The 61,931-nt window shown below is 32.9% G+C and overlaps 1 protein-coding gene and 1 long non-coding RNA gene across 2 annotated transcripts; one reads left to right on the top strand and one right to left on the bottom strand.

Moving 5' to 3' along the window:
- Positions 1–4,559: 4,559 nt before the first annotated feature.
- On the bottom strand, positions 4,560–20,564 carry LOC132743600 (cell division control protein 42 homolog). Its single transcript, XM_060732130.1, has 3 exons — positions 20,306–20,564; positions 9,234–9,292; positions 4,560–6,091 (listed from the first exon to the last, which is right to left on the bottom strand). Exons 1-3 carry the CDS (start codon positions 20,448–20,450, stop codon positions 5,684–5,686), a joined length of 612 nt encoding a protein of 203 aa, XP_060588113.1. The 5' UTR covers positions 20,451–20,564; the 3' UTR covers positions 4,560–5,683.
- A 19,491-nt stretch (positions 20,565–40,055) lies between these two features.
- Positions 40,056–42,651, top strand: LOC132743599 (uncharacterized). The gene is made up of 4 exons (XR_009627592.1): positions 40,056–40,141; positions 40,584–40,640; positions 41,680–41,739; positions 42,591–42,651. It is a non-coding gene; the product is annotated as an uncharacterized LOC132743599 (long non-coding RNA).
- Positions 42,652–61,931: the final 19,280 nt, after the last annotated feature.

Raw genomic sequence — 61,931 nt, 5'->3', positions numbered from 1 at the left:
ATCAAATTATAATCTTTAGGTACTTTTACAAAGAAAAGCATTTTTTGACTGGCCCATCAAATATCTAACTATATACATAACACATGTCTTGATTGAAAGTTCAATTGAATAGTTTGTGAAGTTCTTAACCAAGAATTTAGTTGTCACGTTTTTTATGCCGTATTTTGTAAAATTTGCATGTCGCTAACTAGCTACAAAACATTTTGAGTTAAAGTCTTCCTCTTTGAATTTGACTTAAAAACTACAAACATTTTCAATAATATAAAATCTTATATTAGAAATTTTAGTATCATATAAAATGTACAGATGCTATCAGACTGTACGGAATTCGAGAATCTTTGAGTTTGATCTTTTTTTCATATTATATACAGACAGTCGTGATGCACATTATAATTTATTTTAACTAAACAATGCAATAAGAGACCTCTGTCTCCTATTAACGAGAAGATTTATTACCAAAAGAGAATGAATAAAACCTCGAAAAAGTGCGAGTAGTCTATGAAAAGCTCTGGTAATAAAAGGATAGTAATAAAGTACGCTATTTATATCATTAAGGAGAAACAAGATGTTTTTTCAAGATCTATGACGGCTGTTTTTACCAAAAATAGACAATATGGCCTTTAATACTGAGACATTTTATTTTCAAATATAATCATAATATGGTTGTAATAAAAGCAAACGTTTCAATATGATAGGATACAAAGCGTACTAATTATCAAAAGATCTGGTCTATAAAGAATATAATATTAAAATGAATTACAGGATAAAATAGTGAAATAGCATGGCATGGTCGTTTTCTAGACCGTCTGGACATATTTCGTTTTACAAAAATGTCTAGTTTTGAAAAAATCGATTAAGTTATGATGGAGAAATCAGATGAAACATAACTACGGGTGAACTCGACGTACACCTTTTTACTTTCGTTTTCCATGTTTTGAGGGGCTAATTCCGGTGGACGCTGTTCAACGGTGTGGATGTGCAGTCTGACAAATATTTAGATAATAAACACGAATATGTATATGAAGCTCGACTGGAAGTTTTACAAGCAATTCCTTTATTTTTAGCCCATTCTCAATAAATGTTTTCAAAAAGGCTTTGTTTGCATGTTAAGTATCGTTTCGTGGTGATTTTGTGAAAACTATGTATTTGGAGTCCGTTTGTGACATTTTCTCCATATGCTTTACATATTATGGACACATCAGGAACCACGACGGAAAGAATATCTCGATGAAGACTGCATATAAATGCGAACAAAAATGGGAAAATATGGAGGAAAGCCAGGAGGGTTATTTCACATTTCGATTTTCTTAAAAAAAAGCTTAGAAAATTATATAAATGTTTAAAATGTTTAAACCTCACCCAGTGATTGACCTTCTTTCTCCTTCACACATCGAGCTCACATCTGAAGCAGTGGAAATTCACATATATTTTATCCCGATGCTCAATTTTTAGATCCATATGGGGTCCCACACCCGTGATAAAGGTACAACACTCCTCCCGTCGACTTGTAGCGGCGGAGCGGAATACAATCTTCGATACTAAATATGCTAGAATAACTCATCCCGACGGATCAGAAACAATATGACAACACTGGGGGTTAATTATGCTGCAGTTTACAGCTGCTACACAACATAGAAAATTTAAAAAGGGGAAATACAACTCACTCGAAATGCTCATCCTATTATTTTTAATACTTCCTTATAAATTACTTTTTCAGTCCCACCTATTGTGTATAACATACACTTCAGGTATGTTACTTTACGACGGACTTTTTCTAGATTTTGCATATCTTCACATTTTGATTACATTTCTATGTCACACTATTTCCCCGCAATAAGCATTTAAATTGTATTTATTTTTAAGGGAAGCAAATCTTCTATCTTAACAATGCCCTACGTTTGTAAGAATTTGTTTCCCTTTGACGGAAGTTTATTTGTGATAATTATACTATTCTAAAATAATCAATTTATGGGAGTTATTTATTTAATTATTTTAATTAATTAATTGTGTACTCGTAATTCACAATAAGAGTTTCTGAAAAAGACATCTGCTGCGTGTTTTACGAGATCTGGAGTTTTCTATTACAAAAAACGTGAAATCATTGTTCATATACATATTAATTTAAATAAAAAGATTTAAGAAAAAAAGATATATCAATGTTTGTTATCATTAAAACAAGGTATATTATGTTGCAAGTTGTGGCGTTATATATACACGAATCGATGCCTTCGTTGTCGAGTCCTTTTATAAAGGTCGTCGAGGTAAAGTCCATTCCATGTCGCCGCTGTGGGTTCGAATCCCGTCCAGGTAGCGAACAGAAGGTTGGTGGTTCTACTCAGGTGCGCATTTGTACCTGATAGATCATGTAAGTCAAATTTACTCACACGAAGATTTATAGAGATATCTTCATTCAAATAAAAGGAGAAAATTAGAATGATATTAAACCCTTCAAAAAAAAAAAAAAAAAAGGAAATAAGCTAGCTTGAGCGTTAAAAATGTCTACTGATAATTTTTGAAATATTTTAACGACTAAATAAACAAACAAAGCGAGTGTTAGTGAACACCAGCGATATTCATTTAGTGTAATTTCACACTGACATCAGAAATGAATTATTCGACCTAGTGTTTTGAGCGTATCTGTGAACTTTACTAAGCTATTATCAATAAATATTTTATTAAAGATAAATCTACCTCTCGACTTGTAAACCTGTTTATAACTATTTTTACAAAATTTATAGTGTTGATCTAGACGGAATTTGGTAAGCCAATCTTGTTATACTTCATGTTTTTAACTCACTTTTCATATAGGATAATGTGACGCTTATATAAACGACAGATGACAATTATTGAAGTCAGTTCTTCTTTTTCTCTAATAACGGAAGTTTGCTGTATTACAAAATTCGTATTAACAATTCTTGCAGTTTATAAACAGATGTCTGTAATAAAATCCTCGTCTTGCGACTCTTGGTTATCTAGAATGTTTATAATACTGCACGTCTTTAAGTAGACAATTGTAATGGTTATATAATCTATATACATGGCTTCTGTCGAATAATGGAGAATTTTTTTTATTTTTCTCAAAGTAATTCTACAGTATTATAAAATCATTATAAAGATGTCTAACATATTTTATATAGACATGTAAACTGCGGCTTGGGTTATAATATATGTTCTGGAATAATGGTCGATAATGTCATTTTCCAGGACGTCGTTATAAACGTAAATAGTCATAAACGTTTTACCCAAAAATGAGCGTACATGTAAATAGAGGATATTAAGTGGTTCTGAGTAAATATGCCATGTTATATCACACGAAGAAGTGAGATAATTTTTTTTCACAAGTGCGTATCACACCTGGACATGTTGATGTTTTATCACGTCGTAGTGTGATTATGATTATATAAATGTACATGTATAGCACATTTAAAAAAAAACCCAAACAAAAAACAAAAACAAAAAGAAAAACCAAACAAGCAAAAAATATGATACAGTAGCGTCTATTTTAGCCGTATACAATGTCTAAATTGCTTCCTTTGTTCACTTTACAATATTTTACTTAGATACATTTTCCTAATTGTTATAAAAATAAACATGGATCTTGCTACTTTAACGATATCATAACATTATGTTTAATGTTGAAATTTTGAAGAAATTATGGCATTACATTTAATGATATCTTTTTCTCAATATAATTATATTTTATAGGGATCATTCAACACGTAGCTGAAATTTAACTTTTACTGAAATTCGCCAAATTAGTTAGAATCTCTCCATTGTTATTCAGTTTTACCTGATTATCATCCATTTGCCACTTCTTTCAACAACTTTAGATGTCATATACTCAAAGCTACTAGTGACCAAACCTGGCATTGTCAATAAACGAGTTTAAAAGCAATAATCATAAAATAAATATGACAAAATTATTTCAGTTTATTTTTTTTTCTTTAATTTTATATGAAACAGGACGTGATTTCAACAACTTCAAGTGTCTTACACACATCCAGTAAACAGAACAATTGTATCTTAATTATATACTTTTATTATTTAGTGACCGTTAAATTAAACAATGATACCCACGTGATGTAATATCTTCCTTATTCTACTTACATTAAAGTGTTTATTCTGATATATATAATGTATATTAGCCCATACATGTTTATATATATATATATTTATGGATAAAGAGGAGAAATACTTGGAATACATCTTGACACTGGAAATAAAATAACAATCGAAAGAATAAATTGTTTTATTACTTAAAGTAAGTAAGCGGTGAAAATGTTCCTCGTTGCAAGGACAGTATATCAAGTGTCGTTAGAACAGATGACATTAGATTTATCAACTCATAAATTCCCTTGAATTTCTCTTTCTTACGGTACTTAAAATACGATTGAGGGAGTGTCTGTCAGGGGTTGAAGACTACCAGAAAAAGTTTATCATTGTTGTTAAGTTGTTACTTAAAAATGAGTTTAACTGCGGAATAACGTCACATCATTGCGTAGGGAAAAAATAGTGCAGTAATTGTCATTGAATAAAGAACAAGATACACTTCATTTGGTTTAAACAGTATTTATTTCATATAATACAAACATATACAATTATGATACAACAACATTATATAAACAGGATTGAAAAGGAAGTCAAAGACTTATGTAGATTTCTTTCCTGTACACTTTCATTTATAATGAAATTTACGGAATCACGAATATAGGCCACAAAAAAAAAACAACAAAAAAGAAAAAAAAAAAAAAAAAAAAAAAAAAAAAAAACAACAAAAAAAACAACAACAACAAAAAACAATTATAAACGGCAAAGCTATGTTAACAACATTATGAGCGATATGCTCTGAGTAATATGGGTTTTATATCACTAAATACAAACTAGACTTACATTTATAAGCATAAACTATTACAACGATTTGACAGGGTATTTCTTGCATATCAGATTCCATGTGTTTCCATTAATTTTGCTCATGTATCATGGGGGTGCCAGGTGAGTCGGGTGCTATACAATGGCATACTTTTGATGTTTTGAATGAAATTGTACTTTTATACGGATAAAGTTGATACATGTAGCTTTTAGCAAAAGCTCATATTTCTGTCCTCTTAAATTGTATATGACAAAATGTGTATACAGTTAAAAACACATGTAAACTTCGCTAAATTGTTAAATTCTTTTTCAATCAAAGAAAGTAATTTCTAGTGTCTAATTCAAATGTAGTTCAATTTTAAAGTAAAATTAACTATCAGGAACACTGTACATTTTCTACGTTAGACAAATCGCAGTAGTTGGTGTTTATTAAATAATATAACTCTGTATTTAAAAAAAATTGATTTATATTGACCTCAATTAGACAATTTTGAAAAATATCTGTTTTCTAAATTGATATATAATGTACATGTATATAATTGTATACATTGGAAAAATATAACAAAGGAATGTATACATATATGACTTGTACAGCTGTCGGACATTTCAGATTTACTGTAAAAACATGCCATAATAATGTGTAAGTAAAAGGCTTCTATTGTATGTTTTTCCTCCAAAATATCCCCTATATATGTCATATGTACACACTGTATATTTGCACTTTATGATTCTGTAACGCTATTGTAACAGTATTTAGTTTTTTATTTAACTATTACTGTGGCGGAGATCATAAATATACAAAGTTGAATTTCGCTCATAAAATTACACATTTTCGTAGTCCTCGTCTAGGAGCACGTCTCTTAATTTTTGAAGACAAAACGGCCAAAATTGCCTCATCAAAAACGTCATTGAGACCCTGCTGAGTTAAAGAACTACATTCTACATAGCCGTCTGCATTAACTTGCTTAGCTAATTCGGCACCTTCCTCATGGGTTACTGGTTTTTGTCTATATTTTTGAAGTTCTCGCCGCGTACTTTCATCATCTCGAAGATCTGTCTGAGTTCCCACTATGAGAAAAGCGGAGGAAGGCAAAAAATGCTGCACTTCCGGTACCCATCGCTGTAACAAATCATCCATACTATCTGGATTAATAACAGAGTAACATAAAAGGAATACATGTGTGCCAGGGTAGGTTAGGGCACGTAAACGGCAGTAATCGTCCTGGAAAATAAAAACAATTTCTTGAGCAATTAATTCAACGCACACTTAAATGGTGTTCGCACTAGTCTACAATTATAGTGAAATGCAAAGTGATTTCAAATTGAATTCATTTTTGTGAAAAACAATTTCTTTATACATTGTAATTTCGTTATAATAATGTAAAATAATAACAAATAGTTACATGTAATATAAAGCAAGTATTTGTAAATCAGCAGCTTTAAGAAAATTATGCAAATTTTATTACAGATATAACTTCAACATGACAATTTACCTACTTAATTTGAACAATCTTTACATGCACCAAATTTACATCTATATGTTTATACTGATTGTTATTCTGTTTTAAATCTTAAGTATTTTTACAGAAGACAGCAGCTGATAAAATAATTTTTGATACATTGACTACTCTTATATTGAAGACAAAACAGAAAACAAGAGTTGCAGGCCAGACTGCGCAACGGCTATTCTCATGTTTATAGTAAAACAAGATGTGTTTGTAAAACATGTATGCCCCCTATCGGCAGCCAATTTGTCATGTGATCAAGTAATTATGACTAACTTTTGACGTAGTGACCAAAACATCATTAAGGGTTATCTACTGGTCACTAGGTAATTGTGACCACAAAGGTTTTGTGCAGCATTTTTATGACAAAGCTATCACAAATCTTATTAAATAACATATGAATAAATTCATGAATCATGTAGGCCTCATTTTTGACAGCCAAGTTGATATATTACATAAGACCTTGAAATATGTATACCAAAAGCATTTTAGTTTAATAAAAAATATCAACCAGGGCAACTTGAGTTATTTAGTTATTGGACATTAACAGTCTTTATATACAAGGTCAATATGACAGCGACCTTTGACCCTTAAATTAATAGGGGTTATCTACTGGCCAGGACCAATGCACCTGTGAAGTTTGAAGGTAAAGGGCCCATGAATTGTTGGGATATTGATCAGAAAGAGTTTATACATTTAAGGTAAATATAACCTTGACCTCTGGGTCTTAACCCCAAAAATCCATTGAGGTAATCTTCTCACCAAAAGCAATGCATCTGTAAAAGCTTGAAGGTCAAAGGTCAATGGGTTGTTCAGTTATTGATAGAAAACCGTTTTGATATACAGATTCAATACGACCTTGACCCCCTGACCCCCAAATCAATAGGTGTCATCTACTGGCCAATACCAATGCACCTACACAGTTTGAGGGCCAACAGCCGATAGTTTGTCAAGTAATTGATCAGAAACCGTTTTTCCTACAAGGTCAATTTGGCCTTGATCTTTGACCTCTGACCCCAAACCCAATAGGGATCATCTACTGGTAAAAAATAATGCACCTACGAAGTTTGAAGGCCAAAAGCCTATGGGTTGTCAAGTTATTTATTGAAAACTGTTTTCACCTACAAGGTCAATGTGACCTTGACCTTTGACCCCTTGACCCAAAAATTAATAGGGTCATGAACTATCACCATACCATGTTTGAAGTTCCCAGGCCTTAACGTTACTTAGTTATTAATCGGAAACCGTTTATACCAACAAGGTCAATGTAACATTCAACTTTGCCCCCTTTACCCCAGAATCAATAGGGGTCATCTGCTGGTCATGAACAATTACCATGTTAAGTTTTACGTTCCTAGGCTTTAGCGTACTTAAGTTATTGATTGGAAACCTTCTTTACATAGAGGGTTAATTACCGTACCAAATTTTGAAGTTACTTGGCCTAAGCGTTCTGTAGTTTTCACTCGGAATTATTTGGTCTACGGACCGACCGACAGACAAATGCAAAGCAATATACCCTTCTTTGAAGGGGGAGGGGCATAATAATACACTAAAAAATGTAGGACATGTAATTTACAAAGGAGGATATAGAAAAACAAGTTTACAAGGTAATAAAATTCCGACAAAATCCATGTTAGAGTTACGATACTTGAAAGATTACCTTTAATTATGATCGAAGGCCTTTGTGCAGTTTCTATTAAATATTTACAATAATTTAGGATATTTATCTTGCAAGCAAAACTTTTTAGAATTTATAACTTAGATCTTTTAGTGGTTTCTGATATATAAAGATGCATGCAAAGCCATAACTGCGCTAAGACGACCAACTTTGAATAGGTTAGACTGGCAATTCCTTGAATAGTCGAGCTGAATTGTTTTATGTTTCGAGAACTGTCAGATCAATATTTTCCTACAATATTATATACAGTAATTTAAACTCGTATTTGAATGCGCAAACCTTAAAGGGACTCCGCTAAGGTTTTTTTGACATGATGGGACTGAAAATATTTTTTCTAGATAAATGTACCATTTGATGTAGGTTTAGACCATTAATCTTAATGCAAAATTTTCAGATCATTTGAGCATTTCGTTTTTTCAGAATAATTGTTCAAACTGTAAAAAAATGACACAATATGAAAAGCGTTTAAACGCTTTTAACTCAAATCCGGCTAAAAAAGGCATAAAAATATGATTTTCAATTTGTTTCAAAGTATATTTCTTAACTATCTTCGCATATATTTCTGTTCAAAGTGCCCGAGCTCATTCATGTAAGAAATTCAAATGTTATGTTGCTGACAAAAGTTGTCCGAAAAGGGAAATGCTACCGGATTAAAGGACGCTAACTCCCCAATGATTTTATCACTCGTAACTACATATTCGTTTACACTTCTGTCGCAAACTAATGTACATTTATATAGGTCCTACTTGGGTTTGTAAGGATATGATAATCAGCACACTTCATTTATCCCATTCTTTGCTTAAATCTGTATACATATTGTGATATTGATGTCTTTCGCCGAGTTTTTCTTTGTATGTGAACTTTAAAAAATATGCTGAACTACATGTTAGAAAAGAGCACAATTAAGCTACCGCATCGTTCTAGGACATGCTGTCAAGCAGTTAACCTGTCAAAGTTGCTTCCACTTTCACAAGCAATGGATAAAGTCTTTAGATGTCAGGATTTTATGACCAATCACAACGAAAGAGGCGTGAACCGTCCGGGAATCGAACCCACGTCGCCATACCAACAGTCCAACGCTGTCCCTATCTTACTAACCGGATTATTTGAACCTATACCAGTAACGTAACTTAAGAAAGAACTGGATACATCTTAAAATTAAAACATCGCGAGTTTCTTACCAATCCAGAAGTATCAAATAGCCCCAGTTGGTAAGATGTTTCCCCTATAGTGACAGTTACTGAAAAAGATAAAAATAAAATTAATTAATAATAATACTAAAACACGACATGTGTTCATACCTGATACGTGATCTGCAACATATGGATTGGTGTTTTCATCAATGTTATCGTGCATTTTTAATTTGGACAAAATATCTAAATGATGAGTATTAAAAATGTATTTGCTTCGAATGGGTTTTAAAAATAAGACTTATAAATTGCACTTAATCAGGAACATGTTAGAAATACATTTAATCAGGAATATGTTAGAAATACATTAAGTACAATACCCTGTTCTTGTGCTCATGCATAGACAATTTCAAAATTTATTCAATAATAATCACAAGAGGACGATGATGGCCCTTATATCGCTCAACTGATGACATGGTAAAAAATTGTTAACATTGATTAAAATCAAATGTAATGCCTTTATCATAAACTGATATTTTAACATTCTGCATCTGAAACAATACGAATGTAATTTACAAAGGTTCTCCATATTTGGGCTATGCCACATAGCTTTTTGACCGTATGTGACCATTATTAAAACTTGACATGGAAAACATATGACCAATCTTTTTGACACATTTCCATGTTATTTAGGCTTTAAATACTAGTATTACTTTTATTGTGTTTACAAGCTTATTTTTTTTTACATTTTTGACTCTGTGGCCAAGCTAGAGGCCTACAAAACAATCTTTCTGGCAAATTTCCAGGACATTTATGTTTTTTTGGCTCTGTGACCGATTTATTGTACCCCAAATGTACCACACTCGACCTTGAGCTAGAAATCATCTAAACAACATTTCCGACTAATTCAGGATATATGGACCGAAACACATGCCTCTAGTGTAAACAAGGACTTTCCATATTTCGGATGTGTGACCTACATTTTGACTCCAGGTGACACAACGTTTGCTTGAAAATCGAAACTTTTCTGATAAATTTCCAGGACGTTTGGCCAGAAACAGTAACTTAAAAGATTTTTCATGTTTAAACTGTGTGACCTAGTTTTTGACCCTAGATGACCCATATTCGGACATCCTAATCAAATTTGAGACAACTGAGGAAAAAGTGTGACCACTAGAGTGTTAACGAACTAAATGTAGACACGACAGACATTCAACGATAATAAAAGCTCATATTGAGCCAGCTCATGTGAGCTCAAATCCATTTGCAACCTTCAGCTGATTTATATGGACGCCCCTGAACGGCACACCGGAATAAAGAGAAACGGCATCCTGTATTGGGTACGGAAATTTAGATGATGTAGTTTCGGTTTTCATCCCTGTGTTCCGGGCAGGCGCATTTATCATAAAGGTATATTGTAGTCATGAAGTAGACTGAGGAAATGTAATATCTGTAAACACTCTTGAAATTATATAAACATTGTATAAAATACATGTCCTAAGCACGCGAGGAAAATACCAAGTTTTTGGACATTAGACTTCGAGAGACGCCCTCGCGACTTATCGTTTACATACATTGACAGAATATGACCCAATTTATTTATGAGCTGTGATTATGATTGTCTGTAATTGCATGACTGTATTTTATGTCATATATTGTACGGCAAAATGATTTTTGCCGACTTTTCTTGCATATATACAGTACACTGCATGTGTATTCTTTACGTTTCTTTTGAGTCAATTCTGATTACACGAAACGGTGGGTTGATTTCTTGTGCTAATTACTTGATAAGAGATGATTAATAATGATAGGTTCAGATAATTGTCCGGGAATAATTATGACACTTGACAAGACACTTGGCATTCTAACACACAGCATATTTTATGTAATATGTAACACTTGACACTGTAACATCATATGAAAACAATGAGTTTCAACTCAAGGTAACTGCTTACGTTTAGTGATGTTAACATTCCTCAATTAACACAGAGACGATTTATACAAGGAAATTAACATGGCGATTTTCGAATTGTAACTAATCATATTTAGTATCGAACCTAGTTCGATTGACTATTAATAACCTGACATTATCACCAGGGCTTAAACATTCAATCACATGCATGTATACCAGAAAACTACCAGTTCATCTCATTTATATTTACATGGATGTCTAGAATCAGACTAGGAATAACGTATGGTTTTCATCCACAAACTGGAAAAGTAACAGAATTCAAACACAAGTTCCTCTGTAGGAGAGTTTATCAAAGAACCTCTGGTTCAACTTTGTTAAAGATGGAAAATTGATTTTCTCTTGGACAAATATTTTTACAACAGATCTAAACACTGTATTGTTGAATATGGGCAATGTGTAAAAGAATAGATATTCATTCACTTAAATTATCAAAAAATTACGGAAGTCCATTGAGGCCAAAATTTATTATTTTTTTAAGGATATTAAACTAATACTGAAAGCTAACAATCTTGTCCAACGCAAAACACATACACATACACAAGGACGAAGTAAGGGACCCCATTAATGCAATAATCCAGAGGAGTGCGTAGGTTTCGATCGCAGTAGCACACATTGGAGACTGAGTACCGGTTGCAACGTCTAGAGATTCTGTAATGAGGCTGATGCCGCAAATCGATCCCGAATGAACTAATGAATGCAAATCACAGCGATTTATGTCGGCGAAGATATGTCTCGAAATGTCCTTACTTTGCGTGACGACAAGTTAAAGCGATTTGAATTCTGTAATTAGCGATCGACGGATACAGTCGACGCATTTAATGTCTCGAAGTATCAAACAGCAACAACTTGCTCGCGTTGATAGAGTCATACTACCTACAAACGAATTAGGCATTTAACAGAAATGTATATCCAAGTTCTTAGTTCATCGTACTGGTTAAATTTTCAAGAATATGTGCATGCATGTTTTGAATATAACTGACGGATTAAGAAACAAAACATTTAAAAATAAGTATTATGTCAACACTTTATTTTGATGTTTTATTTCGTCTGAACCATGCTTACAAGAGCATCCATCGTACTCATTTAGAAGTTTCTTCTTTATAAGGGGAAATTGTTAAAAATGCACATGTTTAAAATGTTCATTTTGTTAATATTTTCATCCTTAATTTACAGGTTTACGAACTTTGTATGATGTGTTTTTGAGGGTTTTTAAACCATGATATGATAATTCATTTTGATATCGTTTTTCAATGTAGATAAGATTTGCCTGTTTCAGTTTTGTTCATATCGTTTGTCTGGTGTGTATTTTTGAGGTTTTGAAAAGTTCTTTCGACATGACGACGAGTAAATTTCGCAAGAATCCAACCATTACAAAAGTACTAGGTGGCTCTGTGCTTCCAATTTTATTTCCTGAGATATCATCCGTGAAAAGGGTACCTTGGCATGAGGTATTGTGATCGAGTTGCATGTTACATTCAACAATATGAACCATTTTATTATAATTATTTAAACATTAGCTTTGATTACATTACCATTTGGCTCATATTCACACATAACCATTCTAGTGATAAGACATTTTTTAATGTCTAGGCTTTAACCATGAATTTTATTAAACTCAACATTTCTTAAGAATTACAAGCTTTTAGTTTGAATCCACATGTAACAACTCGTTACTACTTTAACTATTTACTCTGTGAATTTTAAATAGTTTATATAGTTTATTTACCACAACTTAAGCATTTTTTGACCTTATTGGCTAATAGTATCCGTGAGATTATACGCATTTCTGTTTTCTACGGATAATCATATCATTTATCTTTATTGTAATAGACCCCTGGAATATCAACTATTTCTCGAGTGTGCATGGGGGTATGCCATCCACAAGTTCTTGTCGAGATTTTGATATTTTTTGTTTCTTGTTAAATGAGATAAGTGTCTTGCATCATGTTTTGCAGTTTACTGTAACTTGAAAAAAAGCTTGATTTATGAGAACGGAATTATGTTTCCTTCTTTTAGCTCTTTCAAAATAGATTTCTTTAAAGATTTTAATAACTAAGTTCTAATGTCTAAATTCTAATAACTAAATTCTAATAACTAAGTTCTATAAACTAAGTTGTAATAACTAAGTTCTTATATCGAAGCCCTAAGAACTAGGCTCTAATAACTAAGTTCTAAGAACTAAGTTCTAATAACTAAGTTCTAATAACTAAGTTCTAATGTTTAAGTTCTAATGTCTAAGTTCTAAGAACTAACTTCTAATGTCTAAGTTCTAAGTTAGTTGGCCAAAGTTTATGCCACTTTGTAGGTCCTTCACTACCACGCCCCCCCATTTGGACCACCCGTTTGCAGTCCTTTCTTTCGATTTTGTCTGCACCACATTGTTATACCTGTTGACTTGCCTGAAAGGCAGGCGCAAAGGCAGAAAATAGTTGATATGGTCCTTCTGATGCTGACACTTCTTTGATCAAAAGGCCAACACAAAAAATAGACATAATGCATAACAAAAATTTCTTTTGCAATCTGTGATTTGCCTTATCACTGAAATTTAAGGGAGCATGCAACTTTAATCACAATTATGACAAACGTTTTATGAAATCGTAATGGATTCTTTCATTATTTGTGCAAGCTTTACATCTAGTATTATAGCTAATTATGTAACAATTGCTTGATAGGCCATCATTCGGTACCCTGCCACGGTGACGACTATATACTTCCTTTGTAAAATTATATTGTGCCTGTTCAGTAATGCGATTCTTCGTGAATATACTGATGACCTCAATTTGTAGCCAAGAGCAGATCACACCATCAATCATTTGTGCAGAATTATGCCCCCTTGTCACCTAAGGAAATTGTAACAAATGGAAATTTATTTAAATACTATAGACCCTTTCATTTAAGACCGTATTCAAGTTGTAGCCCTTGGATGACGTCATTGGGGGGGATTGGTACGGTGGACATTGTCGATACGATTATGTACACAAATAGAGGGATACAAGTAAAATGGTTTCCTGCGGTGAACATTTTTATGATATATATAAAGATATTTCTTTTAACTATTTTCAACATTATTTGCGGGGGGTGGGGGGGGGGGATAAATAAACGTTTGTTTGAATAAACGATCACTATGGAAGAAGGTCTTTCGAAACTGGTGACCGTTGAAGACCGGAGAAGGTCGAGCATAAAACAATTATTTCTTTTTAAGAAAATGATTAAATAGGCCTTCATTTTATGAATAATTCCGAGCAAAAAATAAATAAAGTAAACACACAAGTTTACGCAGAAAATATCTCTATTTATTATGGCTGATGCCACTACGAATATTTTAATTTTGTAGATTTTCAGTATAAACAATTTATTGTTTGTAAAGTTTGAGATAGATATTAAAGAAACATTGATAATTTTCAAACATATCATTCAAGTTTTTTCCAACTTTAACGGTAAAATAATTATAGAAAATTAGAAATAAACACCGATAAACACTTTCAGAACTAGCAGACGACTGGCTATTCATATCAGTAGAATTTCGAGTAAAGATAACGGATTGCGTATCTCACTGTATAAATCGTATGTAAAATGGTCTGACATATGGTAGGTTTAACAGTTAATTAAAATACTTTGAAGTCCAAAGATGTGTTGAATTTTATACAGTGACGAAGCTAAGATCCAAAGCTTTCTATTGGTGTAATACATTTTAAAATCGGACATTTAATCACAACAAACTAGCGGTTTAAAAACAGCTTATTTTGTATTGTTTTAACATAAGCGCGAAGATAAGGGAAGCAACTCGCATTTTTTCACTCGATATACCTCGGTTATTTACGTAGATCATATTGAAAGCGTTTACAGGTAAATCCGTAACGTACCGGCAAACGGTATTTAGCTAGGTTTTCGAAAAGGTCAATTAACCAATCATGTACGGTTTACAGATCACATGCTCCTCCATGTACCGAAAACAGGTCACGTGCTCCTCCATGCCTCAAAAGTTAAACGCGTACCAATACCCTGCGGTCTCCAGACCGCAGGGAATAAAGATCTTTATCCTTTATCCTAATTTATAGAATTATATCATTCACTGGTTTTTGAAAGATATTTTATACGGCATAATGAAAAAGAATCAGTAATTATTGACAGAATGAATTCTGCTATGGTTGTATTAAAGCTTGAAAAAGAATCATTAGAAAAACATTTGCAATTTTATTTTCATGTTTGTTACAAATATGCCTGAATCTCTAAATGTCAGAAAATAACACAGAAAACTAGAAAATGACAACTTTAATTTATAATAGACAATTTCAGTGTGTATGGGTGTTTATAAAATATTTAAATTTGATTTAGTTACTAGCTTTTTATCCTGGCATTAGAGAAAATCTAATAAATATATTCACTTTGAAATTTTGCTGTTTCACTCCGTAGCGATAATTATTCTCAATCTATGATTTTGTATTTTCTTTATTGTCTTGATATTGGATTTATGTATGCATGAGTAAATCTTTACATGTTATAATCATAACTGAACGATCAGTATTTACTTTTGAATAAGCTAACATTCTATGCGGCCTATATAGTATTATCCCCCATTTACGTCACATCCGGTAAGGGAAGTAACTCTTCCCTGACTGTTATCGCTGAAATGAAAGGGTCTATATAAGACAAATCATTGTCTTATAATAATATATCATGGTACCTAACCCCAATCAGTATCAAACCGCTGATAATTTCATCAAATATAAATACAGAAGTGCACCTCGTTAAAATTAAGGCAATGGTTATCTATTATTTAAGTGGCTAATGTGATCCTGATCTAGTAGAAATGGAAACACGGAAGGATTGACCGCTGATGCAAAGTGCACAAAATTTAATATGTAGAATAGACACATATTTTGATCGGGCCATTTATTGAATCTCTGACTTCACCATACATTCCTCATTAATAGTCATTATGAAAAAGTTCAATAGGTATTTCAACAAGATTCCTGGCATCATTTAGCACAAAAGGTATTATTGGGACACACATGTTGAAAGGTCTGAAATCACATGAATCTTCTCTTAGACTTATGATATAATTAATACAATAATTAATAATATAATTTTTCATTAACAATTATGAATGCCAATACGAAATCCAATAACGTGTTTACTAGCTCTAAGTCATTGTAAATGTTCCACAATCATTTGTAAAAATCCAAGGTACAATGTTAAAGATCCGTAACACATTTTTTTCATGGCTTTAGTTCATAAATATGATGCTCAAATTAAGATTTGTCAATATTGTAAGTTCCAATAAGCATTATTAACAAAGATATTACCGAATTTAACATTTTCTGTAGATAAAGGGAGGTTATGAGAAATTTATTTTCTATAAATTCTAAGTCAAATTTTCCAATAAGAAATGAATGCATATGATTTATTGATTAAATATAAGGTGCACAAATATTTGCAGTACATATTTTACTTATTCTTCGATGTTTGAAAACTGTTTGTTTTTTGCATTATTATTTACAAATATAATTTTTTTGCAAGTGTGGTATATACACTGAGTGGGGCCTCCGTGGCCGAGTGGTTAAGGTCGCTGACTTGAGATCACAAAATCCCTCACCGCTGTAGGTTCGATCCTCACTCGGGTTGAAATCTTTCATGTGAGGAAGCCATCCAGCTGGCTGACGGAAGGTCGGTGGTTCTACCCAGGTGCCCGCTCGTGCCTGAAAGAATGCCCAGAGGGGCACCTGGGGTCTTCCTCCACCAATAAAGCTGGAAAAAAATCGACGAAAAAATCTCGGCGGGACGCTCTAGGATGGCCCGACTTTATAGCGTACGGTCGCCCATATGGGCTTTCCGGCGGCGACCTTAAATAAACGCATTTAAAAAAAAGGTATATACACTCGCCCATATGGTCTCTTTCCGGTGGCGAGGGTAAACAAACGCAAACACACACACAGGTATATACACAGTATCTATATCAATCACAAAACATACAGGATCTTTAACGATTCGGTTAATAGCTGGCGGAAGCTTTCTGTTATTCAACGATAGCAGATGATCAAGTTACAATGAAGCCGATTAAGTGATCAATAAAGTTCTGGCATATCTGTATGTCTTCTTGATCAACAGAGATGACCAAACTTATGCCCACGATAGATTCCAGGTACACAATACATTATATTAGGTCTTCCGTAAGATATTTCAAAATTCTCTTGGGTTAAGCTTATCATGCAGAGGTCTGTTTGGATCAAATCAATAAAACAATATCTTAGCCATTCAATGTGTACACGATTTGTTATATCCAATCTTTGAAATCAATAAGATACTTGAAAAATGAAATCCACCAGTGCAACCTTGTCTACGAAGTACTAGTAATCCCTACCAGGATTCTAAACGCTGATTTGCTACACTCTTTCTATACATAGAATTTTTCAACCCTGATACACTGTCTGTGCCGTTTTATCTGAAAAAATTGTTGAAGCAATGCTAGCGGAGAATTTTCAGTTCCTCTCACGTCACGAAGGAGCCTTGGGGAAATTCCTATTTTGTTTAATGTGTCTGGGTAGTATGACACAATCACTGCGGGCGAGTTGTCGCAGTTTGATACTTAGAGCTATAAAATGTGTTGACTGTACAGATCTCTCCCAACATGACTTGAACCGTAACCAGCAACACAAAGTTAATCAGTTCTACTGTTGTTAAATGCGCCCCTCTGAGAATGACAAATAAATCTGTGATTTTAACACTTGTTACTGGTGTTATAAAAAAACAGCCAAAATTCCAAACCTCTATGCCCATTTAGAGATTTTTTTTTATCTTCCGAAAAGGGATTAAGAGGATTCTGCAAAAAGAAACATTATTTTTATACACATTAGAAAATCGACATTTTTAATTATTATAAAACAGATACACAATTTTAAATACTGATTGGGGAATTACACAAATACATGCAACATATATTAGATTCAATGCTTGTGTCCATCGGCGTATTTTTTGGTAGCCAGGTTAGACTTAAATAGCTAGAACTGGCTAAAATAGCCACTAATGGAGTTTATCCCAGCCTGTTGAACCTAGCTTGAGCGACCTTTGCTTCTCATTGAAAATGGTTGTTTTTTTACCCGCCTCTTACATTGGCTTACGGATACGTTGATACGCACGGGTATATAGAAAGAACAGTGTTTCGAAAAATAAGATTTCAAAAATTAAATAAATAATTCGGCGTAGATCTATCAACACATTCTTAGCTGCTTGGTATGCTTGGTATGTTACCTAATTCGATTATGTGTTACCTATTTTGATAATGTATATACAATCAAAAGTTATGACAGAAAGGAGTAAGCACATATGAATTGCATGTGTATATTAAACGGAAGCCAGGATTATTATATCGTTGTTTCAGACTGGAAGCCGAATAATCAAAGTTCTTAAGGAGACATGGTTGAATTATCTTAAGATTCCAATGCGAGGATGAGGCTTTTAAACTTAGAAAACAAAATGCTTAGCCTTTTTACAGAGCCTCGGGGCGATGTACACAATGTAAAAGTATGATATGAAGACGATTTTGCTAATTTCTCTCTTTTATTTCAGATTCAATTATGCTTTGAATAATAAATGTTATAATGCAAATTGATCTCGTCAAAAGCCAAAAAAATGATAATAAAATGTCCAATTTTGTAACACTCCTCTTTTTAGCCGAATCAAAATTATAAAATAAAATACTTCTGCAAACAATGACATACATTTTTGATTTTACGCAGTCTCATCAATACATTTGAAATACAACGAGAACAATATACAGCCATTTCCCAATTCTTTTTTTTTAGCCAACTTAAGGTAACGAGTTGGCAAGTCTTTTTACACCAACATGATTTTATTGCTTTAGACAATTAGTAATAAAATAACTTAAATATTTCGAATGAACAATGAAAGAGTAGAAGACATAACTACATGCATTTTTTTAAAATTGAAATAATATGCATTTAAAAAATATTTTTATGGGACCTTAATGATCGTGTGATACTACAATTTAGCTGAAAATACAATAACCTATTGTTACACTATAACATTTAATGCGTTGTGTTTGTACTATCGTTATACAGATCATTGTAAAGCATATTGTCCTTCATTATATCTCAAATAACAAAGAAAAAATCTTGTTTAAAGGAAATAAAGCCCATCTTGATTATATTGGAGACACCTGGCTATGTTCGGGTTTTCTTGTAGTAAATAAGTTTTGAACTATTTAAAACAGTATACACGTTAGACTTTGTGCAATTTCTCTTACATCTAATACATACACTTGATGTTATTTTTATAACTGTATAATGATAGGAACAATAGTAGTACGATTAAATGACATTTAATTGCTTAGATATCCCCTAAATCCGCGGTATACCACTGAACAGCTACCTTAAGCTATATTTGGTATAAGTCTATGGCAACCCTTCTGCCAAAGACCTGAACTTGGCGTATACTCAAATAAAGCGTACGCCACTGTCTTATATATAAAGATATAATCACTTAATCTTTTAACGTATTAGCTATATCTCTGCAATATTTTTAATTAAGATGAAATAAAAAAATATAATAAAAAGTTTATAAATTTCACTTACATTTTTTGTCCATTTTGCAGTTAATATAGCGTTTTCCCGCCTCTAAGTTCTCAAAGAGCTAAGACATAAGTTCTAAGATCTAAGTTCTAAGATCTAACATCTAAGTTCTAACTTCTAACTCATAACGGCCTCAACGGCTTCCGTAAGAAATAAGGAAAAAATAAATGGGGAGAAATCAATCAGGCCCTTTTAATAGTATCTTACGAATAACATGTACATGTACTTATTTAAATAGAATGAATTGGGTTATGTCATGGCTACATTTTACGTGTTTACCGGGAAACGAAAATCTGAACCTACGTCATAAACCTTTGGATATTCCTGTCTATGTTTTAAAACTTATAACTGTCAAACGAAAATCAGACACAAAGGGAAAATTGCTGATTTTAACAATGTTCATTATTTCAATCATTTTCAATATACAGTAAACGTGTACATAATTTTAAGAAAAAAAAACTTTTTGCCTAAAGTTTGGTTTAAAGTACGTTTGTTTAAAAATCCAGCAGACTTAAACCCGATGTGTATTAATTAGAAAACATGCAATTTTTAAGAACTCACACCTGTATAATTATCCCATCCTCCTGGATATACATCCGTCGGATATATATTAGTTGTATAAGTCTTCAACATACAAGTTTTTCCAACACACGCGTCACCTACCAAAACACATTTTATAAAACGATTTTCATCGTCTTTCTTACTCATTTTGTAAAACAGCGAAAAGTACACTTTTTCGACTTTTAAAATCCGAGGAATATGACAAAATTAGTGTAATCCCACTAGTTCTGCAGATATGAATGGTATTCGGTGAAGCATGTATATTTCTCTAGGCGTAATCTAAATTTAAATTTGTTTATTTCTAAACCAATCCGTGTGCGTGTCAGAATAATCGCACAGGTGTTCGTCCAGTCTTGGTGCCCATATAAAAAAAATCGAAATTAAAAAAAAACACCCCCCCCCCCAAAAAAAAAAACAACAACAAAAACCAACAACACCAAAATAACTATTCTGGGTTGAGTGAAAAAAATTGATTTTTTCCCCCTATAATATTATACCATTACAACGAAAAGGTCACCTAGTCGCCGTAACGCTATGGAGCTTTACTAGGACACGCTGTGGAACAACCACAATGTCCAGTTCTTTAACAATACAAGCTATTTTGCTACTCTCTAGACATCATGCATTTAGACAATTGTTAACATTCTTCTTCTACCTTACATAAAATCTTAAATAATCTACATTTAAACTCGGACACTCATACTTGTTAAAATTTTGCAAAACAACAGTGATTATCGGCCATTTTGTCGGAAACGAAAGTACAAAACATACACCGTACTGTTTCGCTGTCCTGGTCCCCTACGACTACGTTCGCCGAGCAATAAGACAACAGTAACCAACAAATTGATGGTTACAGTTGTCTACTGTTCTGCAAAAAAAAGGGTAGAATCAGCGAAATTCCTTTAATTACCGTAATGAATTTCCAATCTATATATTGTATCGACGATATATTGAATATGTTTACAACAAACACGGATAAGTGTAAACTTACATTTTGAAAAATTATAAAAAGTATTAGTCATTCATTTGAAAGATACTTTAACGTTTTCATAGTTCTCTATATAGTGTAACTGCTATAACCTGATCCGCGTTGGTCAAGTTGGGAAACCACCGTTTTATTCTTTATAAAGAGAAAAGTTTCGTTCCTCTGACTGCTAAGTGTGTTTCGAGGACATTTATAGAATATTGAAAGAAAAATTCCTTAAAAATGAAAATTTTTCCTGTGTCTCCCTACACTAAAGAATTGAAAAACATTAACTAGTGCCATATATTACATGTTCAGGTGATATCATGATTTTATTACCGTTATTATAAAGAACATTGCTTTAATAAGGTCAAATACGCTGTTTTACCTCTATCGTCAAGGTACATTACGCTCAATCTGTCTGGTTGAGTTCGTTTTGACTATATATTTTAAAAGATTGACAATTATCCTGTCCATTGAACAATAGTTGATTAGAAAATTGTCAAGGATAAAATATGATAAATTGCCTGAAATATAAAAGGCCTGCCCCACTCTTTTTATCAACGGTGCATAAACGTCATTTTCTGAATGATATCTATAGAATTTATTGTGATTCATGTGGGTTATTGATTATTTACATGGACTATATAATCTATAATTTAAAATTGAAATACAGTTGACTCTCGGTAACTCGAAATCCAAGGGACTGGGTATTTTAATTCGAGAGAAACGGAATTCTAGTTACGTGGATCTGTCGCCATTACGTTGACATTCGTACATGTATATACACGTGCCTGATTGAATGTGATAAGAACTAGGTTTGTTTTTGTTGATAGCGGCAATGCTGCAATATTTAACCGTTGAAATGACGGTTAATCACTTACAACTACAAATTACAAGTATAAATGAACAAAAATATATTATTAAAAATTAAGTACATGTATTATTAAAAGTGAAACATAAACACAAACATTCGTAGCAATGAAATAAATGCAAGTTTGTCAGTATTCATCAGTAAAGCATATGTTTTTAATAAGCACCCATTACAATAAATTACAATAGCACAATATCACATTTATTTCAACAACACTATATATCTAATATTTGAAGTAAATTGATCATCGGACGAAAACGAATGTAGCAACTATCAGTACATATTAATGCATGCAATATGACGGAACTTTAATTATACAAATGTCATTTACGTTGGTAACACACATTATTTATACGTTATTTGACTAACACCTGATAGACTGGAACGAGTCAAATTAAAGAAAGTGTAAGCCTAGTCTGCTTGGTAAACTGTATGTAAATGGGCGTTTGTGACGAAATAATTCACCTTAGCAACAGCGGCAATAAGATTCTCTTTATCACGCCCGGCAAACTGTCGCTCCACTTCAAAATTGTGGTGTACGGTAAAACGAGCGAACGGCATTTCCGAGATAGAGCGGAAGGCCGATTTAAACGCCTAATTGTAAGTATTGTTTATGTTTTCTGCTTGTTATTCATTTAAGTTGTATTTTTTCGAAAAATAGAAAATGTAGTTCCGTGTAGGATTAATTTGGGCTTCCAATGATCTAAGCTGTTACAAAAAGAAAATTATATTAAGCCCAGGAGAACTTTTCTCCCTTACGAAGCGAACGATGATTTGTAGAATATTGAACTTCCCAACCATAGAAATGCCATACCCTTCGGATTTCTTGAAAAAGTGTATTAGTAAAATGTCAACCCGTAATAAGAACTTGTCCATCGTGCAAAATAAATTACTCCTGAAGGATTTCTTAAATTTGTAAATCGATATTTTTCGAAAGTAGTGAAGCGGAAGGGCAAGAGATGGAGCAAAAGGTTCGATGTTGAGCGCAAGGCGATATTAATTTGACGTTTTAGGAGGAGCGTAGTCTATGATTTTTTATATATAAAAACTATAGAAGTTAAAATAGACATGATCAAGTGTTAAGACCGAGATATATATACCTTCTAAAGACAATTAATAAAGTGTGATATCCTTTCAACGACTATAGCGTAATAAATGTAATCGCGAAGGTGTCACCTATGGCTGCCGTGTAGATTCCATTATTTATGTTCGAAATTTGGATGAGGCCCGACCATTGAATCATACACATGTATGCATGGCATAATACAGGATGTCACTTATTCGAGGTCAATCACGATTTTTCACACGGTTATGTACATTTAAAAACGTGTGTTTTTTTGTAAAAATTCGACAAAATTGAATATTTTCAGTTCTACCGCGAACAAATGTTTCCGAGCAGGTACGTGTAACGCGATTGTTCACGCCAAAATGTTATGTTTTTCGAAAAATAAGATATTCATGGTGCAGAACAGAAACAAAATTATGCCATGAATGGAACATATTAAATTTAATAGATCACTACTATCGAGTTCAGTTAGTCATTAATAGCTCTAACGTACATGTTCAGAGCAAACACAAATAAGCCACGTTTTCATGAATTTGTAAGGCGAGGAATCGCTATGAAAATGGTTGACAAAGTGTCAGTCGTTATAAGGATATAACACGTGTTTCAGTTATGTTTTAAGATACTTCCTCCCTTATTTAGCATTGTTGTTTAGTTTTTTTTATTTTCATATCAAAGTGTAAATATAAATTTCTACTATAACTAGGTCTATTATATTATTGATAATTTTAGTCCGTACACCGACTGAGCTCTGCCTTTTTTATTACGTTCGTTTTGTTCATAGATAAACAAACAAAATCTTAGATACTTATTTTAACTTAATTTTTTCTTAAACCAAGATTTGTACTGCAGTGTTTGATTATAAAAGTAAACATTTCTATTTACACTTTGAAAGGAAAATAAAAAAAACTAAACAACAATGCTAAATAAGGGAGGAAGTATCTTGAGACAGTAATTCAGTACCAGTACAAATAGCAGAAAATATTTTATGGGAGTACTACAGTGATACCCCGGTCACATATTCACGGAATACGCTCACGGATCACGGATGAATTCCGGCATCGTCCGTAGCTACCCGTACTGGTCAGTAGCTCTCCGTATTGTAACCGTAATCATTCGTAGTAGTCCTTGTATATCCGAAGCGATCCTTGACAATTTTTTAACATGCACAAAAATTTGCTACGGAAAAATCAACCGTAGCGTATCCCTGCTAGTCCGTATTAAACCGTACTGATACGTACTAGTCCGTACGAAAGCCGTACTAGTCCGTACTGATTCGTAGTCCACTACTTTGTCAAGGATTTCCACGGTTTGGTACGGAGAACTACGTATTTGTACGGAGCTACGGTTTTAATACGGATAAATACAGCATTGTCACGGAAAGCCACGATCGTAATACGTTGTACTACGGAGAGGCAGGGATTAGCACGGTCTTTTACGGTTTATTGCGTTGCAACACGAAACGGTACGGAATGGTACGGTCCACCACTGTTTAATCCAGATGAATTAAGTATCATGTACTTTTTTCAAGTGTAAAAATACTACCTTCTTGATAAAAACAGACATATTTGCGAGAACATTCAATAAATGATAATTGCCATTTATTGGCTGCAACTTTAATTTGAACTGGCTCAGAATATGCGGAGGCAGTGGTGACATGCATAGAGGTCAAAATATATTAATATCTTACTAGAATTCATAAGTAATAGAATAAAATTTAATGTTACATATTTTACAAACATTGCATCGTGAAATTGGATTAAATATGTACATAAAATGAAGTGTCTCATAAACCTCGGACGCTGGCCCTTGAGTGATAATAAGATGCTTTTTTTTTACATATTTTTAAAACATAAACATTCACGATAATTAATGTAATTGTATCATGAACAGCAAATTTTAAAATTAAAAGAGAAGCAGTATTGACTCAATTTTTCATTAATGATTACTAAACCATATCTTATCAGGTAAGAGAAGACAGAAAAACGTGAAATAGTGATAAAAGTTTTATTTAATTGTCTGGCCAATTGTTTTCACAACGGCCCGGGAAATGAATCCCTTGCTCGTAGGCTCGAATCTGGAGTTTCCGGCCTTCTCTTAACTTATAGTATATTTTTAAAGGGGGTCATTATTTACATTTTTTGTTTTTTGTTTGACATTTTTAAGATGAACACAGGTTTTTTTTATCAATCTGGTCGTATTTTTTCTTCCCAGGTCCGATACTCGTGCCTGTGGTCTTCCGTACCATTTAAACATTTTTGCTCTGGTGAATGCATTTCTTCTTTCTAATAAGGGGATAAGGCCATAATTATCGCACAACACTGGCGAAATTTAATGTGAAGACAACAATACACAAATGTTTCCTGAAAGTGGAGGCTTTTCTTTCCATTTTGCATTTTATACAAAAATATTCTCAAACTACTAGTATAAACGTGTGTTTCACTTGGTATATTTACAACGAATATCTATTATGCCACCAGCTAGAAAGATTATACCCGATGGTGCAGCATTGTTCAATACATGTAATTTATTTCTGAAATGACAAACTTTTTTTTAAAATATCTATCATTTCCTTCATACAAATAATTTCTTATCAGCTGACTGGACAAATAGAAATCCACCAAGTAGAAAAATGCGCCGTACGTTATCATTGATATTTTATACGCCATACGTTATCTTTTCCAGAAAATGCACCGATATTAATATTTACACCGGTAATTCTAGCCAAAATGGACATGAATGATTACTTGACATCATATTACAACTTTTTAAAGTCAGTGGTTTCAGTTAATATACATATATGTAAAGAAACAGCGAATTTGAGTGAAGAAGCCGTACGTTACCACGATCAAACCGGTGGAAAATTCTTTCGCTTCGAATCTGGTGACGCGCATTTCAGAAGAAGTACGGGACGAAAGACCATGAAATAAATTTCTGTGTGCTAGGAAAATTGTGTAGAAGGTTGTTATATGTACCATTACACAAGAACATCATGAATTTCAGAGAAAAAAGGGAAAAACCTACTTTTTGGCTGCATCCGCCATCTTGTTTGTTTGGGTAACGAACGGCGTGATTCCTCTCCGTGATTTAGGTACTCGGCAATCTAAACTGTTTTTAACGTCTTATCTGATTTTCCGAATGGCAAAATATGTATCATAAACACATGTATTTCTTTTTCTTTTTAATCGTAGCAGGTAAGGCTTTTTCATATTTCAAAATGATTTTAATTTTCTTTTTAGGACATGCGCGGTGTTTAGTTGATGTGGGATTTGCACATCTAAACATTAAATTCGTAGGCATGATTTAGAAAAAACTACAACAGCTGGCCGATGTTACAGAAAAATCGTCTACAACAAACAATGCTGTGACTCAATGGTCACGGCAGGAATGGAAACCCTTTCTAGATATTTTTCAAGTATAAGGTAAACTATCTTTATCGCATTCAAATGAAACTGTTTTAAATGAAAATGTTGTTAACTTTTAAGTCGGAGTTGCTGTACCATAGAAAGAAAAAATATCTTATACATGAAAGTTCAAGGGTGTATTGTTTCTATTTATCGTTTACCAGTTACTCTAATTTACTTTACTTACATTTTTATAGTAACATAAAGGCAAAAATGTCCATACCTTATAATTAAAACGTATTCATGGTCCGTAAAGATGATATTTAAGCCGAATCTAGTAAAAGATTTTAACATTAGATAAATTCTATATCATTCCTTCTATAATTAAATTAGATTTATAGGTTAGGGTGGTCTTAATTTTTTTTTTTTACAAACTGATAGTAACAGTACAGTATGTGTAATTCAGTCACGTGACCATGTTTACGGAGCTGTCTAAGTTGTTCTTTTCTTTTTTCTCATAAAATATTTTTAAATGTGCACAGAATAACATTTAATATTGCAATCTCCTACGCAGTGATCTCCACTTACAGGATTAGATCTCTGCCATCACAACATTTTCGTCATGAATTTTTTCAATTTTTATTTTTATTTTAAAAAGTAAACACGGTTTTGCTGATGTTTCAAGACCGTTTGGTGTTAGATGTGAACTAAAATAAAACATAATTTATGAAACATAAATATTTTGAAAATAATTTTAAATTTTTTTAATACAGCACCGTTTATTTCCAAAACAATGTCCCCTCTCATTCAAGTAATTATTAATTTCGACTTTACGCTTCACAAAAATGATTTTCTTTCAATCATATCGACATATTTGAGACCAGAGTTTTAATGTCGCTGTTTATTAGAGATATTTAACATTTTTTCAACGATTTCATTGGCGTATACGCCATTTTTACACAACCATGTGATAAGACCATCATCACGTGATTTGTGTGAAGGCAGTGGTTACTGGCCGAAGCGTAACCAGTGCGCGGAGTTTGTTAATATTGTTGATTTAAAGAGGCATATTAGGAAATAAGTTTGTAACAGTTGTCATTACGGTTCACTTCTTTTGATAGAAAATTCCAGCACATTCGGTTCCAGACAGACACCAGAATAACACTCGAAAGAAAGAAACAGTTGATTCAAGTCTCGAAGTAACCAGGATTCCGGTTCAGTTCAGGTGTCCGTCCATGAGTTTTTATGCCTGGGAGTGTCAAAAGAGCGCAATAGATATTTGGTGCGAAGCGTGCGAGCGTTTGTTAGTCAAGACAATCAGTCTTGTTAATTGTGATCTAGGTGCACTGTTATAACAGTTTAGTGCATAAACATATTTCAAACTTCTTGTTTCTATGTTCATCATACGGCATTATTTAATTGTTTTACAAGTTTCTACACTGTTTTGTTCTAAAGATTTGTTCTACTATTTAAAGTTACATTTAATAAATTTCATAAAAAACATAAATAGCGACATTTCATCAATAAATTGGGTTTTATATCGTTTCCAGGTCTTATTTTGGTGTCCAAATAACCAAAATGAGTTTAATAGCATAAAAATAGTAACCTCATTGTGGCGAAATGGGAAGTACAATTTCTGTTTGCATGAGAAACTCCGCCTTCGGATCATCCGTACATCAATATTAAATCAACAAACATGACTATAAGTGGCAGTCCTAATATAACGGTATATTTCCGCATTGTAACGGATGTTTTCATACAAATTTAATCTTTTTACGAGATGATTACTTTTACTGAACCACAGGTTTAGTGTAACGTGAAGCTTAAACGGTTAAAGTGTGTTTGCACAAGAAAATATCACATTTGCTGTGTTCCGGATAGCAACTATAAAACTGTGACGTAGCGCATACACAGCTCATTATAGTCTTCATTTGCATGTTAAAATTCGTATACGAACTTTAGTGTTACCGTGGGGTTTCCCGTTTGAAATCCTAATTTATGAACAATATTTGATGAGATTTACAACAAAACTTTTAAACAGGTTAATGAAACTGTTGAATGTTTGATTTTTAGGCTGACGGAAAAATATTTTTACATATTTATTTAATGTAACTTTAACGTCTATAGCTTTTATAAATAATAAATCATAGACTACGCTTCTCCTAATACTTCTTATACGTCAAATTAATATTGCCTTGCGCTCAACATCGAACCTTTTGTTCCATCTCTTGCCCTTTGGCTCAACTACTTTCGAAACATATCGATTAACAAATTTAAGAAATCCTTCGGGAGTAATTTATGTTGCACGAAGATCAAGTTCTTATTACGGGTTGATATATTACTTATACACTTTTACAAGAAATCTAAAGGGTATGGCATTTTTATGGTTGGGAAGTTCAATATTCTACAAATCGTTGTTCGCTTCCTCAGGGAGAAAAGTACTCCTGGGCTTAATATAATTTATTTTTTGTAACAGCTTAGATAATTGGAAGCCTACATTTTCCGTTTTTGCGAAAAAATACAACTTAGATGAATAACAAGACAAAAACATAAACAATACTTACAATTAGCCGTTTAAATCGGCCTTCCGCTCTATCTCGGAAATGCCGTTCGCTCGTTTTACCGTACACCACAATTTTGAAGTTGAGCGACAGTTTGCCGGGCTTGTTCTAGTAAAGATAATGAATTGATTTGTCCAGATTTAAGATATTTGGCATGGTAATGATTAATATACAAATGATAAGCTGTGTATGATACGCTCATTCGTAATGTAATTACGTTGCTAAGCAACGATAATAGTCGCAATTAGCGAGAAGACTCTTATCAGCACAACAGGTTGGGGCAAAATAAATTCTTGATAAAAACAAAAAGGTGTTATCATTTCTATAAATTTATTTTGTATTGTATTGGCAATTTATGCCCATGGCTGCTTGAAATATATGTTTTTATATGAAATCAAATACAATGAGGCACAACTGGTAGCCTACAAAAACAACAAAACAAAGTCTATCAACTGAAAAAAACATGAAAACAGCCTGGTGATCAGATACTGCATCATGAAATATAACAAGTTCCTTGCCCAAATATGCAGGACAGTCTGGTGATAGCAAACATTTTGCTAAACAAAAAACAACAGTGAGGCGCCTAATTTCACTATCATCGGGTAGCCTCCAAAACACAACATATCAACTTCATCCCCTCAAATCTAAAATTTGACAATTTAGAAAAACACATCACCATGTGTTACTGACAGCTTTGTGTACAGATACTTCCTACTTAATAAAATATATGTCTCTAAATAAACCATGCCCGTATTCTGCAAAAACAAACTTCTAGTAAAGTTCTTTCCGGTAACACCTTCGATTAACAAGTGTAGTACCTTGCAGAAAACAGTTGACCATGCAACCATGAAGAGGAACTTGAAAGTCTCACTTCTTTTAGTATAAACTGTAATGTTCTTGCAGAAATAATCCTGAAATTAAAAATATTTCCGGCAGTAATATGTTTCAGTGAATATTAATTAAGGCTATCATGTGTCAGAACAAAAATATTTCATTGAATAAGTAGAATGTATGTCTAACAATAACACTAAGAAAGGTGGGTGGGAAAAGAAATGCTTCTCTGCAAATGAATTCGACTTTTTCTTCACGGTGTTTTCTAGAAAGGAAGATAATCTAAATTCCGTACTTCACATACGGTTCTGTATAAATATACTAAAAGCAACATACCGTTATCCTGTGCGCATGATAAATTGTTTTGTCCAAATAATGTGTATAAACCTTATTATCAGCACAACAGGTTGGGGCAAAATAAATTCTTGATAAAAACAAAAAGGTGTTATCATTTCTAAAAATTTAGTTTGTATTGTGTTGGCAATTTATGTCCATGGCTGCTTGAAATATATGTTTTTATATGAAATCAAATACAATGAGGCACACCTGGTAGCCTACAAAAACAACAAAACAAAGACAATCAAATGAAAAAACATGAAAACAGCCTGGTGATCAGATTCTGCATCATGAAATATAAAAAGTTCCATGCCCAAATATGCAGAACAGTCTGGTGATAGCAAACATTGTGCTAAACAAAAAACAAAAGTGAGGCGCCTAATTTCACTTTCAACGGACAGCCTCTAAAACACAACATATCAAGTTTATCCCCTCAAAATTAATCTAAAATTTGACAATTTAGAAAAACACATCACCATGTGTTACTGACAGCCTGGTGTACAGATACTGCTTACTGAATCTGTCTCTAAATAAACCATGCCCGTATTCTGCCAAATGGACTTCGGCAGTAGACCACCGCCACAAAGCGTACGGGCTAAGGGGAATTACATAGCAAGCCATGGACCAACCTCAGAGACGTCAGGAAAAGAAACAACATCATTATTATGACACAATTTATATAGTGCCCCTTGCAAAGTGTGTAGGAAATGTCATTGCCCAAACTCGACAAATGGGCTTGGGTCACTGCGAAACAAGGCCGGTGAATCTTCAACTATTTCTGGATACTTAATCAAAGCTCCACCTTTTTTTAACTATTTTTGTCGAAATGGAATTATTGATGCGTTTACGAGCTAGTTCTAAAGATTTGTGATTGCGTTCATAACGCCATTCTAATCTTGGTAAAATTTGTGAAAATACTATAAGAGCAAATGAATATTTTTGAAAAAGCTCATTCAGTAGACGTGATCTTAGTGAAAATATTAGTTGACCTAATGGAGCTGAACCGACATTGTTACCTCCACAATGAATGACAATTATGTCTGGGCTATTATGTTGAACAAGTTCTTCAATGGCTGATAGTGCATTTTCAACCTTCAAAGAAGAAACACCTTTCCAATATAGAATTTTTTATACCTGTTTAAGCCAAGGTGTTGACCAACAGTATTCTTTGCATTTTGCTCTAGCATATTTTATTATTGACGAGCCAACTATATACACTTGTAATGGACCTGCAAATTGAAAAAAGATCCCAGCATCTTGTAAAACTAAATACATGTAACTAAATGCGAATATAATTCTAATGCCGAACTTTTCCACCTTCCAAGATTTTTTATTTGCTCCTCTGAAAAACCTTGTAAATATAAATCAGTTGCAGAACCTATACGAAAAGAGTGTGATTTATAATATTTGATCTTGTAGTTACTGAATTCAAGAACTTTCCTCATAACAAAGTTAAATTGGTATGAAGTAAGGTATGTGGGTCATATTGGAGTTGCGTTCATTGAACGCCGCCTTTCCTTGTTGATTTTGTTGATCATATTTTTTGTTCCATTAAAATGACAGAGAAACTGAGAAGAAATATTATGTCTAACTGCAAGATACTGCAAAAGAGTTAACTGTTGTTCCCTGACCAGAATGTGGGATGTTTAATCTAGTACCCTGACTTAACTGATCAGTTTTGGAGTGCCTAACTTTTAATGAAACTTGCATTTGATTTACCTCAACATCTGACAGTTGGATGACCATATTTGACGCGCTTGAATTTGATGGAACAAACTCACTGATTCGTAACAATGCAAAATATGCCAAACAAAATGTGGCTTGAAAAAAGATAGCCTCATAACTTCGATAACAAAGAAAAAAGCCCTAAACCCAAAATGTTGGAACGTCCGTCTGTCAGTCCGTTGTCTTGTCCGGAGCGTAACTTGAAAACCCTTGGAGATAACTTATTTAAACTTCATACAGTGGTAGAGGGCATTGAGGGGGAGTGCAGTGTCAAAGAACCATAACTCTATTTTGCCCGGTTTTTGAATTATCTCCCATTATAGAAAAAATCTTGTCCGGGACATAACTCTAAAACTATAAGAGATATCAACATGACACTTTGTAGGTGAATAGATCTCGATGGGTTAATGTGCAGTGCATAAGAACAATAACTCTTTTTGTCCTAATTGTGGAGTTATTGCCCTTTGTTAATTTTAACACTTTGAACTTTGTCCGGAACATAACTCTAAAACAATAAGAGATATCAAGATGAAACATTGTAGGTAGATAGATCTCATTGAGTAGAAGTGCAGTGCGAAAGAAACATTACTCTGTTAAGCCTCATTTTTGAATTATCTCCCCTTTTAGAAAAATCTTGTCCAGGACATAGCTGTAAAACTTTAAGAGGTATCAACATGAAATTTTGTAGGTAGATATATCTCAATAGGTAGATGTGCAGTGCACAAGAATCATAACTCTGCCTTGCCTTATTCTGGAGTAATTGCCCTTTGTTTATTTTTACTTTTTGAAGTTGTCCGGGACATAACTCGGAAACCATAAGAGATATCAGCAAGAAACTTTGTTGGTTGATAGATCACATTGATAAGAAGTGCAGTAACTCTGACTTGCCTAATTTTGGAATTATTGTACTTTGAACGTTTTCAAGGGGCATAACTCTGAAACTACAAGAGGTGTACTTTCCTGTGTCCAAAACCTTTTCGGGGAGCATCACCCGGCTCAAACCGGGCTCTTGTTTAATGTTTAACAAAGTTATTAATATTGAATAAGAAATTGGTAATCATATATCTGTTACCCTGTTGACTTTCATGTAACCTTTTAAAACTTTTCTCACAAAGACATATACGCAATGAATTCTAACACACTTTCGACAGACGGTGGCCACGCAGGATTTTTGTTAAGCTGTTCTGTGAAATGCTTATATAAAGAAAACCCATTATAATATGTCTTCAGAGTATTATCAGACATAGATGACATAGCTAATTTATTAATTTCTGTTTGAAAATGTTTAGAAACGAAACCGGGATTTCTTCCGGTGCCAATGACGCTACAACTGGTAGAACTTTAGGCGATTCCACTGTAAACGAGAGATTGCGTCAGTTATAACATTTTTTGAAGTCGAAATATGCAGAGCTCTGAACTGAATACCGTATCTCAAAGTAAAAAGCACAAGCTGACGTACCAGATTCATGTGGAAATCTAATAATTCCTTTTTCTGAATCTATTTCTAAGCCTAGATAAACAATAGTAGTAACTGGTCTTCATTTAGTGGCACCCAAATATCACCATAAATAAAATCAAAAGTATCAACTATAGCAGATAAGTCGGGTAATGTCATGGCCGCTAACAAAAAATCATCTAAATAATGGTCAATATTAGTGGACTTGGAATAGTTAGCTTCTATCCAATGTAAGCAAGTTGAAAACTTTTCAAAGGTTGCACACTTAGAGAACATCCTAGTTGCATGGTTTTCTGAATTAAGATATCCGATGTAAAATCGTTGTAAATACCCAATAGTGGGAAATCAAATGGGTAAACGGGAAGTAAGTCGAACGCTGACTTTATATCTTTTTTCATGAGTAGTGCCCCTTTACCAAGACCTTGTTCCATTTCTATAACACTGTCAAATTTTGAATATTGCACCGAGGTTAACTCTGGATCTATGAACTCATTTATGCTCAACGATGGAGGGAATGACAAATGAGTGATAAGTCGCCACCCTCCGGATTTTTTGGTACCAATCCACAAGGATTAATTTTCAAATTGGAAAATGGTGTATGTTCAAATGGACCATAAAGGTGACCCAACATTAGTTCTTTATTTAGCTTTTCTTGAAATATTTCTGGGTACATTATGGTAGATTTTTTAACTTTTTAGAGAAAGAGGGATGCGCGGCCCGGTATATCTTAATTTGAAACCATTTTGAAAGCCATTTAAAAGATAATTGGTGATGTCTTGATCTGGATAATCATTTAACCAAAAAGATAACCTCTCAACTTAAATTTGTGTTGAAGCGAGGTCCCATAAGCCTTGGTATGTTCTGCTGGGCTTTTGCGGCAACTGGCATTCGATTTTGTCGATTCTGCCGTCTGACAGCTGTCGCCTTTCTACTGACTGAGGCTGTTCATGCTGGTGCATAGGTGGCTGTACATTGAGAAGTTGATGCTGAACAACAGGTTGCTGTACATCAACAAGAAAAGGCTGGACAGCAGGTTGCTGTACAATCACAGGAGGCTGTGTGTTTACTGATGGAGGCTGATGTGCAAGAGGCTGACTGACAGGTGGTTGGACATCAGGGGGTGACTGATGCAGACCCTGGACACCGTGTTGATCATTTTCTCTTAATTCCGACCTAGTCCTCCTTGATCTTGGTTTTGCTTTTGGCATCTACCACAAAGATAATTTTACTAATATAAAATTAAAAGATATTAAATTATCAGTAGACATTAGTTAGGCTGTTCGGGCACTAGGTTCTAATCCCAGATGAGCTGGTAATTTATCAATAAATAAAATACCAGTTTATTTATTTACCTATATTCATAATATTCTATATATTATTATTGTTAGATTTAGATATTTTTATTTTATTTTATTTATTTATTTATTATTTTTTTAATTAATTAATTTATTTATTTTATTATTATATTATTTTTTTATTATTATTATTAGTTGTACTGGAAGTAGATCATCTGGTGATGACGACTTCATCATATCAAGTAGAGTTATATCTAATTATTAAATTTAAAGTCGTGTTCAGAAACCAACATATCATGGTAGCTGACAATGAATAAGACATGTGCTTTTGTACCTATTTAATAGAATAATCTCCAAGAATTAATACTTGTAATTATGACGTCATCATCGAGCATGCGATGACAATGTGACCAAATTCTTTACCGTCTATAAACTTTTTTTTGCAATAAACATGATATGTATACATAGCCAAAATGGACTACTTATAATCAGGTATCAATTGTGCAAAAGAAATACTGTTAATAAAGTGAAGAAAATAGTAACTAAAAAAGAAATGCTTCTCTGCAAATGAATTCGACTTTTTTCTTCAAGGTGTTTTTTTCCAGAAAGGAAGATAATCTAAATTCCGTACTTCACATACGGTTCTGTATTAATATACTAAAAGCAACATACCGTTATCCTGTGTGCATGATAAATTGCTTTGTCCAAATAATGTGTACATAGTGTGTGAAGGCAGTGGTTACTGGCAGTAGCGTAACCAGTGCGCGGAGTTTGTTAATATTGTTAATTTATAGAGGCATATTAGGAAATAACTTTGTAACAGTTGTCATTACGGATCAATTTCTTTTGATAGAAAATTCCAGCACATTCGGTTCCAGACAGACACCAGAATAACACTCGAAAGCAAGAAAAAGTTGATTCAAGTCTCGAAGTAACCAGGATTCCGGTTCAGTTCAGGTGTCCGTCCATGAGTTTTTACGCCTGGGAGTGTCAAAAGAGCGCAACAGATATTTGGTGCGAAGCGTGCGAGCGTTTGTTAGTCAAGACAATCAGTCTTGTTAATTGTGATCTAGGTGCACTGTTATAACAGTTTAGTGCATAAACATATTTCAAACTTCTTGTTTCTATGTTCATCATACGGCATTATATAATTGTTTTACAATTTTCTACACTGTTTTGTTTTAAAGAATAAAAAAGTGAACGTAAATATTTTTTTTTTCATAGTCGTAAAGATAATAAACGTTAAAATATGAAGACTTATTGTTTCTTTCTTTGTATTGGGTATATACTTAACAATTTGTCTGCTGACTTGATGTTTCCACCTATGTGACCAGTGCTTATAAAAAAATACCAACACACCTGTGATTTCTGATCGTGGTCTGCAATAATTGCTTTTCAGTCGGTACATATTTTGAAAAAAATTCTAGCAAAGATAATAAATGGTTTTTTGTCCAGATTTAAGATATTTAGCATGGTAATGATTGATATACAAATGATAAGCTGTGTATGATACGCTCGTTCATAATGTAATTACGTTGCTAAGCAACGATAATAGTCGCAATTAGCGAGAAGACACTTATTTACATAACTTTATTACTAATCTATCGCCGTTGCTTTTTTCATTTATTTCAATTCTTTGCATGATTATTTTGCAAATAGTAACATTATAGAAGGTGTAACATTAATTTTAATGCTGAAGTACTTGGCATTGTGAAATTGTTTATTATTCTATATGATGACGACTCTGTTATTTTTTTTTGAGTCAGCAAAATATTTACAATTTGTCATAGCCTATTCACGGTTGTGAATGCTGGGGATATGGTAATAACAGTATACTTGAAAAGGTATAACTGAAATATCTTAGACATATATTAGACCTTAAAATTGTATTGTGTATGTCGAATGTGGTGTTTAACCAATTTCTATTGATATTGATTGTAGAATAATTAACTTTTGGTCTGATATAGTTGTACTTAATAAATTTTAACTGTCTAGCACATTTTATCAAATTGCTTTTGAAACTTATAATACAAGTAGTATTGATAGATAATAGACAGACATTTCTGTGCTTTTAGCATATTAAAAATATACTTGTATGGATCTATCAGATGTTTCCTGATCATAAGCGGTTAGCAAAAATTGTCAGATTTATTTCTAAATGACTGGCATTGTACAGAATCGAGTAAATGTAAAAAAATATAAATTATCTAAAGAAAAATTACATTTCGAACACTATTTAACAAATATACCAAAAAAAAACGTACTAAGATATGTAACAACAAACAGCAGGCTTCCTGTAGAAACCGGAAGTTGGAATGGTATAGATTTAAATTTACGTAAATATATACAGCTCCGGAAGTATTGGAGATGAATTCCAATATCTCTTTGAATGCAATAAATTATCTGTACTAAGAAAAAGAATGTTAGATCGTAATTATGTACGAGATCCAAATTTTATTAACTTTTAAATCTATTATGAATATGTATAACACTCACTGTAATGAATACAGTAATTTTTGGCGTCCGCGCCGAAGCGCGGCGCCCCTTATGGAATGACATCAGATTTTGTGAAAGGGCGACAGCAACTTCTCGAGCCTTTTAGTCGCTCATATTAAAACCGATCATTCCGATCGGTATGAGGGTGCTTGATTATTAATTAAAAATGAAATGTCGCGATATGTACAATGAATTGCGAACTGTAGAATTTCGCAATGCAAACATTTTCAAATGAAATAACCTTTTCCGTAAAAAAATCGCGCTCTTCAGGGTATTTTTATTTATCATTTTGTAGTACACAGTGGGTTATTATGGTATGTTATTGTTGTACGTGTATCCGAAAGCTGTAAATAGAATGATGAGTTGATGACCTAAATATTCCAAAAATCTATTTATAGAGGGATGTACTCCTATCGGTAATTCCCGGTGTCTTGATAGGGATTTACTAGTGACAGGCGAATAGTACCACACGTTTATTGGCCGGTCTCTCCCGGTTTTGGAGTAGATGTTTGATATGGTTACAGAACAGAACAAATATTTTACAGATAAATAAGCTTTTTTTTTGTCAAAATGAATGTTTGTCACTTAGTTTGATTACAATAATTAATAAACACAGATCAACTCTCAAATTTATTGATTATTATTATACATAAACATACAATTCGAAAAAAAAACCCAACAACAACAATAGCATATGCTTTATTTTATCTATATGAGATAAAAACAATAAATATGTACAACAATTGAGAACAAATGTACATTTTTATGGTATTAATATGACACTATCAACTTTGAAACATTTTATTCAATTTGTTATTCGTGTTTAGTAAAGATGTTGAGGAATTATTCAAAGTTACAAATTAGATTTTATGAATTATTCAATTGATTGATAATTTAAAAAATGATAAAGAAAAATACAAATGTACATGTATATAGTTTAAGAATAAACAATTCTATATATTGAAAGACTTTTTCCAGTTAAGTTTTGACTTATAATCGTCGGTCAATATGACAATTGAATTCTTAAAATAGTAGTAAACGTAAAAACTCAGTATTAAAATAGCACATAAAACACAAAAAAGCAAATAGAACAATATTCTTAAAATCTGTATTTTTTTTATTGAAATAGATATTACAATTACGCTCAACATGATCAACATGGTAATATAACCAGTGTCATATTGTTATTAAGTGTGAAGGGGGTCTTCGCTAATAGCAATAACATAATAAGGGACAATTACACAAGTGTGGTGTTGATCATGCGTTACACATATGGATTATAAATGATTGTATACATGTATATCCGTTGCTATTAATAACCACGACCATAAAGAAATAACAAGTAATATACTAATCTCTAGCATGCCAATCAAAGTTAATAATGAACAATGTCTTTCGTCCGTTTATTCATTCATAAGTGATATACAATTCTGGTAAAAACGAATTAACCATTGAAAAGTTTATAAGAATAGCTCTACAAGTTCATCAACACCTGCTGCATTTCTTGCTTGGACGCCCTTTGATGCTTTACATCGAAGCTTTTCTTGTTGTTTATTTGTTATGGATTCGAAGTATTCACTAAATTTGATAACAGATTGCTACATATTTGTTCATAATGTCTTTGAAAATGCGTGTCTTTCTCCATTTGGTTAAGATGAATTGTATTAATATTATTATTTTCATGTGTATGCTATGCCTCTTTATGTTATATATGCTTATATGCTATAGCTCATATTGTCATGTGTGGACATGAATTGAGTTCTGAAATTAACTTTGCAACTTATTTTTTTAAAGTTAGATCAAACTAATTGAGTTGATTTAAGATAAATAAAATTGTCGCTTTAAAATTCTTCAATCAATAATAAAAGTCAATTATATTTTTCGACATCATTTGTTAATAAAGTGTTCAAATATAGGACGTTGTTTAAATATGTATATCTCGATAAATAACCTTTTGATTTAAAAATAGTTTTCACTATCTTATGTAGAATGATAATCTACAAAAAAAAAAAAAAGAAAATACAAACAAATTTCGAAAAAATATCATAAAGACCGTTTTTTTTCGCGCCGTGCGTCATATGTAAATTCATTTTAAGTTTATTGTCAAGTAATAAAAGAAACATTAGTTTAAATACCATGATATTTTACTTTAAACAATATTATAACTCTGGGACAATGGTATCTGACCGGCTGTTATATACAAATGCGCATCGGGTGACCTTCTTAAGCGTCGATGTTAGATTTGAATTGAATCATTTAATGTTTTTTTCGAGGAAGAAACAAATGCACAGGTATCATAGTTTTAAAATAGAAAAGGTAAACTTACTGTGTGTACTGTCTACAAAAGTCCTTCATCTCATAGAATATATAAAAGTATATAAATATACATGTATGCTTTGATAATTATATTATATTTTCTTTAAACAAAGAACATCAAACAGACAACACAAACAACAACAACCAGAATGCTGTCATAGTAATGGGAATAATTATAGCCATATTGGTGGTTAGTTTAACTGTGTCTTTGATTTTACTGTGGAGAGCACGATTCTTCCAAATGTAGGTGATTTTCTAAACCAATAATAAAAAGTGAAACAATAAAAGACGATAAACAAATAAAGATAAAATCAATGTTGATTGATTTAATAGATTTAATTTATTTCGATATAAAATAATCGGTTTTGTTCTGATTTGATACATTTTCTGTTTTGGATATTAGCAAAAAAAGTTTCTTGCATTTCTAACTTTGATTTATATAAGCTGCAGTTTGCACATCTAAAATCTCATGACTATAAGCTTTCTAACAATTTTGCCGTTGTTTAATTTATTTATTTTAGTAATACAGTTGACAAAACAATGTCACCTGAAAATAAAATTAAGGAAGCTGGTGACAGTAAGTGTACATTTTGTTGTATACATATCTAACGAATTGTTTATCAATCAAAATTCATTACGAACCCATTACTGTGTTTTATTTATAACAATGCACATACGAATTTAACACAAAGTTTTATTGATGTATAAATTTATATGCAATATCCATTTGAATAAACCTTGCCGGTTTTTAGCAGTGATTAATTTGACTATGAATTTAATATTTATTTCTATGTTTTCTACTCAATACCAGTGTCATTAACAAAACCATGTGTTTTTGTGTAAACCAAGCAATCTGGTGACTGTGTACTAACCAAGATAGTATAAAACTGTGCAGTAAAAAGTGTAAATGTGTTTGTTCATAGTATTTATAATATGTTTTTACCATGCCTCCTCAAAGGAAACATTGAAAATATATTAACTTTGATTCTTATATTGCATGTTTAACTTTCTACTTTCAGAGCACATCACATCTAAGAAAAACCCTGTTTACTACAATGTGATGGAGACGGGTTTAGGTACTAGGCGATTTACGTCTTAAATGATAAATCTATCATAACTATATTTTACTGGATATATACTTTTATATTTTGAAAAATGATTACCTTGTTTCAAACGATTTCTTGTAACATATTATACCCGTTCCATTAATCTCTGTGCAGTATATTAACAGAGGGAATAATTATCATTTTTATTTGTTTGGGTCGTCAGACCAAACAAATAATGGTAGCGAAATTTCAGACTCTACTGCTGTTAATTGCAAATGCCGAAAGTAGTCCGCTTTTTTGAAGCGGTTACTTCCCTTTATATGTAACACTAAGACCGAACAATTCAGGGGAGATCACTGCGTAAATATGGTCACATGACAGGCGCATTAATTTTCAAGCAAAATAATTCCCGAATGGTCGAAGATTTCTAATATTGTTTTATTCTTTATAGATATACATGCTTATAGAAAGCGCCATGATTATTTACAACAGTAAGCGTCGTTACAAACCCAAATTTAGAACAATATGGTTTTCTTCAGGCCGTTAACATATATTTACCGTGGCCGAGGGGTTTGCGCGCTCGCTTAGGAAGCGAGAGGTCTGGAGTTCAAATCCCAGTTAAGGCAACTCATATTTTTTTAAATTGTTTAAGTCAAATAAACATTGGATTGAATATCAGTGTTGCAATTAGTCTTATAGCCTATCTACTACAATAAAAAAGTGGAAAACATTGGTGGCACTATACAAAAAACAAATTGTTTTATAATCTCACAACCTTCACATTTCTGACATTCTGAGACCCAAACAAATTCAGCGCCTTCTGTGCCTTGATTATGGTTGTCAACACATGTGGCCCAATTATTTGATTAGAAAAGTATTTAAAAAATTGAATAGCTTCTTTACCTGAAAGAGTCAAAAGTCTCTGTCGGGATTTAAACTCTCAATTGTATGAGGCAAATGGTTTGAAGTCAACGAGCTTAACCACTAAGCACCGGACGCCCCTGCAGAGATATTTCAGTACATCACGAAATGTCAGAAGAAAATGTTCAATGAAAACAATATTTTTCAGATTGACAGATTACTAAAGAGACAGACAAAAACGAGTATGAGAAGATTAATTCCCTTCATGGTAATCTTTAAAAACAGATATTTATAGAATATTTGACCTAATTATGATAATCCATTTGGCAATATTGTTGTAACACCTTTCATCAAAGTGTTTTTGGAGCTACTGATGTTTAGATTATGATATTACAACGAATAAGAAAATACTTCTTTAAATGATATATGTTGGTAAAACAACATTACTAAATTAATGCCCGGGTGTGTTCAGACCTCATCAGGGGCAAGCCGTTATTTCCGTGAACAATACATTTACACTCATTGCTTAGTACTGGCTGTTTCAAAGAAGAGATTCGAGAGTGTTTGAGTAAGCGTTTAGCTTCCAACGCAATCAAACTTAGATATATTAGTATGGACTAAACCAACTTTAAACAAAGCTTATACTAGGCGTATATGGCAGTAACGACCGATACGGGATTAGTTTGAAATTTCATTTTAAATATTTTGATTTATCACATAAACCCTGGCGCAGTAGTGTAATAAAACCATTTAATAAAAATGATATTACACTTGTGTAATAACACTTTGACGTGACGTCATTTGCGCTATATAGAAACATAGCGTTAAAGCGCGCTAATGTTAGCGTTACACTATAGGCGCGTCATTGAAAAATTACTCATTTTAACAGTTTACTGTTCTTATTTTATATATGTGATAAACAGAATATTATATTCGTGTAGATTTAATACTAAATTTATTGAACTCGTTGAATAAAACAATATTATGATTTTTTTCAACTCGTTCAATAAATTTAGTATTAAACTAGACTCATTCAATATCCTCTATATATTTGATTACTATTGTATTAAATAACCATTAAAATAATGAATGATATACATGTTATTCCTTTATTTTCAGTTTCAGAACACGAGTATGGGCATATTACGGTTGGTGTTTAAAGTACCGGTAAGTCATGAAATTTAACGTATTTCTTTTTATAAAAAATCACACGTACATTAAACTGAGTGACGTAAACAACATAGAAAACTGTTGTTGTTTTTTAAGAAGTAATTTGTTTCTAAGCTTAACTTAGAATGAAGCATAAAAGGCGTTTACTTTTAGATTAGATACTCGGCAATTATACGAGTCGTAGACATGGTATAACAAGATGTTGCCAGTATTGCTAGACATTTGTTCACTCGCCCCTACCGCTGTAAGTTCAAATCCCGCCAAAGACTTTGAATTCTTCCATGTAAGGAAGCTAACCGGACGTCGATGGTTCTACTCACATTTACGCTCCTGTCTGAAATTACACACGGAGGAACACTTGAGTTCTTCCTCTACTAGTAAGCTGGAAAGTAGCCAAAATTAAATAGCTATACTCATATATCAGAATTAATATTTCTAATATTTCAGACAATTCTTGGTAAAATTTAGTTTCATGGACGTATCTGTATTTCGAGGTTAGTTTGAATTATTTAACATATTTATTTCCGCTTCTTCGAACTACCCTGTACTTGTGAACCAACATGGTCGTGACCCCGGTAGGGCTCGAACCAAAGACACAGAGTTTTCTTTTATAGTATACTTTAAAAGTCTGATCATTTTAGGGCGCAACAGGGAATGTCGTGAAGTGAACCATATCAGAAATGACAGCATCTTGAGTTCATTCTGTAAGCAAGGTAACAGTGGGATAAATTGTATTGAACAAAATGCCGGGCAAGTTCAGTTTAATTTTTCTTGTTGTGCATGAGTACACAAACATAAAAATTGCAGAACAATGGTAAATAATCTGATTATTATGTAGTCATAGTATATTTATTATTATTTGATACTTTTGTTGTCGAATATTCATGGAATAGGCGAACGGAGTTACATCTCCGTTAAAGGATATAGTTGGTACTAAAGTAGTTTTTTAAATAATGTCCCGTACAATGGTCTTACATAGCGGCCACATCAATGCTTAGATAAACGACAATGCTAAGTAGCAAACTAAAATCTGCTAGCTTTACAAATTTTAAACATTCAACCAAAGAAGAACACAGAGCAGTGTCAAATTATTATATTTGTTGTCCCATAAAATCCGCCTCTCTTAAAATATACTGGGATCTTTTGAAAAAGAGAAGAAAAATATGAGCGTGAACAATTTACGCGTACATAATGCAATCATAGCGTATGTGAGAAGTAAGCAGTGAACAGTGAGCTAAGCAAAAAGGCATTTCAATTTATATAGGGAAGGTAATGATCTGCTGTAATGCTCAGCTGTTTTGGGCATCTAGCAGGGCATTCCTAAATATAGTGTAAAAATGCTCTGCTGCAATACTTAGCTGTCTTGGCAATCTAGCAGAGCATTCCTAGCTTTAGTGAAAAAATGCTCTGCTGGAACGCTCAGCTGGCTAGGCAATCTAGCAGTGCATTACTAAATATAGTGTTAAAATGCTCTGCTGGAATGCTCAGCTGGCTAGCTAAAGTGGGTAGGAAATCTAGCAGGGCATTACTAAATATAGTGTAAAAATGCTCTGCTGGAATGCTAAGCTGGCTAGGCAATCTAGCAGGACATTACTATTTATAGTATACAAATGCTCTGCTGGAATGCTAAGCTGGCTATGCAATCTAGCAGGGCATTCCTAAATATAGTGAAAAAATGCTCTGCTGAAATGCTAAGCTGGCTAGGCCATCTAGCAGAGCATTACTAAATATAGTGGTAAAAATGCTCTGCTGGAATGCTAAGCTGGGTTAGGCAAATCTAACAGGACATTACTAAAAAACAGTGTTAAAAAATGCTCTGCTGGAATGCTAAGCTGGCTAGGCAATCTAGCAGGACATTACTAAATATAGTGTACAAATGCTATTCTGGAATGCTAAGCTGGCTAGGCAATCTAGCAGGGCAATTACTAAATATAGTGTAAAAAATGCTCTGCTGGAATGCTAAGCTGGCTAGGCAATCTAGCAGAGCATTACTAAATATAGTGTAAAAATGCTCTGCTGGAATGCTAAAGCTGGGTTTAGGAAATCTAGCAGGACATTAATAAATACAGTGTAAAAATGCTCTTGCTGGAATGCTAAGCTGGCTAGACAATCTAGCAGAGCATTACTAAATATATTGAACAAATGCTTTTCTGGAATGCTAAGCTGGCTAGGCATTCTAGCAGGGCATTACTAAATACAGTGTAAAAATGCTCTGCTTGAATGCTAAGCTGGCTAGGCAATCTAGCAGGGCATTACTAATATATAATGTAAAAATGCTCTGCTGGAATGCTAAGCTGGCTAGGCAATCTAGCAGGGCATTCCTTAATATAGTGTAAAAATGCTCTGTTGGAATGCTAAGCTGCTAGGCAATCTAGCAAGAGCATTACGAAATATAGTGTAAAAATGCTCTGCTGGAATGCTAAGCTGGCTAGGCAATCTAGCAGGGCATTACTAAATAAAGTGTTAAATGCTCTGGCTGGAATGCTCAGCTGGCTAGGCAATCTAGCAGAGCATTACTTAATATAGTGTAAAAATGCTCTGCTGGAATGCTAGAGCTGGGTAGGAAATCTAGCAGGACATTACTAAATACAGTGAAAAAATGCTCTGCTGAATGCTAAGCTGGCTAGACAATCTAGCAGAGCATTACTAAATATATTGAACAAATGCTTTTCTGGAATGCTAAGCTGGCTAGGCAATCTAGAGGGCATTACTAAATACAGTGTAAAATGCTCTGCCTTGAATGCTAAGCTGGCTAGGCAATCTAGCAGGGCATTACTAAATATAGTGTAAAAATGCTCTGCTGGAATGCTAAGCTGGCTAGGCAATCTAGCAGGGCATTCCTTAATATAGTGTAAAAATGCTCTGTTGGAATGCTAAGCTGCTAGGCAATCTAGCAGAGCATTACGAAATATAGTGTAAAAATGCTCTGCTGGAATGCTAAGCTGGCTAGGCAATCTAGCAGGGCATTACTAAATAAAGTGTTAAAATGCTCTGCAGGAATGCTCAGCTGGCTAGGCACTATTGCAGAGCATTTCTTAATATAGTGAAAAAAATGCTCTGGTGGAATGCTCAGCTGGCTAGGCAATCTAGCATGGCATTACTAAATATGGTGTAAAAATGCTGTGGTGGAATGCTAAGCTGGCTAGGCAATCTAGCAAGGCATTCCGAAATATAGTTAAAAAATGCTCTGGTGGAATGCTCAGTTGGCAGACTGATTCTGAGTTCCAGGATTTATTGTTGCAAAAGTTTTATTGACATTTTCGACTTCTAGGCAATTCTGAGGTACTCGCAGACTTTCAGGAATTTTCGGTGCAAATAGAAATAATGATATTTTTGACTTCTAAGGACGTTTAAGAGACTATTTCATTGTCCTGCGACTTTTCGGACACTCGCAGATTTTCAGGAATTTTGGTGCCAATGCTGATATAGACAATTAAGACTTCTAGGGACCCTCAAGAGTCCATTTTGGTCGTCTGCGATTGATTCTTGGACACTCGCAGACTTTCAGGAATGGTTGGTGCCAATGGAAATATTCATATTTTTGACTTCTAGGAACCTTTAAGAGTCCATTTCATTGGCCTGCAGCGTATTGTTGGACACTCGCTGACTTTCAGGAAAGTTTGGTGCCAATAGAGATGATGGCAATTTTTACTTCTAGGGACCGCCAGAGTACATTTTTTATGGTCTGCGACTGAATCTGGGACATTCGCAGACTTTCAGGAATCTCTTGTGCCAATGGAGATAATGACATTTTTGACTGCTAGCGATCCCCCAGAGTTCATTTCGCTGGTCTGCGACTGATTTTGGGACACTTGCAGACTTTCAGGAATTTTGATGCCAATGGAGATAATGACATTTCTGACTTATAGGGAACCGCCAGAGTACATTTCTTGGGTCTGCGACTGATTCCTTGAGACTCGCAGACTTTCAAGGAAAGTTTGGTGCCAATAGAGATTATGGGCAATTTTTACTTCTAGGGACCCGCCAGAGTACATTTTTATGGTCTGCGACTGAATCTGGGACATTCGCAGACTTTCAGGAATCTCTGGTACCAATGGAGATAATGACATTTTTGACTTCTAGCGATCCCCCAGAGTTCATTTCGCTGGTCTGCGACTGATTTTGGGACACTTGCAGACTTTCAGGAATTTTGATGCCAATGGAGATAATGACATTTCTGACTTTTAGGGAACCGCCAGAGTACATTTCTTGGGTCTGCGACTGATTCCTTGAGACTCGCAGACTTTCAGGATGATAAGTGCCATTGCAGATCATGACTTTTTTTACTTTTAAGGACCCTTAAGTCATAAGCAGAGCATTTTTTACCCTAAAATGTCATTATCTGCATTAGCACCAAAAATTCCTGAAAGTCTGCAAGTGCCCTATAATCAGTCGCAGACCAACGAAAAAGGACTCTGGATGGTCAAAAATGTCATAAATTGTAATTATCTCTATTGGCACCAACAATTCCTGAAAGTCTGTGACTGTCCAAGATTAAGTCGCAGACCAAAAAAATGGACCCTGGATGGTCCCTAGAAGTAAAAAAAATGTGTCATTATCTGCCTTGACATAAAAAATTCCTGAAAATCTGTGAGTGCCTCAGAATCAGTCGCAGACCAAAAAAATGGATTCAGAAAGGTCCAATAAGTCAGAAATATCATTTTCTGCATTGACATCAAAATTCCTGAAAGTCTGCGAGTGACTCAGAATCAGTCGCAGACCAACGAAATAGACTCAGGAGGTCCTTTTTGAAGTAAAAATGTCATTATCTCCATTGGCACCGAAAATTTCTGAAAAGTCTGCGAGTGTTCCAGAAACATTCGCAGACCAACGAAATGGACTCTGGATGGTCCTATAAAATTCACAAATGTCATTATCTGCATTAACACCAAAATTCCTGAAAGTCTGCGATCGTCCAAGAATCAGTCGGAGACCAAAGAAATAGACACTTGAGGGTCCCGTAGAAGTCAAAAATGTCATTATCTGCATTGGCACTAAATATTTCAGAAAGTCTACGAGTGCCAAATAATCAGTTGCAGACGCCAATGAAATTTATACTTTATTTAAGAATGCCCTGCTAGTTTACCTAGACAGCTCAGCATTCCGGCAGAACATTTTTACACACTAATTTTTTCAGAAATGCTTTGCTGGATTGCCTAGCCAGCTGAGCATTTTTACACTATATTTTAGGAATGCCCTGCTAGATTGCTTAGCTAGCTGAGTATATCAGCAGAGCATTTTTTCGCACTATATTTTTGGAACGCTCTTGGTAGATTGCTTAGCCAGCTGAGCTTGCCAGCAGAGCATTTTTACACTATATTTAGGAATGCTCTGCTGGATTGCCTAGCCAGCTGAGCATTTTTTACACAATATTTAGGAATGCCCTTCTAGATTGCCTAGCCAGCTGAGCAATTCAGCAGAGCATTTTTACACTATATTTTGGAATGTTCCGCTAGATTGCTTAGCCAGCTGAGCATAACAGCTAAGCATTTTTACACTATATTTAGGAATGCCCTGCTAGATTGCCTAGCCAGCTGAGCATACGAGCAGATCATGTTTACACTATATTTTGGAATGCCCCCGCTAGATTGCTTACCAGCTGAGATTAACAGCAGAGCATTTTTACACTATATTTTGAAATGTCCCGATAGATTGCCTAGCCTGCTGAGCATAACAGCAGAGCATTTTTACTATATTTTGGAATGCCCCGCTAGATTGCTAAGCCAGCTAAGCATAACAGCAGAGCATTTTTACACTATATTTTGGAATGCCCGCTAGATTGCTTAGCCAGCTGAGCATAACAGCAGAGCTTTTTACATTATATTTTGGAATGCCCCGCTAGATTGCTTAGCTAGCTGAGTATAACAGCAGAGCATTTTTACACTATATTTTGGAATGCCCCGCTAGATTGCTTAGCCAGCTAAGCATAACAGCAGAGCATTTTTACACTTTATTTTGGAATGCCCCGCTAGATTGCTTAGCCAGCTGAGCATAACAGCAGAGCTTTTTTACACTATATTTTGGAATGCCCCGCTAGATTGCTTAGCCAGCTGAGTATAACAGCAGAGTTTTTTTTACACTATATTTAGGAATGCCCTGCTAGATTGCCTAGCCAGCTGAGCATACCAGCAGAGCATTTTTACGCTATATTTTGGAACGCCCCGCCAGATTGCCTAGCCAGCTGAGCATACCAGCAGAGCATTTTTACACTATATTTAGTAATGGCCTGCTAGATTGCTTACCCAGCTGAGCATTTCTACACTTTATTTTGGAATGCTCTGCTAGATTGCTTACCCAGCTGAGCATAACAGCAGATCATTGATTTCCCTATATAAATCGTTATGCCTTTTTGCTTAGCTCACTGTTAACTGCTAACTTCTCACATACAATCATAGCATGATATTTTTTAAATCAGTAGTTTTTGTCAAATAACCTTTTTAACAGTTATTATGATTTTCTTAAACTGTATGTTCTGCATTATGTAAATTATTGTTGTGTTTATTGAGCATGTACTCATCGAGCATGTACTAATCATGTCGGAAATTTCTCACAAACAGGCATCAGTCTGATAAAGAAACATTTGAATATTACAAATATATACAAAAATCAAACAACAACAACAAACCAACAATAGCAACAACAACATATTATTTCGGTATTATCATGCACGGAGAGACGCACAGAGGAAGTACAAAGCCTTTTTTGTAAATGACAACGTCACTTTGAAACTGTTTTATATGGTAAATCTCATATGTTTTGATTGACATCAATGTAATTGAATAAAACTTTGAATCTCGCCAGGGAATCAGTGATATTGCTTATATCTAAATCCAATGAGTATCCATATGAAATGTAATTTTATTACTCAAACGTCAGACATAAATTTATTACGTAGACATAATTTCATTTAAATATCACTTTCAATCAGACAAAACTCATTTTGATGCTATTAAAGTTGTATATTAACAGAATAAAATACCTTTCTATCTTTGGACTATATTTGTCACGGCTCTGACATTTTGAATCTTTAGTCATGCTAAGAGTGTAATGACGTCATAACATTTTTGAAATTAAACGTCTTATTCGTATCCTTATCATTTCTTGCTGATAAACGCGAGAGGCTGGCATTGATTATTCACGAACATTTTAAAAAAAGTGTATTTTTGTTTCGAACATAATTATTTGAAATATGATATCTGTTTTTGATATCAACTTTATAAAACCGGTTTGATAAGCGCGTATTAACATTTTATTGTATGCAAATTGATAATAATTGCTTTTCTTGTTAAGAATGGGCCACATACGCATTCATTTGTAATATTTCTTCTATGAAATGTCTATGTATTTCTTTTCATGTAATATAAGTTATAAAGATTTGTAACAGGTTAAATGGTTCTATATAACCTTAAGAAATAATATTGGTTTCAGTTGTGTTCATCGGCTATTTAACACTGGTTTAGAGTCTTGATGCGTAGGCATTTCGCAAAGAAAAAACAAAAAAAATTACACCATTTTTTTGACTAGATAATAACTGTTAATAGTTCAATGCTTTGTGAAGAATTTCAACTCAATTTAAAACCAAAGCGTATTTAATAGAGGTATTTCTTAGAATATTTTATGTCGAGTTAGATTTTATTTTCATTCTCTTTATAGACCCGTCTTTTCTGTGATATTAGAGGCAGACTGGACACGCATCCCCCATTATCTGAACTGTAAATAATGCCAATATTACAACAATATGTTTTCGAAAAGAAGACATGCATAAATGTTTCCCTATCAATGCCATCGAGTTAAGCAAACAATCAGTATTACTTTGCAGCCAAGCATGCAAAACGAATCTCTTGTGAATTCTAAAAATAATTTATATACAATTGGTCAAGATATATTAATGCAAAATTCATGCCCGCAAATTATATAGGCTCGTCAATTCATCACTTTCCGCCTAAATGTACCAGTTCCAGTCTTATATGAGGGAAGCATTCCATCTTTATGAATATGTGTTCTCCTTTAAGAGTTCGGGAAAATCTTTTAGACTACCCAAATAATATTCACGGCCTTATTCATTTATGATAGTTGCACGGAAGGCCACCTGAAGTTTTCCTCGACCAGTGAATCAGGAAAGTCGCCAAATGAACTATATTGTGTTGGTGCGACTGGTGTGGCTCGGGCATTTCTTTAGAGGGATTATGATTTAGTAAATATGTGTCATTGATGATTGCTAACTTAACAAGTTAAGTATGCTCTCGAAGCTTGAACAACAAACAAACAAACAAACAAACAACAACAAATAATAATAATAATAATGATAATAATAATAATAATAATAATGATGATGATGATGATGATAATGATAATAATGATGATGATGATGATGATGATGATGATGAAAGATTCGAAAAAATCAACAGTTATTTGTTGGACAACTCCCATCATCTCTGATAAAAAGTCATTATGAAGAATATGTTTCATTCAATCAAATTACCTTTGATCTTTAGGTACGTCTTTTACAAAAGGTCATGTTATTGACTGTGACATTGAAAAATATCTAATATATAATTGTCTTGATTGAAAGTTCAATTGAATGTTTTGTGAAGTTCTTAACCAAAAATTTAGTTGTCACGTTTTTTATGCCGTATTTTGTTAAATTTGCATGTCGCTAACTAGCTACAAAACATTTTGAGTTAAAGTCTTCTTCTTTTGATTTTACTTAAAACTACTATCATTTTCAATAATATGAAATCTTATAGTACAAATCTCGGTATCATATAAAATGTACAGATGCTAGCAGACTGTACTGAATTCGAGAATGTTTGAGGTTGATTATTTTTTTTTTCATATCATATGCAGACAGTCGTGCTGCACATTATAATGTATTTGAACTAAACAATGTAATAAGAGACCACTGTCTTCTATTAACGAGAAGATTTATTACCAATTGTTCATGAATAAGACCATAAATAGTGCAAGTAGATCGTCTATGAAAAGTTTCTGGCATAAAGTATGCTTTTTCTGTCATTAAAGCGGCACAAGGTGTTTTTTTGAAGATATATGACGGCTATGTTTAACAGAAATAGACAATAAGGGCTTTAATACTGAGGCATTTTAGTTTCAAGTTATTATCTTAAATATAATCATAACATGACTGTAATGAAATCAAACGTTTCAATATTTTCGGATATTATAAAAAACGTAGTCTATAAAGAATATAATATTGAAATAAAGTTTCTATGCTCAAAATATAGGTTGCAATTCATTTCGTACCATGCCTAAATATCTATGATTTTTTGTCGTAAAATAAAATAATCATGTATCATTCTATGTATCGATGCCTGGACATTAAATGTATATTTTGTTATTGACGAAACCTGTCAGCTTAGAGACTTTACATGTGTCCAATTTAGATTGAACAGTCCTTACACTGTTTATCGATAAACTATCAGAATGTGTCGTTCTGCAAACTGTTCATCGGCGAGAGGCTCTACTCGTATTATGAAAAACCAAAATTTGGTACTTCAAAAGTTGAGTGAATCCCTAACGAAAACTCTGTCTGTATATTTCCGTATTATGTAAACGTCAAGGATGTTACATTATACCTTTCTACTCTTTTGTGAGCGGTAGTCCTAGTGCAGTGTGAAGCTATTAAACTCCTCACAGTGATTTGATTGGCTACGCTCAAATCACTGCCTTCACAATTGTCAAAGGACCCTAGCAAACAGCACATTACTTCAAAATAATGGCTACGCTAAAAGGAAAATTTACTTTTGCCATATAAGCTAAAATGTTATGACATGCTTTTCGTCAAGGAAATGTTGGCAGCATTTAATTTGTCTCGGCTGTGCTGTTGGTTTTTATTCAAAACGTTACATTGCTTTGTGTATTGCTGCAAACATCCTTTTTTCGCTTTACTAGCAATTTGTTATAGTTTTCATTAGAATAATTATTAATATCCGTTAACAAATTTTAGTGCTACTATTACAAAATACCTAAAGAAAGTTATCTACCTCATGAAAAATAGCTTAAAAGATCAATTCAGATTTGTAAATATGGTAATCTTTAAATTTAAATTATTTGAAAATATAAAAATATTAAAAAAATAAAAATCAATCAATCAATCAATCAATCAATCAATCAATCATTCAATCAATCAATCAATCAATCAATCAAAATAAATATATGAATAGATAAATAAATAAATAAATGAATGAATGAATAAATAAAAACAACAACAACAACAACGTCATTCCATGTTATGATAACAAGTTTGTCGAGAAATGTTCATCGATTTTCCCCCGTTTGTGTTTTTGTTTTATCTGATCAGGTAAATAGATCAAAAATTGTTATTTTACGGTAACATTACCACTGTCGTCTTGTCGAGACAATCTTGACATATCTCCATGTTGTGTGTTGTTTGCGTCGTTGTCTTTAGAAGATAGAGTCATAACTTTGTCGCGCTAGATGTCACTTTGAGAAACAGATTTTTGTTCTTTATTCAAAGACTGACGTAAATACAAAAAAGAAATATTATAACAATATGACAGACTTTTTATCCATCTTAAAGGTCGAAGCATAAGTCATCCGAAGCGCAACTTTGATAAAACGTCTCCTACGACAAAAAACTGTGACGTATAAGAGAATATTTTCTTGCAAACATTAACTACCTAATAACTCAAGTGTGCTATTGTTTGAACCGGCATGAAAAAAAACCTTGTAAAATATTGGCAAAATTAAAATATGTTATCAATTACATATTTTCAACAGCAACGGATCTTTTACCAGAAAAGGTTGCAAAATATCGATGAGGCAGAAAAAGTTTGACATATAACTAGTTATTCAGAGGGGTCAAGAGTCTAGTTTGTGCGTGATTTCCTGTGAAAAAATGTTTGTTGATATTCGAGGGATTTGATATACTAATCTTATCCCAAGTGGAATAGGGATGGGCTATTACCTTCTTATCGATCCGCTCCTCGCAGTAGGTCTTTTAAGCCAGAATGGTGAAAAAATGTCGATTGTCCTGAACATTATCTGAGAGTTAATGATAATGGCTCCTATAAGCGTTTACACAAAATTCATATTATTTCCAAAACAATAATCAATTGTATTGAAAAGGAAGGTATCTGTAATTATAAATTTTGTTAGAGACAGTGACTTATTCAAATAATTTACTTAAACTTTGTTAGTTTAAGTATCAGTTTTAAACAAAGTCTATGTTTGGAGTATAAAGAAACCTAAGCTAGGACATTTATTTATAAATGACATACAAACATATTCAAGAAAATACTTTACTTACCTGTCAAGATTCCTGACCGTTCCTCAACCATTCATGTTTTTGTTGATTTCAAGTATTTATTATAATTTTCTGTTAAATTACTAATACCATATTATAGGACATTTTGAGATTGTAGGACTATATAGGACACTATAAGGAGGTTTATACTTTAAGAAATGATTAATTTACTTACTTTGTTTATCCTGGCATCAAAATGGCCAACAAGAGTTGTCTACCTTGATTCAAAACTTTAAATGCTTATATTTTCATAAATATATACAAATACTTACCATTTTACATGTAAGAACAAAGAATGTAATCTTTATTTACCTAAGACTTAAGTTAATTTCCAATTATTTAGCTGGTATAAAGAAAGTTATCTACCTCATGAAAAATAGCTTTAAAGATCAATTCAGATTTGTAAATATGGTAATCTTTAAATTTAAATTATTTGAAAATACAAAAATATTAAAAAAATAAAAATCAATCAATCAATCAATCAATCATTCAATAAATAAATCAATCAATCAATCAATAAAAATAAAAATATGAATAGATAAATAAATAAATAAATAAATGAATGAATGAATGAATAAATAAAAACAACAACAACAACGTCATTCCATGTTATGATAACAAGTTTGTCGAGAAATGTTCATCGATTTTCCCCCGTTTGTGTTTTTGTTTTATCTGATCAGGTAAATAGATCAAAAATGGTTATTTCACGGTAACATTACCACTGTCGTCTTGTCGAGACAATCTTGACATATCTCCATGTTGTGTGTTGTTTGCGTCGTTATCTTTAGAAGATAGAGTCATAACTTTGTCGCGCTAGATGTCACTTTGAGAAACAGTTTTTTGTTCTTTATTCAAAGACTGACGTAAATACAAAAAAGAAATATTATAACAATATGACAGACTTTTTATCCATCTTAAAGGTCGAAGCATAAGTCATTCGAAGCGCAACTTTGATAAAACGTCTCCTACGACAAAAAACTGTGACGTATAAGAGTATTTTCTTGCAAACATTAACTACCTAATAACTCAAGTGTGCTATTGTTTGAACCGGCATGAAAAAAAACCTTGTAAAATATTGGCAAAATTAAAATATGTTATCAATTACATATTTTCAACAGCAACGGATCTTTTACCAGAAAAGGTTGCAAAATATCGATTAGGCAGGAAACGTTTGACATATAACTAGTTATTCAGAGGGGTCAAGAGTCTAGTTTGTGCGTGATTTCCTGTGAAAAAATGTTTGTTGATATTCGAGGGATTTGATATACTAATCTTATCCCAAGTGGAATAGGGATGGGCTATTACCTTCTTATCGATCCGCTCCCCGCAGTAGGTCTTTTAAGCCAGAATGGTGAAAAAATGTCGATTGTCCTGAACATTATCTGAGAGTAAATGATAATGGCTCCTATCAGCGTAACACAAAATTCATATTATTTCCAAAACAATAATCAATTGTATTGAAAAGGAAGGTATCTGTAATTATAAATTTTGTTAGAGACAGTGACTTATTCAAATAATTTACTTAAACTTTGTTAGTTTAAGTATCAGTTTTAAACAAAGTCTATGTTTGGAGTATAAAGAAACCTTAGCTAGGACATTTATTTATAAATGACATACAAACATATTCAAGAAAATACTTTACTTACCTGTCAAGATTCCTGACCGTTCCTCAACCATTCATGTTTTTGTTGATTTCAAGTATTTATAATAATTTTCTGTTAAATTACTAATTAAATACCATATTTTAGGACATTTTGAGATTGTAGGACTATATAGGACACAATAAGGACTTTTATACTTTAAGAAATGATTAATTTACTTACTTTGTTTATCCTGGCATCAAAATAGCCAACAAGAGTTGTCTACCTTGATTCAAAACTTTAAATGCTTATATTTTCATAAATATATACAAATACTTACAATTTTACATGTAAAAACAAAGAATGTAATCTTTATTTACCTAAGACTTAAGTTAATTTCCAATTATTTAGCCGGTATTGCTGTATTTCATAATAATCTTGATGACCAATATGATCTCTAAGTTTGTCAGGATGGAAAATTCGAATTTCTGGCACTAGAATCTTTTTTTTTTCAAAAGTTCATTTTTCCTAAGCTTGAACTATTATTATTTTTGGTCCAGATTTCTAGTACATTGAGTTAAGCATGTAGTTCAAGTTTTCATTGCATATTTTGTTATTTGTTTACCATGTAAATCTACATTTTTCTAAATTATTCCTGTCAAGATGGCCGCCATTTTAAGAAATTCCTGTCTTTCCTGCCAGTCTGCCAGGACAATTGGGACATTATGATTGGTCAATTTTGACAGTCCTGGCAAATTCAGAGTCTATATAAGTAGCCATGCCAGGCTGTCTTGACTCTTCATTTTGTCTTCAAATCCTGACAGTCGTAAAAATTAGTGACAACTTAGAAAATAGGTAATTCTCTTATTTTATACAACTGTCTATAATTTGTTATGAATATCTGGTGCTCTTCAGAGTTGAATAAAAGAATGTTGGAACTTTGTTATCAATAAAAGTTACTATTTCAACAGTTTGACTTAGCTTACAATATTGAAAACATATGGATCAAAATCAATCAGGACTCTCATAATTGTTTATGATACGAGATTTTTTGGAAAATCTAAATGGACTGAATTGGTTCATGTTTGTAAAAAAGCTTGTAATCAAATGATAACATAAATAGACATTTTGACAACCCATGGTTACCGAATTAGAAAAAAAAAAGAATAAATTGCCTGTGATGCAACAAATCTTAAATGTATGGAATTCGAAACTGATTTTACGCGTGACATGTTTTGTAATTACCTCGTTCAGCTCTCATTTGGTTCGTTTTAGTTTTGTTGAATCATTTTATTGTTGTTTTTAAACGACTAAATTACATACTTTACAACTAATATGTAAATATATTGTCATTTATCTTCTCATCAATATCAAAATTAAATGCAATGCATTGATTCAGAAAGTCAGCTGGCAATATTTAAGCTATTTGACTCAGCGTTTATTCTACAGAGAAATTGAATAGATTTACACGCGCGTTGCACACAGATTTCAACGGCCGACTTGTCCTCTCGACATCTCTAATCTCTTCAGAATTTCAATTTTTATTTTGCATTAAATCTGCATTCAGCATGCATGACTCATCACCTTTTTTATGAGGATGCTATCCAGCTAGGTTACGGATTGTCGATGGTTCTGCTCAGGTGCATTTTCGTGCATGAAATACGTTGCTACCACGTTATTACCCAACCTACCTCCCATTCACCTGTCACGAAAAAAGAATATCCTCATCTTAATTTTATTCTTTATTAGCAGAAAATTCATAGAACTAAACTACTGGATGTAAAATATGTCAAATATTATACTCAAATATGTACTCAAAATTTATTACTAGTAATTTGAGATTCATCTACATGTATCTTAATATATAAGAATTCAAAAGTAAAATCTAAAGCATTTCTAAAGTAATCGGAATTATGAAAATTCAAGACACTATGGTATTTATTTTATTTTGATAAAATCTAATTATATTTACGACAATGCATTTAAACTGTCCTTTTCTAGTCTATATTATGTTATATATGTCTGCACTTTCTGTAGACTTGTTATTTATATAATATAATATAATATAATATAATATAATATAATATAATATAATATAATATAATATAATAACCGAGTAACGGCACCAGAATAGGGATCGTAAGCTGTATTGATTCCAATGTTTTGAGTGCTAGATCTTCCCATCCTGTAATATATAATTTAATTGTATAAGAAAATATTTCATAAGCATTGAGGACACAGTTATGTAACATAATCATCTTAGTTTAATGATGATTTTAACATAATTCTTTTATACTTGTACTATGAGGTTTTTATATATTCTTGAGTACAATACTAATTATTAGACTATTGGACTAGTACATAGCTGTCAAACCTATACTGGACGAGACTCAAGCTCAGTCTGATATTGGTTTTGCAGCTGTGTACGAGTCAAATGGAATCAGTGTTGTTTTCACCTCTTTATTATCCACCACCTCTTGACATTTTTACTTCAATTAAAATAAAGACTTTTGACTCTCAAAATAAGAAACGGAGGCTAGATGGGATGCGATAGGGAGTTTATATGAACCTTTAAGACTCTACAATATGAAAACGAGGCTAAATGGGGTAGTATTTCAGCAATCTGTTCCACGCAGAGACAAAGTTTTCATGTCAGAATCACGCGCAAATGGGTTTAAAACATGAAAACTTCAAGGAGGTCACGACCGATATGTGCTCTTCGGATGGTTAAAATTGTCTTTAAATGACTGCACTAATTCAGCGACTCTAGCACGTGCCGCGCCATCTTAATGGAATGAAGCACTAGTGATAATTTAGACCCTTATTAGCAAACAATGGAGCCTATGACTCGTTCAATATTTTCAGTTATGTCGACTTAGGGACACTACTTGTGCGATTTTATAAAATTAAACTTAATGTATTTATTTGACAATCTTTAAAAAAAGTGTGTATTACTGTAAAACAATTTGTTCAATATCAGTGATCATTTTTGATCAGATCATGTTTTGAAATCTTTTGTAGAAATCTTAACCTTGACTATTGATATCCCAACTACTTAAAAGCGTTTAGTTTTCTCCATGTTTGATAGCCGCACTGTTTCAATTTTTGATTTAATGTAGAAAATTGTTTTGATGAGGTTATAATTAAATTAAAAAGCAAGAATGACTATCTTCAGTACATGCTATTTAATTAAACATTATATTGCCAAATTAATAGTAAAATTATTTTCTATATTTACCTACTAGTAGATACAATCATGATTTATTTTAAGAGTTTTTTTATCATACTAACTTTTAAAATACATTGTTGTAGAATCTGGAAAATGATTTGGGTAATCTTTTGATTTCATCTTTCAATGATAAATGTCTATAACCAGTTTTGAATATGAATATAATTGTCTGCATTATATACTATTTAAACATAATATTCCTAATACAAATGCTTAACATTATCTAAAAAATAGTGTATTATTAGGGTTCTTATGAAGCAATCATAAAGTAAGTCTGGCTTCCTACAGACTTATAACAATATGAATAAATATAGATAAAAGTCAGACGTTGTGTTATCTATGGTAAGATATAATTGTATATAATTTGAACAATTTCCATCGTTAATGTAACATTAATGTATGTGATTATTGCCAGACTCTTTATAATATGAGACGGGCAATAATGGTTGTACTTATTCACCAGTGTATTGAATACATTGTATGATGATAAATATTTGTATTTGGCATGGAGTCAATTAAGTCTATGTTATATAATATTGTTATGAATGTATGATTTTTATTAATTGCCAATTACTATAAAAGAAAACATTTATGGCGTATTATATGATCTTTTTGCTTGTCTATATTCATTTATGTATGAATTTATTTAGTTTTATCTTATTGTTGCAGTTTATTGAATACATTTTATGTTGTATGTTTTTTCTTGTCTTTTGTATAAATGTATAAATTTGTTGAATTTGACCTTCTTGATGTTAAATTTATTTAAACTTTGTTTACATAAAGGTACCGTATCTTGTCATGAAATAATCATTTATATGTCACAGTTTTTCAGTGTATCGTGTTTAAATTACCTTTAAAAGTAGTATATTCTTATCAAATGCTTATCAAATGCTACTTTCATCATATTGCACATCAAAAAATATAGGCCAAATAGTTGACAACTGCATTTGTAAAATCACAAACAAAATTTAATAAACAATTAACATTTACTTTATTGGAAAGGAACATGGTCATTTTCCTTTAATTTGTATTTTTGTATTGAATAACAATTTTTGAAAATGCACGTTTCAAGTGTGGCAGCTATCAAGCATAAGCGTCTTAACTGTTGTGTTAAAAGGATTTGTGATATTTTTGTCATTATTTCACGAGTGCTTGTTTAATTGGAGACATGGGAGGTAATGTCATGTACAGGCACACATTGTTTGGAAGGTCACGACCGAACATCTTTCTAGAGTGGCTGTAATTGCTGACAATTCACTACACGGATTTAGTTGCTCATTAAACTAGCACGTGTCTCACTGTATCCATACTAAGGAGGAAGACCATCAATTACATGTATCCACTTTTGGTAAGTACAAACACATATGGGAATCATTTCAGAATGGTTGAAATATAATAGATGAAACATAGTATTTGCCGAAACTTATATAATTCTTAAATAATTACAAACAATTTAATAAACATTTACCGATCTACTTTTTAGAACTGTTTAATACCACTTCAAATAAGGTATAGTGAAACGCAGACGCACGCAGAATTACCACAGCTTATTCCATAGCTTATCGCCCCAATATAAATTCTGCTAGACAAGCATCATTGCAAATTTGCATCAAAGCCATTTTGGAAATTTCTTCCAGACGTCTTGGCTTTTAATGCTATATTCAAAGGTTGGAACACTATCTCGATCTGCCTTATCACAAATTGCACACTCACAATAGCAAGTGGAGTGCCATAAACTATATTACAACTTTCACATACCTTACACTTCATCTCAATGCTGGTGTGACTTCAATGCATTTAGTATAGAAAACTGAAAAATATCTAGACCAATTTCATATTTATTTTTCTCCGCCGACGGCAAGTACTTTAACATGATACAATGCAGCATTACGAAACTTATTAACCGCCATGAAGCTATGATATATCCCTTTTTCATTTTCTTTGCTGTCCGCAGTTTGAATAATTATATAAAACATTGAGGGTTATGCTTTAATTGAAAATGTTGTCGATAGACATAATAACAAAATGAATATTTAAATCTATTCAACTACAGTTATCAAATGTTCAATCACAGTTGGAATCATGCTGTGTAATGAGAAAACAATAAATCAATGGTCTTATCACATGACAACATGACATCCGGAATTAAATTCCATTAAATTACAGGGAATAGAAATCATAAATTTAAACCAGGCTTTCAGCTTAGACATTGCTAAGTTTTACGTATGATAGTAAAAACGCACTGTCTTTCTGAGCCCAACGTATACTGTATATACCCATCAGCTTAATTTAGTTGTTGGTGAAATAGCGCAGATCATTTAAGCTGATTTTGTTAATTACTCCAATTGTTAACGACCATTTTATTAAAAAATCTGTATGAAAATGTCAAAATGCTGGTATGGCGATTTGTTCTTTTTGCATAAAAGTATACGTATTTTAGTAAATTTACAACATATTCCGAAGCCATTTGTTTTCTCTGTATTTAAACTATGTGTATTATTGTAAACAGCACTGTATTCAGGAGCCTACCGTGATCCACTCATTTGTCAGATTGTTGCGAATTAGCCAGTACAATAGCTTGGGGTCTTGTTTGGAATATAAAATTAATGCCAATGCGTAAGCCATAGAAACTAAACATCAAATGACCACGTGGTATAGGTGTTTAAGCCGGTGCAGAGCTTTGCTTAGCTAGCACTGCAATGACACACATGATTGGCACCCAAAAGCGATAAAATATTGCAGAAATCTTATGAATAGCTGCTGTTTAGTGTGTAACAATAAAAATAAAGAAATATTCAGAAAATGTACGCACAGCTCCGAAATGAAATAAAAAGTCTAGCTGTCTAAGTAAAAAAAATATAAGGAAATGAAACAATGTTTTGCTTGTTATTGTTATTTAAAGCATATCATTTCTGTGCTGTATGAAATAAAACGGATGTAATGAATGCTAGGTGGAAGACCTGAAAATTTACGGATAGAACATGCATTAGACAAATACGATGTTTTGTCTATCGTGAGACGAGCAAATTACTCATTTATTATAACTATTTCTGATATGCACTATTTCTGATATATCTGGAATCAGTATATTCATTAAATGTTGAAAATCATGAAATGATATTCGGAACATATCCCTTGAGTAATTTTAATGTACGTCGACATACTTGTAAATAAATGATGACTCAGTGTTTTTGTTA

Source organism: Ruditapes philippinarum, unplaced genomic scaffold, assembly GCF_026571515.1.
Source record: "Ruditapes philippinarum isolate M1 unplaced genomic scaffold, ASM2657151v2 ctg5216_1_1_1_1, whole genome shotgun sequence".
NCBI classification, from domain to species: Eukaryota; Metazoa; Mollusca; class Bivalvia; order Venerida; family Veneridae; genus Ruditapes; species Ruditapes philippinarum.
Note: the sequence above shows the minus strand (reverse complement) of the source record. Positions and strands in the feature narration are given on the sequence as shown.

What these genes read in the sequence shown, in the direction of transcription:
- LOC132743600 (XM_060732130.1), bottom strand. Translation starts at nt 20,450, where the DNA reads ATGAGTAAGAAAGACGATGAAAATCGTTTTATAAAATGTGTTTTGGTA. An exon ending in AGGATGGGATAATTATACAG is followed by an intron (nt 9,293 to 20,305) that starts GTGTGAGTTCTT and finishes TATCTTTTTCAG; the next exon opens with TAACTGTCACTATAGGGGAA. An exon ending in TATTTGATACTTCTGGATTG is followed by an intron (nt 6,092 to 9,233) that starts GTAAGAAACTCG and finishes TTTATTTTCCAG; the next exon opens with GACGATTACTGCCGTTTACG.